The 72,089-nt window shown below is 42.1% G+C and overlaps 2 long non-coding RNA genes across 3 annotated transcripts; one reads left to right on the top strand and one right to left on the bottom strand.

The window, feature by feature from the left end:
• Window positions 1–12,013: 12,013 nt before the first annotated feature.
• Window positions 12,014–19,607, bottom strand: LOC125753956 (uncharacterized). Its single transcript, XR_007406951.1, has 2 exons — window positions 19,411–19,607; window positions 12,014–12,212 (listed from the first exon to the last, which is right to left on the bottom strand). It is a non-coding gene; the product is annotated as an uncharacterized LOC125753956 (long non-coding RNA).
• Window positions 19,608–19,681: 74 nt separating this feature from the next.
• On the top strand, window positions 19,682–67,307 carry LOC112672577 (uncharacterized). 2 transcript variants are annotated; one of them, XR_007406949.1, is made up of 5 exons: window positions 19,682–19,912; window positions 24,604–24,638; window positions 61,456–61,556; window positions 62,217–62,359; window positions 64,750–67,307. It is a non-coding gene; the product is annotated as an uncharacterized LOC112672577 (long non-coding RNA). The 2 variants fall into 2 exon arrangements; XR_004810238.2 differs by lacking the exon at window positions 61,456–61,556.
• Window positions 67,308–72,089: the final 4,782 nt, after the last annotated feature.

The raw sequence follows: 72,089 nt of genomic DNA, 5'->3' as shown, positions 1-72,089 counted from the left end.
ATACGATGTTTGAAAGGACTTTTCTTTCTTGGGAATGTGACAGTCTCCTTGATTGCCAGAAGTGGTTTATTTGGGCATCATTAAATTTCTTTCCCTGATATGCCCATTAAGTTTCTGGCTGGTCTGCCTTTATTTATTGGTATCTAACCTAGATGCTGACTTCTGCTAATTGTTAGTTCTATTGCTTTGATACTATCTTGGTATAGTTCGACAATACTTCAGTATAAATTGTTCCATGGTCTGATCTGATTAAAGTCCTGTTTCTTTTCAGAGGTAGGGTGTTCCTAGTCTTTGGGTCTCACTCTGACTCCAGAAGGGCACTTCTTGGCCATCTCTTTCCTCAGTTCTCTCTGTTGAATGGCTAGCTGGTATACCATTTTCCTTGCTGCTACTAGCATCATGGAGCCACCAGCGTTTTCTTACCATTAAGATCTCCATTGTTTTTTTTTTAGATTAAATTTTGTATTCATGAAAGACACACAGAGAGAGGAAGAGACATGGGCAGAGGGAGAAACAGGCTCCCTATGTGGTCCCAAGACCTCGGGATCACTACCTGAGCCAAAGGTAGATGGTCAACTACTGAGCCACCCAGGTGTCCCTCCATTTTTTATTTTAAAACAATGTCCTTAGGCATGCTCTTCCTAAACTATGTTATAAATGAAGTTAATTGTTTTAGGGAGAGATGAGGACCTCTGTGTTCTTAAAACCTGCTTCTCAGATCCCTGGGTGGCGCAGCGGTTTGGCGCCTGCCTTTGGCCCAGGGCACGATCCTGGAGACCCGGGACTGAATCCCACGTCGGGCTCCCGGTGCATGGAGCCTGCTTCTCCCTCTGCCTATGTCTCTGTCTCTGTCTCTCTCTCTCTCTCTCTCTCTGTGTGACTATCATAAATAAATAAAAAATTTAAAAAAATCTGCTTCTCCTACTAGACAGAAGGTCTGTGTTACTAAACCAGAGCAAAGGCTAAGGATAGTAGCCCTCTTTTCCCTCAGAGACATCCCTGTTCTATGAGCAAAAGGCCTTATCGTCTTGTTCCTCCTGGCATGGGCCTTTCTTCTAAAAGTCATCTGAGGCAGGGGGATCAGGGCACTGTATCCTTGGCCCTATGAGTGAGGATTCAGTGGGAGAAAGGAGACTCAGTACCCTTTGGCATGGCTGCCTGGATCAGAACTCCTGTGGAAGGAAGCTAGGAAGGAAATAAAATTTGCTGACAACTTCCTCATTTTGGGGTGAAGCTGTAATCTTAGACTGAGATCTTGAGGAGACCCATATCTTCTTGGCAATACCCACCTGGAGTAGAGTTACTATTATACTGAGCTGACGGATGAGAGCTGGTTGTGACTTATATACCACAAACTCTCACTGTTATTATTGAGATTTAGTAGATTTTCATGAACAAATATTTTTCATTTATGCCCTTAGGACAATCCTCAGAGACTTTAATAATTGTTTTATATGACATTCTCCAGTTGAATGGTTGCTTTGTTGGAAAGAGAGTCTACCAATGCTCTCATACTGCTATTTTGCATATGTTTCACTCACTGAAGATGGATCATACTCTGCCCTCTTCTCTATCTTTCAAATACCATTATCACACAGTTCCTCTATTGAATGTCATGGGTTTCTTCTCTGACATTATATGGCCTTAGAACTTTGTAGCTTGAATTTCACAGTTTTCACTTCTTCACGTCCCTTTGACAGCCAGCCATTTCCTTTTATTTCAGTAGCCTACATGTCTGTCATTATCCTCTTTATGCTTTCTAATTTTCAGATTCAAAGCTGATCAGGAGACGGTCAGAGTGATGGACAATTCTAGTGAAAACATACTGACTGAGTGAGTGTCCAGAGAAATCACCTATGAACCAAATGTCTAAACTCTAACTCATGTCACTCCATGAAGACTAGCCAGAGTAGCCTTTGTTTAGTCTGTTGACTTCCTGGTGTTGATGACCTTCCAGCCAGGAGGGGCTCCTGAGGGACCTCATAGACTGCTTCCAGCTTTAGCAGTGATGATTGAGCCAAGCAGTCAAGAGGTGAGTGTAGTTACACAGTGACCATCAGAGAGAGCTGATCATTTAGGATAGAAAAGGAACACCTTGCCTCAGAGCTCATAGCATGCGACAATCAGTTCTGAGGTAAAGCAAGAAGAAGGGGAGACATTCTGTCCAACACTAAAGGGACCACCAGTGGCTTTGCTGCTGGTCCAGCCCATGGCTGGAATATTGTGATTCCAATAATCCAGCTGTTGCATTTTCTATGCTTCTGAGTACTGCTATGAAAGATTGCTGCTTCTCAGAGCATTCACATTGTGGGGTGATATTTTGCCTTTTTAGTGTCCTTCTCAGAGATTTGCATGAACAGCATCCCACAGTTGGACCCAGTTATCAATGACAAGCTTTCCTGAGTTCACTGCCTGCTGTTCAACTGCATGAGGGTCTCTCATACCTATATCTGGGTTTTTTTTTGTTGGATCTCATCTGCCTTGTGTGTTCCACCAGCTTGCTGTGACTCTTGCCTGTGGCCTTGCATAGATCCTGTCTTACAACCAGTCTACTAGAAATTGAATGTGCGATGTCACTCGGGGAGTTTTGTTTTTGTATGTTGTTTTTTTTTTTTTAAAGTCCTGACTTCTCCCAGCTTACTTATTCAGTGAGCAACCCAATGGAGCCCTGATGGTAAACAATCACCGTGCTTCTCAAATTTCAGCGGGCACAGAATCACTTGGAGGGATTTTTAATACACAGAGTGCAAAGCTTCACCCCCAGAGTTTCTGATTCAGTGGGTCCAAAGTGAGGCCAAATATCTGCAGAACAACTTTCTCGGTGATATTGTTGCTACTAGTCCAGGGATCACACTCTGGAAACCACTCATCTAGAAGGTAACATCCTCCAAATGGTTCTAGCTGTCATCCCTGGGGAGATCACTGAAGCTGATTCTTAATTTTTTTTCCTGCAGTTTTTAATTTGTATTTTTACTTTTTCATAATTAAAAATAATTTAAAAAGTAGCAGAAAAGAACACAAACACCTACTCCTCAAAATCCATGTCTTCAAATTCTCCACGTAACCTTTTCTCTCTGGCCCATTTCTCTCTCTTCCTTTATGAGAACATTCTTGTTCTTCCCTCGGAGCCTCTGCAGAAGCTATTTCTTCTGCCTGGAAAGGACCCCATAGAATGCCTTTGTTGTTCAGGTCAAAGGTTAAAGTTGACCTCCTCTGAGAAAACTCTCCTGATACTTGCCACTCTCTATTACCCGAGATTTTATTTTGTTAGAGTATTTCCATGACTAGAAAATCCTTTATTTGCTTATGAATTTCTGTTTCCTGAAATGTCCCTCTCCTTTCACCCCTGCTTCCCCACCACAGTCACTAGTCATAAACTCTATGAGTCTTCCTAGTTTATGCTGAATCCCAGGGGCCAGAAGCAATCTCTGTCATGTAGCAGGCACTCAATAAATAATGATAAGAGTAAAAATATCACTAAAAACCTTCAGATGAAGCCAGATCCTCCCATCTATTCTCAGCTATGACAAGGATGTATACATTAAGTAGGCTAGAATAGAACCGTGGGGAGATACTGCATCCAAGCAGGACATGGAGGAGGAGAAGGGACATGGCAGAGAAGGTGTCAGGGGTGGCACCTGGGAAAGACAGTGGACAGAGTCTTGCTTTAGAAGGCAGAAGGGTTTAAGCAGAGCTGGCTGATCTTGTCAAACAGAGCAGAAGCTCAGTCATGGAAAGAACAGAATCTTCTATGTACTTGTAGGTGGCTATATTAGTTTCCTAGGGCTGTCATAACAATGTCCTACAATATGGGTGGCTTGAAGCAATAGAAATTGATTTTCTCATAGGCCAGACATCAGAAATCATGGAGTTTATATTACCACGCTCTCTCCAAAATCTTTAGGGGAAGATCCTTCCTTGATTCTTCCAGCTCCTGGTAGCCCCAGGTATTCTTGGCTTGTGGCAGCATAATTCTAATCTCTGCCTCCATAGTCACATGACATTCCCTCCCTGTCTGTGTGTCTTCTTTTCTTATCAGGACATCAATCAGTGGATTAGGGCCCACCCTAATGACCTCGTCTTTTTTTTTCAATAAATTTATTTTTTATTCGTGTTCAATTTGCCAACATATAGAATAACACCCAGTGCTCATCCCATCAAGTGCCCCCCTCAGTGCCTGTCACCCAGTCACCCCCACCCTCCGCCCACCCCCCCTTCTACCACCCCTAGTTAGTTTGCCAGAGTTAGGAGTCTCTCATGTTCTGTCTCCCTTTCTGATATTTCCCACTCATTTTTTCTCCTTTCCCCTTTATTCCCTTTCACTATTTTTTATATTCCCCAAATGAATGAGACCATATAATGTTTGTCCTTCTCTTATTGACTTATTTCACTCAGCATAATACCCTCCAGTTCCATCCATGTAATGACCTCATCTTAACTTGATTATATCTGCAATGACCTTATTTCCAAATAAGGTTACATTCATAGGTATTAGAGGCAGGACTTCAACATATCTTTTTGGGGCCATGATTCAACCCATGTTAGTGACTTTTGTAGAGCAATTTCCAGGAGGTGGTACTTTATCTGTCAGACATCTATGACAGTGAGTTATACCTATCTAATTGAAGAACATTTCACTCCATATTCTCTGAAGAAAGGGTGACTTACTGAACTCAAGGAAATGTGCTTTAGTTCAGAACCACTCAAAATGGAAAGTACCCTTATTCCAAAGAAGTGCTTCAATCTAGTATCCTTCAAATAAAATACTGCCATTGGCATACACCCAGACATACCATCATCTAGGCCCATTAAGGCCAAATTTGAGCCCATTTCAGGATGGACTGGGAGGACTGCAATATTCTTATTTCAGCTGTGTCAACAAGGCAAGCCTGAACTGTGTCTTTGCCAGGCAGGTTTAGACCCCTGGTGGCTTCAGTATCAGCTGATGTGGAGTACTTGGACAAAGTCCATTATTTCTAGGTGTGTGTTGGGCACTTTTCTAAGAACAATGTACAATAGATTCCTTTACACAGAGGGTAGGATAGAGGCTTAGAAAGGTCATGTGACTTTTCCAAGGTCACATGATTCATTAGTAGTAATGCCAGGTCTTTTGTACCATTCAAGTGTTCTCTGCATTGCAAAGTGGTTTTTTGTTTTGTTTTGTTTTGTTTTTGTTTTTTTGTTTTTTTTAATCAGGATGCAGTTACCATCAGAGAATCCATGCCTGGACCCCGAAGACTGGAGTGTATCTAATGGAGGCTGAAGGGAATTCCTGGAGTCAGGAAGTGAACCCAAGGCTAAGGGCCCTTCATATCTCAGAGGGCCATTATTTCATATGTTTGCTGTTTATTAATGGTTGACTAACCACATACAAAGTGCATAAAAAGCATGACAAGAAAGCAATTCCCAAGAAACTTGTAATCTCATAGATACAGGCTTTTATATCCAGCATTGTGAGTGGAGGAATTCTGGGCGCAGCTACCTAACCCAGACTGGGGGGCTGTTCCCTGAGGATGTGACCACTGTAAAAAGTGCAGAAGGATTCTAGGAGTCAGGGACATCATGTAGAAAAGTCTGGAGGAGGCAAGAGAATGATTTCCTTGGGTTTGAACCATAGGAAACAAGGAACTCTAAAGTGAACCTGAAGGTTGGTAATCAGAGGTTCGGCCACGAAGAGCCTTGATACCATGTGAAGGAATTTGATGTTCTTCATTAAAGTCCTCAGAGTGTTGGGAATCATCCAAGAAAGATAAAGTTTAGATGTTCAGCTGCTCCCACACTGAGCAAAACTCACTGCGTCTGTGTTCCTGGTCACTGGCATTGCTTAGGTCACCTTGGGCCTCCCACCCAGACTGGAAGTGAAGCAACAGCTGCACTGAGACAGTACTCTGTCACAGCGAGGATGAGATTTTGTTGGGGCCATGTAGGATCCTGGCTTTTTCTCTAAGTCTGTGATCAGAGAAGGAAGCTGAGTCTTGATACCTCAGGACCCCAGTGACCAGGGGTATTCTCTGAGCCTCTGGATTTGTGCCTTACCTCATGGCTACAAACAAAGACCATAATGGCTTTGGGACATATATGACAAGAAAGTCGAGTCTACCAGACAGGTCAAAATTTAACAGAACCCTTAATTATAGGCACCTATTTCATTATTCACTCAGGTATCAAATATTTATCAAGCATCAACTGTGTACATGACCATCATCTTACCACAGGGACAAAGAGAAAGGAGATCTCCTGATTCTAATGAAGCAGACACCCAGAAAATGTCCTAGTATTGGGGTTATTACAATAGAGATGGGTATAAATCCAGATCTGGGAGCTCAGAGCAGAAAGCAGTTAACCTAGATTCAGATACCTGAGTCTGGATGAAGACACAGACCGCAGAAGGTTTTGGCTCCAGGCCTATCTGAAGTTGATTGAATTGTTGCTCTCACAGGATCCTACCATGAGGAAGATCCTTCTCCCAATTCCTTAAAAGACTGTTTCAGACCTTTTCCAGATGCTTAGCTTTAATATTCCCACTTCACTCTTAGCTGATGACCAAGGAGATAAAGCCAGCCCTTAGATGCCAGTGCTCTCCAGTACCCATTCTTAACCACCTTCAGCCTTGGGGCCCCACCATCCTTAAGCTGATGACTTGCAGAAGGATATCCTTAGCTCTCACCCTTTCCTGAACTCTATATCTGTCCCCTCACATATTCCAAAGGTACTTCAAGCTCAACTTGTCTCGGAATCAATATTCAACAAATCTGTAGCTTCCCACACTAAAGAAACATTTATCTTTCTGAATTTCATACTTTGTTGATGGTGGGGATGCTTACCCAGCTCCCTGATCCAGAATTCTAGAGATTGCCCTTGAATTTCCCCATGTGCTCTTTTAGATATAGAAGTATCTGAATATCTCTCTCCTTCTCACTTTCAATGTTACAGCCACATCACCCCCTACCTGAACTAATGCCACAGCTTGGATGTGATTTCTTACTTATAACCTGCTCTTTGCTAGTTCACCCACCACATGGTCCCCACATTTTCTAAAAATGCAGAACTTACTGTAAAATCCACTATGACATTCCATATTTACAAAGCAGACACGATCCCTCAGAATTTGTTCCCTACCTATCTCTCCTTGCATGCTCATCAACTCTCCCCATCATCTTTCTATCTATGTTAAGCTTCAGCAACCCCTAATTGCTTTTGCTATGGACACTGTTCACTGCTCACCTCAATCCCATTCCTATCTCCCCTCTTTCCTCCTAGAACCCCATTGGATTATTGCCCTCCTCACAAGGGCAAGCTTCTTCAAGGAAGGCTGCTTTCCTTTAAACCTTTTTATGCATGATATTCCCCTGCTCCATAATTGGTCCAGAGTAGACAGAGAGACTGAAGGGAAGGTGACTTTGTAGAGGGGCTTCATTCCCTTTCTGTCTTGCTGTGTGTGAATAATGAAGCCTATGGCTCCATTGCCTCCGATCACTATATTGAGAGTGGACACAGAGGCAGCCTTGGGATGAAACTAACAAAACACAGAAACATAGAAGAGGCATATGGGTCTTCATGTGGAGACATGAAGCTAGTGAATGGCACATCAATCATGTGAATTTTTTCTAAAGATTTTATTTGTTCATTAGAGACACACAGAGAGAGGCAGAGACACAGGCAGAGAGATAAGCAGGCTTCATGCAGGGAGCCTGATGTGGGACTCGATTCTGGATCCCTGGATCATGCCCTGAGCCAAAGGCAGACATTCAACCATTGAGCCATCCAGGCCCCTAATCATGTGAATTTTGGCAAGGGTTTCAAATAAATATTTGCAGCCCAAATCTGAAAGATGCTGATTTAAGCCTCCAAACCTATGTGTATACTCTGCCTAGATGTAGGATGAGTCTATGACCCAGATGGCTCAGGATAGCCTAGGTTTATGTCTATCAGTCAAGCACTGTTGTTGACACCATCCCCTTTCACTCTCCAAGGTTCTAAGATCTGGACAACAGAGTGTATGTATGCTCTCCTGGAATTAATCTGCATGGATATCCTCTGCCTGGAGAACTCCTACTCCGCAGTCTGCTTATGCATTGCCTTGATGGGGAAGCTTATCCAACCTCCCTCTTTACTTTTCTGGTTGCCTGAAGCTAATCTCCCTACCCCTTTGTAACAATCTCTGTCACGTGGACATGTCTGGTACTGCATATAATAATTTTCAGTACATTTCCTGAATATAAAAATATTTTTTCCTGAATGTAGAAATTTCCTAAAAATAATCATTACAGTGGTGAAAATTTATTTACTTAAATGATTTAATTTTTATTTTTATTAGATTGTGAGCTTAAGGTCAGGTGCCATGTGTGCGCAATGAATGATTGCTAAAGACACAAATGTGTTTCTCAAGGTATGTGATTTTCATACAGTAGATAGGAACATCTGAGGTCACAAAGTGGCCTCATACTTATTTATGAGTGATACAACTTGACAGAGCCTTGGGCTCCTCACCCCAGAGCACAGACACGCAGTGACCAGCATAGAGCAGTCATCATGAGGTATCTCCTGACCACACTTTTAGTCCACGGAGCGGCCTGAAGGTACATAACTCAGTGTGGTGCTCTGGGTTTCCATCTGGCCTGGGGAGTCCACAGCAGGATGGCACTGAGAATGTTCCTAAGGAATCTTAACTGCTCAGCTGAGCTGGGTGGGGAACACTCCCCACTTTCAGAAGTCAAGGGTCATTGTGATGGACAGGATTCCTGGGTCCCCATTTCCCATCTCAGAATGCAGTGCCCTTTGTTGTTAAGCAGACTTCAGGTATCTCAGAATTGAGCCGTGGTTGTATTTTTTTTCTGGTGTTCTTTGTCTTGTGCAGAGGAAGGCAGCCCATCTGCCACAAATAGTTTCTCTATTGGAGAGACTAGAGTAAAAAGAGGCAGAGTATCTGTCTTCATTCCACTTCTCTGGACAGTCTACTAGGTCTGTGGGGTTCAGAGGAAGGTACTGCACAGCCATGTCCTTGGCCATCCTGAAAACCTTCGCATATTAGGAATTCCTATCATCTTAGAACTTCAAAAGGGTCAGGGAACACAGGGAAAGAGTTTAGCCCTTAACAAAGATCACTAGGCACATTGACAAGAGGAGTCATGCCTTTCTGAGTAGCAAGGGGCTTCAGGAAACAATTTGCAGTCAGGAATAAATATAAAATCAAGGAGACCAAGAAAGAGTTATCAAAGATACCCCACCATTCTCCTAAAGCCAGCACTACTAATGTGGGTAGCATAATAACCACAGCCACTGAGAAGCATATGTGTGGCCCATGGCCAGACAGCTCTGTGTCCAGCGGCAGCATCATGCCCTGCCTGCTCTGTGCATGGCTCCCTATATAGTTCTGAAAGACCAGGAGTGCAGGGGCAGGAGGTTTTTACAGAGAACTGTCGTAAGTGGAACATACTTGTCAGAATAAAGTGAATTCTGTAACAGGGATTTACACATATTGTTCTGAATGTCTGGGACACTTGCTGTCTCTGGGACACATTCTTTCAGTGCCTCAGCATCACCGACCATCACCAGGTGCCCACACAATTCTCAACCTCTGTGTCTTTGCACGTCCATTTACTTGGCCTACAATGTTTCTCTGTCTTTGTTATCCAGCAAAATTGTAAAAAACTTGAAATCCCAGTTGAAACAACCTCTCCCTAAGAAGTCTATCTTCTGTGAGCTTCCAAGACTAAAGAAGTTAGGTTTTGTTTTTGTTTTGTTTTTTTTTTTCCCAAAAACGTTTGGACATACCTTGGCTTCAGATGTTAGGATATTGACACACTATTTGAGCATGTGTGTGTGTGTGTGTGTCCCACTTGCCATCTGTCATCCCATAGGGAAGAGGCACTGTCTTGCCCAGGCTTCCAGAATTCTCTCCATTTCACAGTTGATGCTCTGAAGCATTGAATGAGTTGATTGCTTGTATGTGGAGGCTGTGAGAATATAGCCATTTTGGGGGAGATAAACTTTAAAACTATGAGAAATTGTCTTTTCTCCTGGTTTGGCAAATAACTTTCATTCTGTAATGGAGAGCTTTAATTGGAACCTTGACTCTGTATTTGAAGGTAATGGGCCTTACTAAAAATGGATTAGAGCAGTTCATAAACTCTTTCCCTAAATGTTAACATATTGCAGGGCTTGCAAAGGTTACTTAGCTTGGCAAGAAAACTCACATTAAAGATCAAAATAACAATTTCCTGGATTCCTGTGCAGGCTTCTAACTTGTCCCAGTATCCTGGGGCCACGAGTAAACAGCTGTGACATAATCAGTAATTGCTGTAAATGGACAGAAATCCCAAGCTCTTTGCAGTTGTCTTGGAGAACTGGAGGAGGGACAAGGCAGGGTGGACATGAAGGAGTAATTACTGATAACAGCCAATTTTTAGAGTGCTCATTCTGAGCCAGCTTCTCTTCTGAGTGCTTTGCCTAAGTGATCTTTCAAGCACTTCTGGTAGGTTCTGCCATGATTCCTGCCCAGAAGATGACTCACCTGGGACACAGAGCACTTGGGTGCCTTTTCCCAGATCATAGAGCTGAGATCCTAACTGACTGCATTTGATTTTAGAGCCCTGTTCTTAACACTCCCCCTAATTAGAAACAATAACCTATTGAGGTTCAAGTTCAGAAAGGTTGGCTGAGGGAGGCACAGAGATGTGTTCTGAAGGATCTCATGTCTTTCACTCCAGAACAGGGACCAGTGTGCCTTGGGGACAGCAAAAATGGGCTCTGGAATAGGGCCGGACTTGGATCTGAATGCAGCTCTTCGAGGGTGGAGCCCTAAGTTCACGATTTCCTCGTGTGTAAAATGGGATTATTCTGAAGTTTAATTGAGATATTTCATTACAGAGCTCAACGTGGAGTGTGGGCACATGAAGAGATGGAAAAGAAGTGGGGGGTGGGGAGGGAAGGCAGCAGTGGTGGTAGTGGTAAGGGTCTGCTAGGGCATAGGATAAGTTTGTTCTCTTGAAATTGCTTCCATTTCTGTGGTCATAAGAATAAAAAAAAAAAAAGATTTCCAGAAAGGCTCTTAAGTATCTATTCCTTTGTGCCTTTCTCCTCTTGGACCTGGTACCCAGTCACCACTCCTCTTTTACCTCTTTCCCTCCTCTTCAGCCTTGTCCATTTTCTGGATTTTGGGATGGCCTTTCAGCTGCAAGCATCAGCCCTTAGGTCTGTGTGTGGTTCCTAGCCTGGGCTCAGGCACTCACCATTGCACAGCTATAGCTGTCACCTGGGGCCTGGCTGAGCAATATCCTCCCAGCCATATCTACTGAGGGATGGTGGGGGGTAGGAGGAGAGGACCAACTGGAGACATTCACCTGAGAACATCCTGCTTGTATGTCAGATTGGAGCCAACAGGTGAGGGCTTTCCCTCATTGAGGTGGGGCCAGTGAAGCTAGACTTCCCTTCTGAAAAAGTCATGAGGATGTTTCCCATATGCGAGAGGAGATTGGGGACTATTTCACTGAGACATCGCATTGACTTTAAAACCAGATGGAGAAATTTGTGGGTTTCAGGAAAAAGTCTCAGTATTAATGGCACTCAAACACCAGCAAGGGCTCTGGTGGTAGGCACGGCCCGTCAGTTTATCCACCCCTAGCTTGGCCATGTTCACATCCTGAGCCAAGGTGACTGAATTCCTCTCATAACCATAACACTCATTCATCATGTGTGTTTATAGTAACTGACACACTTCAAGGCCATTGACAAAAAGCAGCCTGCTGATGACCAAGAGTCTCACTGGTCATGCAGTGGGAAAGGACATTGGCCAAGCCTTGAGATCTGGGTAATATTTGACTTATCTCAGGAATGCCTGACTTTGAAAAATATACACAGAGCGACCCACAATGGACCCTTAAAACTCTATTTGCTGGCCTTATGCATTCTTTGCCTCATTAAAAATGTTGGTTGTTTAAAATTGCTGAGGGATAATTAAAACAGGCCTGCAGTTGATTTATGGGAGACAAACAGAGCGATGAATGCACAGGAATATTGTGTTGTGAGGGAGGTAATTTATGAAGATAAAGTTAAATGCTGATGGGGGAAACCCAACTCAAAGTTGGCGGCAAGAAGTGACATATCTTGAGAGTCCTTTAAATTCATGGAGGCCAAAAATATCCAGGTGAGCATCATATCTTGATATCCTGGCCTATATTTTGAATGGCAGCTTTTTAATCCTATCTTGAGACCTGAAGAAATAATGAAATCAAAGACTGCACTCACACACACATACACACGCACTCCCATATACATCATGTAACCACAGAGGCTAAAATATGGTTGGAATTTGAGGTGGGCTCAAAGGGAATGGTTGTGATAACAGGGTCTGATGAGTGACTTTTTCTTTTCTTATGATTTTTAAAAAGATTTATTTATTTATTTTAGAGAGAGAGAGAGAGAGCACAAGTGGAAGAAGCAGGGAGAGAGGGAGTGAGAATCTCAAGCAGACTCTGTGCCCAGTGCAGAAGCTGACACAGGGCTTGATATCATAGTCCTGAGATCATAACCTGAGCCAAAACCAAAAGTTGGACACCCAACCAACTCTACCGCCCAGGCACCCCCACTTTCTCTTTTCAATGCTACTTTTCCTAACGGTGTATCTAATACTACCGTAGAGCTGTTTGTTTGTTTGTTTTTTACAAGTTATAGATTGGAGGGTGTGGGTACAGTTCAGAGAGTCTGAACTTTCAGTCTGGGAGTTCTATGGGTGAGGTGGAGTGGGGAAGATTTCCTTTGTATCTTCTCGGTGAAGCTCAGAATAAGAATAAACAAAATGCACTGAGCTGATTTCCATTGGGGGGATACTATCTTGGAAGGCAGAGATATCTGAGCTTTTCAAGCATTTGAGTTCTTCACTCCAAGAGCTCACTGTTTTTCTGGGAGCAGCCTTGGTCCACAGGTGGGCATCCGGACAAAAGTCCTACCTCCCTGTGGCTCCCAGCTACCACGGCAGCTTCCAGCAGCTGCCCTGAGGTCCGTGCTTGTGAAGTCAGAGGCTTTGTGCTGCCCTGTCTTATCACTCCAGTTTCTCAGCACTCAGTCAAGCCTGTGAAGTCCTTTGAAGGGTTTACTTACTCTCTTGCCTCGGAGGACAGCTCCTATTCTGAGAGCTAGTCCTAGCTCAGCTAGCACTCATCTGGACACATCTGTGCCTGACTCACTTCTGGGTGCCTTTACTTTTACCAGCAATGCCCTCAGCATGTTTCAGTTCACTCGAGAACATTTGCAGGGCTCCACCCAACCTGGAACCCCAGTGTGAGTGTGCTTTGATCTAAGGTCCAGCTCTACTCTCTCTGCCTGTGTCATCCCAGATGTGCACCCCAAATGTCCCATAGCTTCCAAGGGAAAAAAATTGAGCTCTAGAAATGGCCCTAGGTCAAAATAGTGCTCACTAAATGGTTTACCTACATGGTTCCTTTCTGGAAGGTCTTCCTAACAAAATCAGGGTGAGCATAAGGAAAAGGCCTAATCCCAGCTTGTTCTCATTTTTGCATTTTTGCTCTACTCTCCCTTCTGTATGCTCACCAAGTCAGGAATCCCATATCCTTTAGAATCTGTCTAGCTTTCTGCTTCCATGTTTGTTTAAATGTCACCCTCTTTTTTGGGAATGGCCTTCCTGTTGCTCCCATGAAAACATCACCTCTAACATTAAACTCTGCCTGTTTCCTTCTGTCAGAAACCACCTCAGGACCTGAGTAACTTCTTTCTGCTCAGAATCCCAGAGCTATCCACAAATCACCATTAAAGACCTCTTTGTTCTAACAAAGGAATATTGCCAACATGGTTTGAGTTACTGTGTGAACTTGGAAATATTTAAAATGTTTAAAATACTCTTGAATGCAGAATTAAGTTGATTTAAAATGTCCTTGTCCTCAATTTGTTTGAATTGGTAAATTTATTGCATGGAAAAATCAAAATCAATGACTAGATTTCTCCTTCTCAATAAACCCAAACCCAAATCTTAAAAAAATTGCAAATGTTTGTCTTATTCCATTTTAATGTCTCTAAGACTTGAGACAATCACATTCTTGAGCTTTTAGTGTTTCTGTCATATTTATCAGTAATTTAAACCTAAGCCCATTAACAAAGTAGAATTTGTTGTTTAGATTGGAAATAAGAGAGCCCCTGTTCTGTGAATCACCAAGGCAACTCCCCATTCCCATTGGTGATGTCTTGAGCTTTTACAACCAGATCCAGGAAAAGTTGGTTTCCTTTTTACATAAATAGGAAAGCTGTACTGCCCTACATGTGATTCTGAGACTGGCCTCGGCATTGTACTCTGGTCTGGGGAAAATGTCATTCTCTTCTATGTAGAAGTTAAAATATTTGGATGATCAGTGAAAACACTACTAGAAGCCAGAACATGAAGTGGAGTCAGCATTATCAGTAAATAGAATCAAGTTGTTGATTCAGGCAAACTGACTCTGTGAAGACTTCAGGGGCAGCAGGGCCATCAGACCTAAAGCCTTACATTGAGGTAGGTTATTGCTGTGCTATCTTGCTGAGTCTGGAGATGGACAAGTGTTGTGTGTGTGTGTGTGTGTGTGTGTGTGTGTGTGTGTGTGAAAGGATGCAGTGGGGGTGGGGGTATCTGTAGGTATTAAGATTTAGAGGAAAAAAAAAAACCCACATTGTCATCTGAAAGAAGATAAATGAAAATTGTTGGAGCAATAGGCCTCTAGGGACTAATTACTTGTCTGCTATAATTCAGGGACTGCTCCAGTGACTTGCATTGACTCAACATGTCAAATGTCAGTTCTGTGTTATGAAATAAAATACATGTTCTTTTAATGTAAACAGTACAGAAATGTTCTCAAATGTCCCAAGTCATTAGTCACATTGGACATATTCAGTGCCCTATGACTTGTCCCTATAGGTCTGTGCCTGGAGGTCACTTGGTGTGTAAAAAGAAAGGGTAGAGGAATTAAATGGTGCAGCCATATAATTGAAACCCACATAGGCACCCTGTTCCCCTGGGGTCTGAGGAACATCTAAAACAGCTGCTCAGGTTTTAATAGCACGTGGTGTTGTACATTCAGAATCTCAGAGTGATCCCAAGCAAAAGTCCCCCAAATGTCCCTATTTGCATTCTGCTTTCATTTTGTTGTATGTTGTTGCAGGAGATTAGAGGGAGGGGTTCGTCGTTTGGTGCCCTGGTAGGGTCCAGCAGTGGTGGTGGTGGGTAGTAAAGGGCATGGGCTTCCTAGCACTGCAGTATGCTGGGCAAGCCATCTCAGTTTCTCAGGTGTGTTGTGCAGCTCAAATAGAAAATTTACTTAAAGCATCCAAGAAGCTGCAAACAGAGAGCAAACAGTAAGTGCCAACATTGTTTAAATAGTCATTTAGGGACAAATACACATTGATGCTTAACTCTATGCCAGGCTCCGCACCAGGGTGAAGGGGAGTAAGACTGCATTCAGGAGCACAGGCCACTGTTCCGGCTGCTTCAGCTCTGTCTCCTGGTTCAAGGTCTCACAAATAACAGAAACTCAATGTCTTTTGGTTGAAATGAAGACAGGATCTCTATCTTCACACTTCTCTCTTTTCATAGTTTGGAAACAAAATCTTATTGATCATCCAAGGATTAACCAGGGGAAGAGAAACCACTCTAATGATTTATAACAGAGGGACCTGGTTGCCCAGGTGATAAAATGGCTTCAAGGCAGAGCACAGAGACATTGGAAGGACCTATAAATCCCCTCAGTTAGAGGAACCAAGGGGGCAGGTGTTGCTACTGAGGTTCAAGTTCAAGGGTCATCCTAGGAAACTGGGAACTTGGCTTACCTGGAAGGAGCTGGAGACCTAGGAAGATTGCCAGAGACACCACCTAAGTGTGAGGAAATGGTGAGAAAGAAATACCCTGGCTTCCACCTTCATGTGTTCTCTTTACTAGCATCTCTCTGTGGGTGAACCCTGCCACAGACCAGCCGGCACAAGAGTCCAGGCAACATAGCCTAAAGGGTCAATGCCTCCTGCCCTAAATTCTATCCCCATAAAGCAGAGAGGGAAAAGGTTTGGAATGGCTCTGAGGGCAGACAGGTCCAGGTCAGCTTATCTTGCATTTGTACTCGACAGCCTCGGAATTAATTTCCTAAATGTACTTTGTCTTAGAAATCCCCACAGAATCTCTATGAATGGTGCATTCTTATCTCATTTAATGTGTGAGGAAGCTAAGGCTCAGAGGCTTCCAGTAAATGGCTCTAGGCCACCCAGCTTGTGCATGGCCTAGCAGGACTCAAAGTTAGGTCTCCTAACCCCCACCTAGCAGCCCCCTTCCTCCATGCCACCCTTAGAAGTTTACTTTTCTACTCTTAAGAACTAAGAAGTTCCTTTCGCTGAGGAAAGTTTTGCATTTTATAGTGTTTTCAAGTTCTCGTTTCCTTGCTGACCTCTTGCCTAGTTGTTCTGACCATTATTGAAAATGGGATATTAGAGTCTTTTTTTGGTAACATTTTGTGTCCTAAAGTTTGTCTGCTATCAATATAGTCACTCCAGTTTCTTATAGTTGCCTTTTGCTTGGTATATATTTTCTATCTTTTTACTTTCAGCCCTTTCATATCTTTGAATCTAAAGTATGTCTCTGATAGATAGCAATAAACTGTTTTATTTTTATCCATTCTGACAATCTGTCTTTGATTGATTATTTAATCCATTCATATTTAATATTATTGCTATAGATGGATTTATATCTGCCATTTTACTTTTTCAATTTCTATATGCCTATCTTTTTTGTTCCAGGGTTAGCATTTTAAAAGGGCATGTTACAAAACTATAAATTTAGGTTTTAGGTGCAAAATTTAATAACAATATTTTTTTGCTTTCCTTCCTTTATGCAAGAATCTCCCTCAAGTCTTCCTTATGAGGAACCCAAAAACCTCTATTTCACCTTGCAGGTCCTGGTGAGCTGCTCTGGGGAGGGGTTTGAGGGTCCCCAGAAAGGCTCCTGGGAAAGTCACATGCCTCTGGTAGGGGGGATGAGCTGTAATTAGGGCAACACCCACTAGCACCTCAGCCACCACTCTTCCTGTCCTGCACCTGTTTAGAGAAAGCTCCTCAAGTTTTCTCTTACTTCAGGCATGTTAAGAGGTTGGTACATGAGTGGCAAAAGAATTCTTCTGGACCTGACTATCACTGTGCAAAAGGATCAGCTGGAGAGCAAGCTCTCTATAAATCATGATCAGGCTAAAAAGCTCCTTCTCCTACAGCTACCAATACCAAGGCACCATTCCTCGAAAACTGCAGGCTTGTTGCAAATGATAACAGACAAGCCAATTCAGCAAAGTGGAAAAAATCTTTAGGATATTATCAAGCAAATAAGCAAAGTATGAAATTATAGCTCTTGTGTAGGGCACTAGGTACAACAGCAGACGCATGTGGACAGTACTGGTGGGGGTGGGGGGAGGGGAATGTAAAGCTTAGAAGACATTTTTTCTTGTCAGAGTTGAACGGCAATGTGTTTGCTGCTTTACTTTTGTTACATATCCTTTATGGTTATATTTTTTGGTTTTTGGTTTAAGAAGCAATAAAAACATGAAAAATTAACAAAGGACTGATAAAAAGGAGTGAGGGAGGGAAAGAGGTAGAAAGGGAAAGAAGACAAAGGAAGGGAGGTCAACCTTATCTGGGCTGCAGGCAAAAGATAATCCCTTCAAATTATAAGGCAGCTACAGTTGATGAATAATGAAAGGAGATCCGAGCTCCATTTGTGTTTTAATATTTACTTAGTGTAGTAAAAAATTGGGGAAAAATAAAGTAAGGTATCAGGGGGAGTTCAAGACCTAAAATGGGCTATCTGAAACATGATCTTAAAAAAAGATACTGTGATTCCAGTCCAAAGATTTTAATTTCACACAAGGGAGTAGGAAACTTCATGGCCTGTAAAACATTTTTTACGTCTGGTTATTTGCCCTGGGGGAGGAAGCAGGAGGCTCATCTCTGCATCCCTGGCCTCCCTGAGCTGCTTCTGCCCACTCCTGGCTCCCGTTCTCTGCTGCTGTCTGTGACTTGCCATAAGATCTGTCTACTAGGCCAGCTGCATCTGAACCCCCACATCCAGGAGCCCACTTCACCTCAGACGTCACCTCCATGGAGCCTTCTGACCCCTCTATCCTATTTTAAAAAGGCACTTGAATGCCACACAGTTGTGTCTCAGAGCTCCAGGACTCTGTCTTCCTAGAAGAAACGATCGCTACCTAGGTTGCATCATGCATTTGTGTTGGGTGGATTCATATTGTGCCACCTTAGCTAAGCTGGGCCATTATTCCTCAGAATTTTCCGCTCTGAATTGCTCTGGGTGAGCAAGGACCGCACTTGGCATGAGACATGGGAGGCTGCAGTGAAGGAGCAGCCTGGCTGTTTAGAGGTCGGTGCAGGCTGTCATCGCCCACCCACTGGCCCACCCATTCTGAGTGGGGCAGCCGCCAGCACTCTCTCTTCTTCCCCTGCCTCTCTGACTAGAGATCAGAGTGGCTCCAGTTGATCCTTCTGGGTCTGATGCTGCCAAAAAGGGGTTCTGGTTGTCTTTGCATCCCTCTCCAACTGCCTGTCCTGCACACTCCGGGCTCTGGCATCAGATGCAGGAACAGCACCCTCACATAGACTACATCTGGCCAGATCCCTGTGGTAAATATCTGACATAGGTCCTAGCCCTTCTGCCCAGCAGCAGAGCCCTTACTGAGGCCCACCTGCAGGTTGCCCTTTCTCCCTTTTGGGCTGGGCCAGGGACTAGGTTGGATTCTTCTTTGCAAGTTCAGCTACTTGCAGAACACAGGCTCATTTGGGGGCTTCATTATCTTCAAGCTGATATCCCATGGCAGGGTTCCTGTTGGGGTGACTCAGAGCCAAACAAGGCCTGGCTGGTCTCCCACAGCTGGAAGATGCTAGGCTTTCTGGGGGTTCCCTTTGTCATGAGACTACTTCTTAGGGTAGGTACTCAGGGATAGGATTCACTCTGATGGCTGTAACTTCTCTGATGCCTTCATTTGATCAGATGGTCTGGAGATGGGGTATGCCCCCAGGGGAAGGGCATGGAGATGGGGTATACCCTAGGGGAAGGCAGATCCTCTCAAAGCAGCTGTGGCTCTGCAGACTTGTGCGGCTTCTTGCTGGGAAGCCCTAGAAAGAGATGTGGTCTTTTTGCTCGCTTTTGGCACGGGTGTCTTGGCCTCTTTGGCCTTTCTATTCTGGATCCAGGTTCTTCCAACTGAAGGACAGACTTTGGCTGCTGCCTTGATTTGTGGGTCCTAATTATTAGGATCCAGCAGTGCTCTGGGCCCTACTGACATATACCTGGTCACCTAACATTGGCTGATTGCAGCCACCAGCTTCTGCTTCTGAGCATCTTTCCCACCTCTGCAGGGTTCTTTGTGTGGAACCAGGGCAACTCACATGGTGTCCAGTGAAGGAGGGAGGCCAAATTCTTCTTCCCATTGGTTCTCCCTATTAGAAATGGTCAGTTGGTTAAATGATGGCTCCTTCTCATCCTTCCCATGCCAGAGTCCCATCCATGAGAAATGACCAGGTCAGTGGAACTGTCACATGGGGCATTTTAGTGAACTGATCTCCAGGCTTACTTTTATTTTTCCATAAAGTTCTCTCATCTGCATATTGCTGTGGTTATAGTCATAGACCCATTGGAACATTAGCTCTCCAAAAGAAGAGATATTCCACTGCCTCCCAGCAACTTGCTGTCACTTTCAAAGGACATTGGATGTCAGAGAAGGAGCATGGGCAAATTCAGGGTGATTTGCTGACCAGTGCTATACTTCTGAGTTCAGTGCCTCCAGGGCTGAATTGTGTACCCACCAAATTCATGTGCTGTGGTCTTATTCCCTCGTGACCTCAGAATGTGGCTGTATTTGGAGATAGGGTTTTTAGAGTGGTAATTAAGGTAAGACGAGGACATTCATGTGGGCCCTAATCCACTGTGATTGGTGTCTTTATACAAAGGGGAGACAGGACGCAAACACACATATACAAAGACCATGTGAGGACAAAGGAAAAAGATGGCCATCTACGAGCCAATGAGAGAAACCTTAGAAGAAACCAACTCTGTCAACCCTTGATCATAGGCATCTAGTCTCCAGAATTGTGAGAAAATAACTTTCTGTTGTTTAAGCCCCCCAGTCAGAGGGATTGTGTTATGGCAACACTAATGAATGGCCACAGGTGGTGACTTAACTTACCCTTGGTTTCCTCTAATGGCCTTCACACTGACTTTGATATGTTTGGCTCCTGCTGAGTCAGTGTTCATTTGGCAGAACAACACCAAAAGCCCATGGTTATCTTCCTTTTTCACGTTTCCTGTGTTTTTCCCCATGTTCGGAGCCTGCCAATTTTAGGATTTGGAGACCACGCTCATAGCCACATTGAAGGCCCCACTGTGTTGCCTATCCTACACCAGCTGCCTTGATTTAGGAGGTACAGTTTGGGGGGCATTTCCACAGGGAGGAGTCAAGACAGGATTGAGAGGTGCAGGACCCTGAGTCCCAGGCCTGCAGGTCTTGCTCCAGTGGAGTGTGTTTCCTGCCCCTTGGTGTCCCTGCATTCTGCTCCGGTGGCTTATCCTCCATGGCCTCCTCTTTCTTGGCCTCCACCTTGACTGAGGAATTCCAAGGGCACAGACACAGAAAGGGCAAGGTCACAGATATGAAGCAACTATGCCTTGAGTGTGGACATCATTGACTTGAGATCTCCCTTTGTCTTATTTAATTACTAGAGACAGCAAATTGTACTTACCAGCCTTAAAAATTATGTGTTGCCTTCCTTTCGGTATAATCATATGTGTAGAACAGCAGGACATTTTGTCTGCATGCAAAACAGAAGTGTCTCTATTTACCTCTGTTGCCCATTTGTTAAAGAGTTATTGCAGTAACAATCATACCTTCACTTATGGTCATTTACAGTTTCCTGACTACTTTCACAAGCTTTTTTGTTTCATTGCATTGTGTTATTGTCTCTGTTTCATAAATATAAAATTAAGATCCGGGAAGACCATATTCTCCCAAAGCTCATGCAGCTGTGCTGATTCCTAGCACAGGACAAAAATCCCCTTGGCCATCTCTTGCCTGTGTCATAGCATATTCCTAGTTGCCTCATTATCTCTGTTCTGCTGGCCCAGCACAAGGGACCCTGGGTAACTCGGCCCAGTGCACTATTCTATACCTGGGCAAGGGAAGAAGGGGGCTTCCTCAAATCCATGAGATAAAGAGAGTCCCTTTTCAGGAAAGCCTGTTTCTGATTTCCCTGGCTTTTCTGCTTTCCAGGATCTGAGTCTGTAGGGAGTAGCCACCATCTCCACCATCTGTAGACCTCAGCCAACTGTGGTCAAGAATATCAGTGGCTGTCTTTCCCAACCTGGCTCAGAAAATTCCACTGTCTTTCCAAGTCCAGGTCATGCTAACTGAACAATAGAGAGAAGTAGTCATTTTTGAGATTTATGATACCTTCTACCACTTATAACACTGAGAAATCATTGGTCTTCTATTCTGAGGAGGTTTGGTGATTATGTGTTGAATTTTAGTGTGGCTCATAATCTACTTATGCTCTGCTAGCTTCAGGACTCCCAGGCTCCTAACTAACCCTTGGTGGCCATCAACACCCACCTGTCTTAAGACTTGAGGTGGTGTGGAGCATCTGAGTTTTAGCTTACCTGCATTGGTTTAATGTAGAATTGGGTGCCACTTTCTTTCCCTTTTCTGCCTTCTGCAGAAGAGTTTGCCATTTGTCCTGGTCTGGACTCCAGTCAGTGCTGGGCCTGACATTTCAAACCTCTTCCTGGGGTTCTACATATGTAGTGAGCAGGATTCCCCGATATCCACCCCCTGGTATATTACTTGGCACCCCAAGTAATCTCCTCTTGAGCAATACTGAAAATGATGGGTTTAACTGCTCTGATCAGGTTTCAGGTGAAAGTCAATTTACAGATGAAGTTAAGGTCCCTAATCAGTTGGCTTTGATAATTAAAAGAGAGATCACTTAAGCCCTTAAAAGTGCCTGGGCCCTGTCTAAAGAGAGATTTCAAACATGAGAAAGATCCTATCACTGGCCTTGGGGAAGTAAGTCTCTGTGTCCTAAGAGGGTCTGTGGGTGGGCCACTGGCAGGAGCTGAGAGCAATCTCTAGCCAACAACCTCCAGCTGGCAAGGAATCTGGGCCCAGGATCATACAGTTTCAAAGAGCTAAATTTGGCCAATAACCATGTAAGTTTAGAAATGGATCCTGAGCTCCAGATGGGAATGCATCCTGGCCAACACCTTGATGCAAGATTTGTGAGGGACACTGCCCAGGCATTTGACCTACAGAAACTGTGAGATAATAAACACAAGTTGTTTCAAGCTGCTACATTAGTGGTGATTTCGTATATAGCAGTAGAAAACTAGTGTAGTGCCCCTACTTCTATCTCTACCCAGCATATAGGGGTTGTGTTTTTTTGTTTGTTTTGTTTTGTTTTTTACCACAGCTATTAGAACATCGTTGTTCTCTCTGCCACTGTTTGACTTCTCGATTGGCTTGCATCCTGGAATGCCATCCTTCAGACACAACCTGAGCCCATGGTGTACATGACAAACACTGGGTCCTGGGCTATAGTTAATCTTCCCTAGGGTCAGCCTGAATGAATAGAAGGAAGGAGAAGGTTTGGATCCCATGTCTTTTTTTCCCAGTAGGCTCCAATCCACACAGCTATGCTCCTAGTTCCCATCAGATCATTTCTAGGAACTTACAGGAACAACAAAACCTAGCCACTTGAGATCAAGAACTCTCTCCCAAGGTTTCCCAAGAAGGGAAAAAAAATGTTGCTCTTTCTTCAAACCCAGACCACAGTAACTTGAGACCAGAGAGGAGTGAACATTTTTTTGAATTACAGTGGCTTCTCCCATCTGCAGGGTTGAGAAATTATCGACCATCATTTCTTAGGAGGCTTGGTGATTTATTTGAGAAATTCTTAGGAGGGATTGCAATGAGAGAAATCTCAACAAAGTCTTAGAGCTGCTGACCAGCCTATTTAAAAATATGCTATATAGTAAGTGAGCACTTAGGGGAAACCACAGAAAAATAGAGGAGAAAATTAATTCCCTGTCAAATACAGTTGGAAATGTAAAACACAAAAATGTATTAGTGAAGATAGAAAATGGAGCAAGATCCCTGCTTGATCTCTGCTTATCAAGCAAAATTGCTAGATTCGTAAAATTTTTATGTAATTGTAGACTCATAGGAACTTGCAAAAAATGGTACGCAGAGTCTCATGTGCTTTCACACAGCTTCCCACAATGGTGATATTTTATTAACTATAGTATAATATTAAATAGAGAATTGACATGATTCATGTTATGGGTTGAGTTGTGTCTGTCCCCTCCTCTCAAATATATGTTGGAGTCCTAACTTCCCAGTACCTTAGAATGTGAACTTCTTTTGGAAATATGGTTGACTGATATAATTAGTTAAGATGAAATCATATTACAGTAGGATGAGCTCCTAATCCACTAGGGCTTGTGTCTTTACAAAAAGATGGCCATATAAAGACAAAGACACCCAGGAAGAATTTTATATGATGACAGGCAGGGATTTAAGCTATGCAGCTGCAAGCAAGTGAATGCTAAGTTTTGCCAGCAAACCACCAGAAGCTAAGAAGAGGTGAGGAAAGATTCTCCCCTGCAGCTTTCAGAGTGAGCATGTCCCTTCTGACACCTTGATTTTAAACTTCTAGGCTTCAGAACTGTGTGATACAATGTTGTTCTAAGCCATCCAATTTAGGGTACCTTGTTAGGAAATGGATACAGTACAATACTAGACTGGACTACTGACTGTATTAAGTTTTCACCACTTTTTACATGCGTTCATTTGTGTGAACATATGCATGTGTGTAGTTTTTTTTTTTTTTTTTTTTTTTTACGATTTTATCTATTTATTTGAGAGAGAGAGCAAGCACATGAGGGAGGGAGAGAGAGGCAGAGGGAGAGGGAGAAACAGGCTCCTCGCTGAACAAGGAGCCCAATATGAGATTTGATCCCAGGATCCCAGGATCATGACCTGAGCCCAAAGCAGACATTTAAACGACTCAGCCACCCAATCATCCTACATGTATGTAGATTTATATAATTTTATCCTATTTACAACCTCAGGTAACCACATAGATATAAAATGTTAAAAGGATGAAAATACAAGATATGGACTGGGGTAAAATATTGGAAGCCACACATCTTAAAGAATGCGTATTATACTGCTTTTGGGTGTAATGTTCTATGAATGTCTATTAGGTTCTGCTGGCTGATGGGGTTATTAAGTTCTACATCCTTGCTGAGTTTTGTGTGTGTATGTGTTTACGTCTAGTTGCATGATGAACTATTGTAATCCCTGGTTATAATTGATATTTTGTATATTTCTCTTTAAAATTTTATGAGTTTTTGCTTCAGGTGTTTTGAAACTCTATTGTTTGGTGCACACACATTTAGAATTGCTACATCTTCTTGTCTACTTTTATCATTATATAATATCCTCCTTGTCCTTACAATTTTGTGTGCTCTGAAGTCCTTCTTATCGGATTTATATTTTCACGATACATCTTTTCTTATCAACATTTCAGGTACCTATATTGAGTTTCCCATGGACAGCATACAGGTAGGTTATGTTTTCTTATTCACTTTGCCAATTTCTGTCCTTTAATTAATGTATTTAGACAATTTACATTTAAAGTAATTACTGATATGTTAAGGCTTAAGTGTGCCTTTTTATTATTTGCTTCTATTTATTCTTTCTCCTATTCCTCAATTTCCATTTCCTTGACTTCCTTGAGGTTATTTAAGAATTATTTAGAAGAAGATGTGGTTTATGTACACAATGGAATATTACTCAGCCATTAGAAATGACAAATACCCACCATTTGCTTCAATGTGGATGGAACTGGAGGGTATTATGCTGAGTGAAATAAGTCAATCGGAGAAGGACAAACATTATATGGTCTCATTCATTTGGGGAATATAAATAGTGAAAGGGAATAGAGGGGAAGGGAGAAGAAATGGGTAGGAAATATCAGAAAGGGAGACAGAACATGGAAGACTCCTAACTCTGAGAAATGAACTAGGGGTGGTGGAAGGGGAGGGGGGCGGGGGGTAGGGGTGACTGGTTGGCGGGCACTGAGGGGGGCACTTGACGGAATGAGCACTGGGTGTTATTCTGTATGTTGGCAAATTGAACACCAATAAAAAATAAATTTATTATTACAAAAAAAAATTCTAGTTCAGACATCTTACTTATATCTGAATTGATTAAGTCCCTGGCTGTGAGTACTACCTCCTCTTCTTTTTGGAGGCAAATTTCATCATATCACTATGTTTCCCAGAATACATGGAAGAAAGAAAAAGAAAAACAGGAAAAACAACAATAACCACAATCCCCCCCAAAATCTTATATCCTGTGTGTGTTTTAGGCTGCTTCTCAATTATCAATTAATTATTAAGAGAATCTAGATTGCAAAATAATAAAGAAAATTTAAGTACAAAGAAAGTAATAAAAATAATAAATATATGTCTTTAACAAATAAAATTAACACTTAATAAAAAAATTGACCAAAATAAATGAAACATAGTTATACAGAATAAAGTACAAAGGAAGCTAGATCCTACTTTCTCCATAGAGCTGAAGCCTTGCAGGCCTCTGTGATCAGTACTCTTGGGAGTCAGTGGTCTGTGCAGGTCTTCTGGGAGAGGGGCCCATTGCGCTGATTGTCAGGTGCACACTTGCCTTAGTGGAGATGCACCTGCTGTGCTCAGAGGCAGGGCTCCGTGAAGGCACATCTGGAAAAAAAAAAGATTTACTTACTTGTATTTTTGAGTATATTTGTGTGGTGTGTGATTTTTCCTTTTTTTTTGTGATTGCTCTTAATATTATAACATGTATAAACAACTTCAAATTATCTATTGGTATCAACATTATGTCACTGAGTGAAGTATAGAAACCCTGCATCCACTTGGTGCCTATATCCTCCCCATTATTATTATTATTATTATTATTATTATTATTATTAGATAATGAGGAGAGGCAGAGGGAGAAGGAGAGAGTGAATCTTGAGCAGTTTCCATGCTCAGCACTGAGCTGCTCCTTGGGCTCCATCTCAAAACCCTGAGCCGAAATCGAGAGTTTGGCTGCTTAACTGACAGAGCCACCGAAGTGCCCCTATTCTCCCCATTTAAAAAATATGCTTTTCTTAATATTTCTCCTACATATATTGAACGCACATCAAATGATGTTATAATTTTTGCTAAAATCATCCATCATAATTTAAAAACATCATGAGGAAAAAGGTAGTCTACTCCAATTTTTACCCATTTTATAATTCATTGTCCCATTTCCTTCTGTTCTAATTTCCTTTGTGGTTGGAGTACATTAAGCCATTCTTTAAGAGTAGGTCTACAGATATAAAATTCTTTTAGTTTCCTTCATCTGAGAATGTCTCTATTTTCTCTTCATTCCTGGAGAATATTTTTACTTGGGATAGAATTTGGAGTAGACAGTTCTTTTCAGTCAGGAATTGAAAATGTTTTGTCATTTCTTGTTGGCCTCCACAGTTTTAGATGAGAAATCTGTTATCATTTGAGTCATTGTTCCCTTACTGGTAATGTATCATTTCTATCCACCTTTAAGATGTTTTCTTTTTCTTTAGTTTTCAGAAATTTCACTATGATGTGTGTTGGCATGAATTTCATTGAGTTTTCCTGTTTAGGGGTTTGCTCAGCTTCTTGAATCTATAAACTTATATTGTTCATCATGTAATTTTCAGCCATTATTTTTTTGGATATTTTTCAGCTCCACACTCTTTCTTCTCTCAACTGGGTCTTTGATGGCATGAATATTAGATATTTTTTGTTGATCCCATAGGTTCCTGAGGCTGTTGCCATTATTTTCCCAGTCTGTTTACTCTCTGTTGTTCAAGTTGGGTAATTTATATTTTTGTATCTTCCATTTCCTGATTCCTTCCTCCGTCCCCTCTGTTCTTCTATTGAGACCATCCAGTGAGTTTTAAAAATTTAGTTGTTGTAGTTTTTTGCTCTAAAACTCTCATGTATTTCTTCTATTTTAAAAAGGATTTTATTTCTTTTTATTTCTTCTACTTCTTTGCTGAGATTTTATGCTTTTTCATTTGTTTCAAGATGGCTCATAATTGCTCACTGAAGAGTAATTACTATTGCTGCTTTAAAATCCTTGTTGAATAATTCGAACATCTGAGTTATGTTCTTAGACTCTGTTGATTGCCTTGTATTATTCATGCCGTGATTGTTCTGGTCTTGTTATGATGTGCATGTTTTTAAATTGTATCATGGACATTTGGGGTATTATGTTGAGAGTTTTTAGATCCAATTTTGTTTTCTTTTTCTGGAAGGCACTCACCCTGTTTTTTTTTTTTTTTCAACTAACTGCGTTCTTTTTATTTATAATAAATTTATTTTTTATTGGTGTTCAATTTGCCAACATATAGAATAACACCCAGTGCTCATCCCGTCAAGTGCCCCCCTCAGTGCCCGTCACCCATTCACCCCTACCCCCCGCCCTCCTCCCCTTCCACCACCCCTAGTTCATTTCCCAGAGTTAGGAGTCTTTATGTTCTGTCTCCCTCCCTGATATTTCCCACACATTTCTTCTCCCTTCCCTTATATTCCCTTTCACTATTATTTATATTCCCCAAATGAATGAGAACATATGTTTGTCCTTCTCCGATTGACTTATTTCACTCAGCATAATACCCTCCAGTTCCATCCACGTTGAAGCAAATGGTGGGTATTTGTCATTTCTAATGGCTGAGTAATATTCCATTGTATACATAAACCACATCTTCTTTATCCATTCATCTTTCGATGGACACTGAGGCTCCTTCCACAGTTTGGCTATAGTGGACATTGTTGCTAGAAACATCGGGGTGCAGGTGTCCCGGCGTTTCACTGCATCTGTATCTTTGGGGTAAATCCCCAACAGTGCAATTGCTGGGTCGTAGGGCAGGTCTATTTTTAACTCTTTGAGGACCCTCCACACAGTTTTCCAGAGTGGCTGCACCAGTTCACATTCCCACCAACAGTGTAAGAGGGTTTTCTCTGCATCCTCTCCAACATTTGTGGTTTCCTGCCTTGTTAATTTTCCTCATTCTCACTGGTGTGAGGTGGTATCTCAAAATGGATGAAAGATCTAAATATGAGACAAGATTCCATCAAAATCCTAGAGGAGAACACAGGCAACACCCTTTTTGAACTTGGCCACAGTAACTTCTTGCAAGATACATCCACGAAGGCAAAAGAAACAAAAGCAAAAATGAACTATTGGGACTTCATCAAGATAAGAAGCTTTTGCACAGCAAAGGATACAGTCAACAAAACTAAAAGACAACCTACAGAATGGGAGAAGATATTTGCAAATGACGTATCAGATAAAGGGCTAGTTTCCAAGATCTATAAAGAACTTATTAAACTCAACAGCAAAGAAACAAACAATCCAATCATGAAATGGGCAAAAGACATGAAGAGAAATCTCACAGAGGAAGACATAGACATGGCCAACATGCACATGAGAAAATGCTCTGCATCACTTGCCATCAGGGAAATACAAATCAAAACCACTCACCCTGGTTGTATGTAGTACATAGGTCTAGGTAGGGATAGATGTTTCACCCCACTCACTTCTGCTTATATCAGGATGGGGAGGGGCTAGAAATGGGGAGCTCCTAGTATTGCCTCGTTGCTGATGAGTTGGAGTGGAAGGTCAGCTCCCCAGTCAACTCTCCAGACACTGTGATAAGAGTGGTGAGTTGAGGGTGTTTTCCATTGATATTAGCTAGAGTAGAACAGTTATTGTTGGAAAGGCTGTCTGTTCTGTTAAATTGCCATTTTACCAGTCCTATAGCTATAGGAATCAGACTTTGCTTGGGGGTTTTTGTTTGCATCTCTTGGTACTTCCATGTTGCAGGCTTCTCCAGTGCCCTGGCTGAATTACATGGAAGCATAAAGAAAATCTAGGGATTTCACTGCTGTGCTGTTCCTCAAGTCCCAAGGTTCCTAAGAAGTTGAATTATTCTTTTTTAAGTGTATGTGTGTGTGTGTATGCGTTTTCTTTAGTTTTTAAGTAATCTCTATACCCAACAAGGGGCTTGAACTCACAACTTCAAGATCAAGAGTCTCATACTCTACTGACTGAGCCAGCCAGTCACCCCAGAAGTTGCATTATTCTTTCCACCTTTCAGAGTCTATGTTTGATTTTTAACTTGTGATAAAATATATATAACATAAAATTTACCATTTCTAAGTGCATAGTTCTGTGGAATTAAGTATATTCACATCTATGTGCAACCATCACCTCCATAAATGTCCAGATCTTTTCATCTTCACAAACTGAAACTCTGTACTCATTTAATAATGTCCCTAGCAACCACCATTCTCCTTTTTGTCTCTATGTATTTGATTACTGTATGTACCTCATATAAGTAGAATCATTGAATATTTGTCTTTTGTGATGGACTTATTTCATTTGGCATAATGTTTTAAGATTCATCCATGTTTTATATGTGTCAATAGTTTCCTCTCTTCTGAAAACTGATTAATATTCCATTGTATGTATATACTACATTTTGTTTTTCCATTCATCTATTAGTGGACACTTTGGTTGCTTCTACTTTTTGGCAATTGTGAATAATGTTGCTGTCAACCTGAGTATACATGTATCTGTTGAGACCTTGCTTTCAATTCTTTTGAGGATATGCCATGAAACAGAGTTGCTGGATCATAGGTAATTCTATGTTTAATTTTTATGCTTGACTTTTTGTGTTGGTCCAGCATTTTTTATTTTTAGGAGGGAGGACTAGGGAGGAAATGAGACTACTCTACCTTGGCTGGAACTGGCAAGCTAAATCAATTTAAAAAACCTTTTTCTTAGAGTTAACAGATAAACCACATTACAACATAACTGGCAAGGATCTCTTGAGGTTTGTGTCAAGATCATGAACACATATCTCCTTGGAATCCTTACCTCCTTCTGACTCTCAGGGAATTTTCCTAAAGAATAATTAGGTTCCAGGCCCTCTGGTCAACCATAGAGTGTGAGTCCAGTGAGACAAATTATTTTCTACTTTTCCAGTGTTATTTTTTTTCTTTATTGGAACTGCTAGCATGTAAGTCATACATAGGTATTAAAATAAAGGGCATAATAATCCTCTTCATTTTCCAAAAAAAAATAACAGTGTTTTATTAGTTTCAGGTGTATGATGCAATGATTCAACAATTACATACAACATCCAGAGCTCATCACAACTAGTGCACTCCTTAATCCTCATCACCTATTTAACCCATCCCCCTACTCCTTTCCCCTCTGGTTACCATCAGTTTGTTCTCTATAATTAAGAGTCTGCTTTTTTATTTCTCTCTCTCATTTTTTCCTTTGTTCATTTGTTATGTTTCTTAAATTCCACATATGAGTGAAATCATATGGTACTTGTCTTTCTCTGACTCACTCATTTCATTTGGCGTTATACTCTCTAGCTCCATCCATGTTGTTGCAAATGGCAAGATTTCGTTATTTTTTATGGCTGAATAATATTTCACTATATATGCATATGAATACACCCACCCACACACCAGATATATACCATATTTTCTTTATTCATTCATCAGTCAACCTATGGACTCTTGGGCTGCTTCCATAATTTAAGGGTGCCTATTTCCCTTCAAATTAGTGTTTTTTGGGGTAAATGTTTAGCATATAATTCTGGGGTAATAGGGTAGTTCTATTTTTGACTTTTTGAGGAATCTCCACACTGTTTTCCACAGTGGCTTCACCAGTTTGCATTTCCACCAATAGTGCAAGAAGGGTTCTTTTGATTTACATCCTTGTTTTTCTTGTGTTGTTGATTTTAGCCATTCTGACAAGTGTGAGTTTGTAGTTTTGATTTGCTTTTACCTGATAAGTGATGATGAACATCTTTTCATGTGTCTATTTGCCATCTGTATGTCTTTGGAGAAATATCTGTTCATGTCTTCTCCCCATTTTTAACTGCATTATTTGCTTTTAGAGTGTCGAGTTATAAGTTCCTTATTAGATATGCCATGTGAAAATATCTTCCCTCATTCTGTAGCTTGCCTTTTAGCTTTGTTGATTGTTTCCTTTGCTGTGCCGAAGCTTTTTGTTCTGATGTAGTCCTAATAGTTTATTTTTGCTTTTGTTTCTCTTGCCTCAGGAGACATATCTAGAAAAAAGTTACTTGAGCTGATGTCAAGGAAGTTACTGCCTGTGTTCTTTTCTAGGACTTTTTGGTTTCTGGTCTCATATTTAGGTCTTTAATCCATTTAGAATTTATTTTTGTTAAAGGTGTAAGAAAGTGTTCCAGTTTCATTCTTTTGCATATTGCTTTCCAGTTTTCCCAACACCATTTATTGAAAAGACTGTCTTTTCCCCATTTGGATATTCTTTCTTGCTTTGTCAAAGATTAATTGACCATAATGTTGGGTTTAATTCTGGGTTTTCTATTTTGTTCTATTGATCTATGTGTCTATTTTTGTGTGAGTATCATACAGTTTTGATTTTTATAGCTTTGTTATATACCTTGAAATCTGGAATTGTGATGCCTCCAGTTTTGCTTTTCTTTTTCAAGATTTCTTTGGCTATTGGGGGCCTTTTGTGGTTCCATGCAAATTTTAGGATTGTTCTAGTCTGTGAAAATATTGTTGGTTTCAGAAATTTTCATTTTTGTTATCTCACTGATCCCTACAACATCATTATGAAGGAAGCAATCAAAGGCAAGATTATTTATCTCTGTCTTATAGACAAGGAAATGGACTTGGAGAAGTAAATTTGAGATGAGAATTCTAAAACTTCTGATGTTTGAGCCACTGCTCTTGCCTAACATAATATCTATATCATTTGATTGAATTAATGATAGTAGGACCACTTCAGCATTTCATATTATCAACCTCATCTTTATTGACAGAGAATGTCCGTTAATGGACTGTACCTTGTTTCCTAGCCCGAGGACTGTGGGAGAAAGTAGAGGGTGGAGGGGCATGTTGGTGGATTGAGAACATCTGGTTTGCATTTGGCATTGGAAGGGATAATGACTCTGTTATGCAGGCCTGGAGTTTCTCTTTCTGATTAATCATCAGGGGCTGCAGTGGTATACTCTGAAGCAGGACATTAGCATTAGTACAAACTGAGACAGCTTTCTTGTGGATACTAGAAACTTGGGGTCACCTATAGAAGAGGATTGTGTGTGCAGATGGTTTAGTGGTGGAACAACTCACATCAGGCTGGGGCTAACAAAGCCAAAGGCAGCATGAGGTTGGCAGAAGAGATCTCTGAACATGTTTTCTGATAGATATACTTGAGCCTCAGACATGTATGGTCTTCCTGGGCCTGGGGTGTCTGGTGGGCTGCTTAGCAAGTTTTGTGATCCAATAAAACCCTCTAAATGGAAGATCAGATGAAGACTCAGAGCTTCACCCCACAGTGCACTATAAGGTTTGATTAGGATGTTGGGTACATCCAGCATGCTGCTGACAGGCAGCCTAAAGGGTCCTGTGGTCCGACAGCCTCTCTCTGAAAAACCTCTTTGCCTTCCTGGACTGCAAAGTCAAGTTCCCGTGGAATGTGCCCTAGTTATCAAGCTGACGCCATGTGTAGGTTTTACACTAACGTCAATGGTCTTACCCGTATTATAATGACTGACACTAAACAGATGAAGTGGAACACCAAATCTCAGCTTTAGGCAGACAAGTAAGATGACAGGATTGCTGTGCAAGGGTTTTCTTAGCCAGCCCTCTGCCTCTCTAAAAGCCATTTACATACTTTCTCATGCTGTTTCCCCTGCTACAAGTGCAGTAGTTTTGTCTGCAACATGAGCTGGTTGTATGACTACCCCCTAATTTTTCTCAGCAGAATAATTTAGTTCTATCTTTAATGACTGTATTAAATGATCAGGTTTGGATTGATGTATTTGCAGTCCTTCTGCTTCCCTTGTAATCCGAAAGTGAAAGGAATTGACATTTAGATTTCTATTACAACTTTTAAACTTATCAGCAACATCTCAGGAAATTATGTTCTGCTTGTGAAAGAAGAAAATGCCCTTTCTATTTCTTCCATTTGTCATGTTTATAACCTCTAAAGTACCTCAATCACACATTCTGCTGGAAGCACCTGCTGGACAAACTCTTGCTCTGAGAACAGGGGAGTTGGCTGGCAGCATTACAGCCTTCATGCATTGGTATCCAGGTTTTGTCCTGGGAATGACACACAGACACTGGGTGGAAGGGCCAGCTTATTCCCAGGACAAGGCTCTGGGAACTTTACCTACCTCCCCCACCCCTACCCTCCACTGACCCTCTACTCTTGACAGGTCCCACCATGTTCCACTTCTCCTTTCTTACTCTGTTCCCCCAAGCTAAAAATTATGAATGTTCTGCAGAGAAGATTCCCTAGGACCTTCACTCAAAGCCTATTTTTTTTTTTTTTACTTTTGTATACATCTAACAAGTTTAGAAGATTAGAATGGAGAAAAGAGGCTACATATTTATGGAAACTTTTAAAAAAATATCCAAAGTGATTAAAATATTTTTTAAAGAGCACCAGAAATGGTAACTATGGTAGGCTGAATAATGGCCCCCAAAGATGTCCATGTCCTAGTCCTTGGAAACTGAATATGTTATTTTACATTGGAAAGGGGAATTAAGGCAGCAGATAGAATTAGGGTATCTAGCCAGTAGGCCTTGAGATGGGAAGAGTGTTCTGTATTATCCACATAGGCCCAGTGTAATTACAAGAGTCCTTGAAAATGGAGGAAGGAGGGAGAAGAATCCGTGTCAGAGTGATGCCAGAGTGTGGCCTGTCCGCTGTGAAGATAGAGGGTGTGGCTATGGGCCAAGCCTCCAAAAATGTTCCATATTTGGTGAGGAAGTGGGCTCCCCCCACCCCAGAAACTCCAGAAGGAACCAGCCTGGCTTGTTTTTGGTCTAGTAAAACTGATTTCAGACTTCAGACCTCCAGAACTATAAGATAATAAATTTATGTTGTCACTAAATCTGGGCTAATTCGTCATAGCAACAACAGGAAGCTAATACAATAACATACCCCCAAACCTAATTTCTCAAGTGTTGGGACCTGTGAGGTTATTACTCTAAGTTATATAGGGATCCCAGAAGCCAAGATCACCTGCAGGGGTGGGTGGTATGTGCAGGTGACTCCCACCCAGGCCTTTCTCCCTGCCTGTACTGGCTGTACCTCTCATCAAGGGCAGTACGTTTCCTTTCTTCTTTAATGACAACATAGCAGAGTTGGCCTAAACAGAACTGCCTGTTTCTAGCTAGGCCGGAAGAAGCCTGGCCATGCTGCCCTTAGCCCTCTTGAAAGTAGCTCATCCATAGAAAATCTGAGACCCTTGCTGGAGAATGAGGCCCGCCAAGTCCCCAACCATTCCAACTGCCTCACTGGGCATGTCGGATGTAAATGAAGCCATGGTGACCCATCAGCCCTAGGCAAATCGGTGACACCAGGTTGAATAGCTACAGCCATCCATTGAGTGTGGTGCACACTTTTGAGCAAATAATGCCAACCACGATTTTCAGATCATTTGCTGAGTTTCTCCCCTGTGCCAAGTGCTGGTTGAGACCATGTTTCTTGGCAAGAGAACAGGTTTGGTGCCTGCCTGTGTCCCTTCCAGTTTACTGAAGCAAAGCATGACAAACTAGTGAACGATGAAACATGTGTTTTATCATAAAAGGAGAAGCTGAAGACCAGAAAGCCCAAGTCACTGTCCCAAGGTCACACAAGTAAGTATAAATGTGGACTTGTACTGAAAGCTGGACTCCAAGCCTGCTGGATCAGGTTGGTTACTACTGCAAATCATGTCTTTTATCCCATGATTATCTCAGATAAGCACCAAAGGCTGTCCAAAGTTCTGCTTGACCAAGGTTTAATGAAGTTAAAGTACACATTTTCCACATACTCTATTTTTCCATTCTTTAAGGCTCTAAATTTTGTTGGTATAGCCTCACATAAAAGTCTATTACAGAGGTAAACCACAAAATTTGATTAGGTTTCAAAGGGTAGAAAACCATGTAGTCCAAATAAATGTGGAAATGATTGGTTTTGGGACGAATGGGTAATATGCTTCCAGCTACAGCTGCACGCATCCTTTCTACCTTCCTTAAAAGAATTTACAATGCAGAAAGAGGCTGATAAAGCATAAATGTCAATTAAAACATGTTTTCACTTCTGGGAATCATTCTGATTGAAACATATAATTCGGCTATGCTTAATTACTGTGTATAAGGCACTTTCTGAAACATTTTCTATTCTTTGGGGTATATTTTACTTTTTTTTTTAAATGGAGGATCAGGCGGTCCTTTTTTTTTTTTTTTTTTTTTCCCAAAGCTCACAGAATCCTTATTTATGATCTAACTTTGACTTTCCAACATTAAATATTCAATGCAAGGAGGTAAAGAAGACCTGCCCCTCCACATTACTGCAATGAAATGCACTACCAGGAGCAGCGATGGAAATGCACATATTGGTTCATGTGATCTGAGCTGCAATAGATATGTGCTATCTGAGATCACAGCCTATCTTTCCCATAATCTTTTATTTTATTTTAGAAAGATCAATTGGGATGCACAGTGCTGCATTCAGGTAGGTAATTCTATTGGGCAGGATTTTAAAGGAACCAGCATCTGGGCAGTTTGGTAACGTTTTTCTCTTTACATCCGCATCCAAATATGTGTATTCATTTCCCATGCTGCTGTGACAAATCACCACAGACTTTGTGGCTTCAGACAACTCAGATTTATTATCTTCTATTTGGTAGGTCAGAGGTTCTAATTGTGCTAGCATCAAGGTACAGGCAGGCCTGCTTCCTTTGGGAGATGCTAGGAGGAAGGATCTGCTTCCTTGCCTTTCCCAGGTTCCAGAGGCTGCCCATATTCTTTGGTGAGTGGCTCCTTTCTCTATCTTCAGGGCCAGTGGTTCAGGGCCTTGGAACTTCTCTCTGATTTACCCTCTTGCCTTCCACTGAGATTATAATTCGCGCCTCCTGCAGAGTCTAGGATCCTCTCTCCACCTCAAAGCCCCACCCTCAACTACAGCAGCAGAGTCCTTTGTGCAAGTAAGGAAACAGGTTCAAGGTGTGAGATTCGGATGCAGATATCTTCAGGGGCCATTATTCTACCTGCTGCCATGGAATTTTCATGGGTGGTTGTGGGGCTGCTTTTCTGACCCACCCTGTAACCACTTTTATCTTGTGCACCTTCTCTAGTGGGGGCTGAGGACTCTGTCCTGGTTGCCAGCCTAAGACCTATTTCTGTTGGTGACATTGGCCTCTTGGAACTGCAAGTGATGCCTTCTGGTGGTAGAAAGAGCCAGCTCCAGGCTCCACAGTGTTTCTCTCTGTCCTTCGATGTTTCTTCCCACAGATGGGGCACTTGTTGGGGGGCACTGCCTATTCTCGATGGTTCAGCGTCTTGTCAACCTTGCTGCTGGTGCACTTTGGTGTTCATCTCAGACTGCTGGGTTTTGCAATGGTCCCTTCACCTTTAGAGGAGGGGTCTTCCAGGCCTATTGGGGACACGGCCTGCCCTGACCCTTCCCTGTCTTGGCTCCTCCCTAACAGTTGGTCTCTTTGGAGTCCCCACCTACCTGCCAGGATCACTGTCTACTGGGTGCTCCTTGGCCTCATGAGCTATGTTCTTGCACCCTGCCAAGACACTTACCATCCTCTGAGGGTGGCCTTGTCGAGGCTGATGACCGACCTCCATCAGCACACTAAGTCTCAGCTGGCTGAGATAGCCCAGCTTCCTTCAGGGTCTGTCTGGTGGGCACCTGGTCCAGGTTTTAGCCCCTCTAGACCTGGGACAGCTTGATGCTTCTGAGTCCTCACAGCTTAGGCAGCAAAAAACAAACAAGGTGTTTGCAATTCTCTACTGGAGATATAACATGATAGCATCACAAATTTTAATATCTATTAAATTAGAAATCATTAAAGAATCATCTGAGATGGTACTTCAAAAGTATCTCCCCCCCCCCAAAAAAAAGATATTCCACATGGTGCAAAGAGTCAAATGTAGAAGTAAAGCAATGAAAACAATTTAGGGGAAGAGAAATGAATATTTATCAGATTCCAGAGTGAATGGGTGCTTTGTAATTGTAATATTTTGGAGAAAATTAATTCACCAGATGCTCCCCTGGGAAGAGCATGGCAATTGTTTGGAAAGATGTCCTTAGAGCCTGCGGCACCTCCTCTGGTGAAGGCTGAGGATCCTGTGTCCTGGTTGCCAGCCTGGGACCCATTTGGTTGGGAGGGAGACCCCAGGATGCTTAAGGAAGGTGAGGGCATTAAAACTGCTTTCCAGAAAGCTGGAGGACTTTCCTAATGAGCTGACATTATGTTCCGCTGAGTACTGGTAGTCAGTTCAGGGACAAATATGCGGCCCAGCACAACAGAGCAGAAGGAAGTTGAGATTTTGGTAGTCTTAGGGGAGATGTCCTGGGGGATTGGTTTGAATTTTGTAAAAATTAAAAACCTCTGAGAAACAACAACAACAACAAAATGTACCACAAGCAAAAATAAAAGTAAATAAAGCACTGAGGACAATGTTTGCAGCAAAGATGATCAAGGTTTAGGTGGCATATTCTTGCTGCTCCCTGCGCTCCAAGAGAAACTTGTTATGGACTTTGGGTCAGGGTCCTCTGAGAGGAGCCAGAGATGGGAAGAACTATGGGAATTAGGGGAAATGAGGGTGAAAAGGAGCCAGGGAGCCACAGGAAGTCAGACTGGAGGGAAGGAGAAAAACAAGGTGGGGAGGAAGTGTCCTGGGTGCCCCAGGGTTCCTGAGGCCGGATTCTGAGGAGGAGTCCCCGGCTTCCAAGAGCAGGCCAGGCCTTGTCACCCTGCTGCCCACCTCATGGGTGGGAGGGGGCCTCTGCCCACGTGCAGCCTGGGCTGCTGAGCCAGAAGCTGGGGCCCTGGGCCATTAGGGTCCCTGGGCCATTATGTTCCCTGGGGTCAGGATCTGGATGAGCCATTTCATGGCCAGCACAGATGTGACAAGGAAGTCACAAAGAAAAGCATGAAGACGGCCAGAAGGTGTTTTCTGTAGAGTGTCCTACAGCCTGTGGAGATACCTTCAGGGCTGGCAGTGGAGGTGGCCCTAGGATAGCTAGGAGGAGGCCCCCCTAGCTATTCTCAGCCATGGCTTTCCACTGTATACTCTCTGGGCAGAGGAATAGAGAAAATTTCCCCCCTCCCCCTCCCCGTCCCGCCCTGCTGCTGTCCTCAGGGCCTGAATTCGACCCCTAAAGAATCACGGATTTGTGAATCCCAGAGTGCACCCCCATGGCCTTCCAGTCTGTGCTTGGATACCTCCCGTGCCAGAGAACTCACATGTGTTTGAGACATTTCTGGAGAGGACTTGGGTAGTGCAAGTCAAAGCAGAGTCCATAGGCCAGAACTAGACATGCAGAGCTTCAGGCCCACTCTGGACATGCTGAGCGAGAATTTGCACCTTTCCACAATCCCACAAACATTCCACAGGGAAAGCACTGCCCTGGAGCGGGCTTCTGTAGATCGATCATAGGTCAGCTGTCCTCCAACACTTACTGGCTGGCCTCAGCTTTGCTTTGGGGAGTCACATGAAGTGCCGCTGCCCCCTCTTCTGCATGGCATGGGTAACTGATGGTGAACATCTGCTGTGCTAGTACGGTGGCCTGGGCTGCTGCTTTCTAAGCGGGAGGTGGGGTGGTGGGGGCAGCCAGCCATTCAGAGGTGAGTCCACACTTCAGGTAGCTGGAGGTAAAGAAGGAATGGCAGGTTTAGGGGATGATGGGAAGGATTTTGTGCTTACGATTTAAGATTTGTGATGAAGAATGGCCCAGGTTGTCAAGGGCCTTAAATAGCAGAATGAGGACTCTGTGAACAACAGGACTTTATTCTGTGACTTTCTTTCTGGAAGATGCCTTTAGAGACAATGCAAAGGGCAGAAAACAGCCCTCCCCTCTCCCTCTCCTGTACCACCCTGCTGGTGGCCCTGAACCTGCTAGTCTCTCTGTCCTGTAAATTTTAGTCACTGCACATGTGCTTCCTTCACCCTGGAGTGTCCTTTCTTCTCCCTCCTCCTGTCTCACCATCCCCATCCCCATCCTTTAGCTCAGCTCAGCCAGGGAGCACCTCCCCAGCTCCCCAGACTCCTGTGGCTGTGCAGCACTTGAAATGTGGTCAGTGTGACCGAGAACTGAATTTCTAAGTTGTTAAGTGTAAACTACATGGCAGATTTAGCATAATTTTTATATCAATTCCATGTTCAAATAACATATTGGATATGTTTAGTTAAATAAAATATATTATTAAATTAATTTAATCTTTTAAAACTTCAAAAAAATGTGGCCACAAGAAAATTTGACATTACATATGTGGTTTGCATCCTATTTCTATTGGGCAACACTGCCCTAGACGGGTTAGCAGCCCCTCCCATGTGCTCCCAAAGTGCCCTGTCCTTATTCCCAGTACAGCATACTGCCCTGTAATTGCTTGACTGTCTTCTCCCATAGAGTCTGCTTCTTGAAGGGGTGTGCTGGATCCTAGCCAACAGAATCCCCGGCACCTAATACTTACACATAGAAATGCTAAAAAATGATTGGAGAGGGGAGCAAGGGAAGGAAGGAAAGGGAGAGGAGAGGAAGAGAATGTGAAGGAAGAAGGGAGGGAGGAGGGAGGACACGCAGATCCCAGTGCAAGAGCGATGCAACTCTGCCCACCTAGGAGGCTCTGAGTGGGCAGCAAGGGGCAGAGGTTCTTCTCCAGGCCCAGGAGTGCAAAACTCTTACTGACCTGGCTCTAGAGAAGAAAGCAGGTGAAGACCATGATTCAGCTGTTCCTGAACTAAAGTAGGTTTTGTGGCTGAAATCCTTTTCCAATGCAGAAAGGAGCTAAGTGGAGTTAGAGGTTTACTCTTGCACACTCCCAGAAATTTTTCTAGAAGCAAAATGCTTTATCTCCCAACGTAATGCAAAAAAATAGTCTTTAGTCCCTATTATTTCAAAGGAAAGTACCTTCTCCCTCATCTTTTTGTCTGTATGATGAAAACCTAATGGATTGTAGGATTTATCTACCTGGCAGGCCTTTTTATATTTCTTGGCCCATAGGCCATAAAGAAACCTGGGTCCACTTAAACACAGTGAGTCTGGTCTGCAGGAAGGTGGTGCTCCGATGCAGCCTTTCCCTGCAGTTGTGTCAGGGAGGAAGCTCATCATGCTGACAGCTTTCACTCTGGACAGAGCATTCCATGTGGTGTAATGAAATTCATACCCAGAATATGCAGGTAAGATGGATTGGGTGAGTTAAAGAAGTCTATGCTGTGGGTAAGACATCAAATAAAATTGTTATTTTAAATAATGGAACCAGTCCCTCCATGATTTATATAAAATACATGTCCTAAAATGAAAAGAAAAGATATATTTCAAACATACCCAAACCCAAATTGAATGATTCTTCTTCACTCTTCCACTATTTACAAATTGTCTAATCCACACATGGACTCCGATTATCATTATTTGGGAAACTGTTCTCTAATGGATTATGGAAATAAATGAGTATGTAGGTTTTTTTTTTTTCAGTTGGGGTTTAGTCAAGAATCCAAGTACCACGTTAAGTATTTTAAGGAATAAGATAGGAATAGAGGTTATTAGAGGCTTAGGCAAGCATCAGAAACCTGGACTGTGAAGGGTCAAGGCTGCTTTTGGAAAATCCTGAAGGGAGGAAGTTTCCATGGTCTTAGCCATCTGTAGCACCTGAGCAGGGCCTTTCAGAAAAATGCCTAGATGTTGGGGCTTCAATACAGATAGTCAGGGACAATACCCTGGAGTTGAGGACAACACCGAAGTGAGTTGTTTCTCTATGATGCCCCCTGGAAGAGGGAAAGTCCCTTGACCTCCATCTGCCAAGGCCCATGCCTGCCCTCAGCTGCTGTGGGAGAATTAGATGGCTTCTCCTTCTCTTCTCCTTCCAAATATTGTAGGAGACCTTCTAGTGGTGGGGACAAGCTAAGATTCCAAGGGAATGAGCATGTAGTTTGTAAGGTTTTACCCACTTTGTCTTTGGTGAGTGTGGTAGTGGGGATGGCTCTGACAGGTGGGTGTTGAGTATCAACAAGACATATCTGGAAGGTACCTGAAAGATACAAGTGGTTTCTGGTTTATTTATCCATAGCAGATAACCAATTTTTATGCATAAATTTGTTAAACTGATTATAAATCTTATATATATTTTTTACTTTCCAATTATAAACAGGGTTGTTAAGGCTAACTATGTTCAGAGACTGACCCAAAATAGTATTGGAATTTAAAACCCTTACTTAAAATTCAACTTTGCCGGGGGCGGGGCAAGATGGTGGAGGGGTAGGGTCCCCAAGTCACCTGTCCCCACTAACTTACCTAGATGACTTTCAAATCATCCTGAAAACCTATGAATTCGACTTGAGATTTAAAGAGAGAACAGCTGGAACACTACAGAGAGAAGAGTTTGCATTTCTAACAAGGTAGGAAAATGGGAAAAAAATAATAAAAAAGAATCCAGTGGGGGAGGGGCCCCCCCGAGGAGCCGGGCTAAGGCCGGGAGGCGAAAGGCTCCAGGACAGGAGAGCCCAGCCCCGGAGAAGCAGGAACTTTAAATATCCGCACCGGATTCTTCCCGGAGGGAAAGGCGCTCAGCAGGAAGCTCAGGCAGGATCCCAGGAGGGGCAGGGGGCCTCCAGTCCCCCGGGGTCCCTAACAGAGGAGGGGCGCCCGGGGAGAGCGCGCCGCACACTGCGGGGCCCAGCTCGGTAAAGGGCTGGAGCGCCCGGCGGGGCCCCGGGAGCAGCTCGGCGGCGGCTCCGGGCAGAGGGGGCTGCGCCCTGCTCCCTTGGGGAGCTGCGCCCCGGGAGTGCGATCCAGCAGCGCAGGCCCCGGGGGACACCGCCCACGATACTGGGCTCCCCCCTGGGACAGGCGGAGCAGGGGAGGGCACAGGACAGCGAGGACTCTCCTGCCGCCGGGAGCATCCAGGCCAGTGCGGATGGGAGACTGTGGTAGTTACTGCGGGAGCTGACTCCACGGCTGGAGAGCTGGCCGCTGCCAGTGTGGTTGTTCCTCCTGGTGTCACCCTGTGCCTGGGATGGAGTGGGGCGGCCAGGGAACAAGGGCCTCACAGGATAAACAGCTCCTACTGAGCCATGCACCTGACAGGGGGCGGGGCAGCTTCCCCAGGTACACACACCTGAGAATCAGCACAGCAGGCCCCTCCCCCAGAAGACCAGCTGGAAGGACAGGGGAAGAGCAAGTTCTTGGCTGAGCAGCGCTGGAAAGCTCCAGGGGAAGTGAAGGATTTACAGTATATAGAACCAGAGTATACCCCTCCTTGTTTTTTTTTTCTTTTTTCTTCCTTTTCCCAGTACAACTCATTTTTAGCCACTCTGCACTGAGCAAAATGACTACAAAGAAGAACTCACCACAAAAGAAAGAATCAGAAACAGTACTCTCTGCTACTGAGTTACAAGATTTGGATTACAATTCGATGTCAGAAAGCCAATTCAGAAGCACATTTATAAAGCTACTGGTGGCTCTAGAAAAAAGCATAAAGGATTCAAAAGACTTCATGACTGCAGAATTTAGATCTAATCAGGACAAAATTAAAAATCAATTAAATGAGATGCAATCCAAACTGGAGGTCCTAACAACAACGGTTAATAAGGTAGAAGGAATAGTGAGTGACATAGAAGACAAGTTGATGGCAAGGGAAGGAAGCTGAGGAAAAAAGAGAAAAACAGTTATAAGACCATGAGGAAAGGCTAAGGGAAATAAATGACAGATTCAGAAGTAAAAATCTACATTTAATTGGGGTTCCAGAGGGTGCCAAGAGGGACAGAGGACCAGAAAGCATATTTGAACAAATCATAGCTAAGAACTTCTCTAATTTGGGGAGGGAAACAGGTATTCAGATCCAGGAGATAGAGAGGTCCCCCCTAAAATCAATAAAAACCGTTCAACACCTCAACATTTAATAGGGAAATTGTAAAATACAAAGATAAAGTGAAAATCCTTAAAGCAGCAAGACACAAGAGATCCCTAAGTTATATGGGGAGTACTATTAGATTAACAGCAGACCTCTCCACAGAGATCTGGCAGGCAAGAAAGGGCTGGCAGGATATATTCAGGGTCCTAAATGAGAAGAACATGCAGCCAAGAATACTTTATCCAGCAAGGCTCTCATTCAGAATAGAAGGAGAGATAAAGAGATTCCAAGATAGGCAGAAACTGAAAGAATATGTGACCACCAAACCAGCTCTGCAAGAAATATTAAGGGGGACTCTGTAAAAGAAAGAGGAAGTCCAAATAAATAATCCACACAAACAGGGACTGAATAGGTATTATGATGACACTAAATTCATATCTTTCAATAGTAACTCTGAATGTGAATAGGCTTAATAATCCCATCAAAAAACACAGGGTTTCAGACTGGATAAAAAAGCAAGACCCATCTATTTGCTGTGTACAAGAGACTCATTTGAGACCTAAGTACACCTACAACCCGAAAATACAAGGTTGGAGAACCATTTACCATTCAAATGGTCCTCAAAAGAAAGCAGGGGTAGCAATCCTCATATCAGATAAATTAAAGTTTATCCCAAAGACTGTAGTAAGAGATGAAGAGGGACACTATATTATACTTAAAGGATCTATCCAACAAGAGGACCTAACAATCATGAATATTTATGCCCCTAATGTGGGAGCTGCCAAGTATATCAATCAATTAATAGCCAAAGTAAAGACATACTTAGATAGTAATACAGTAATACTGGGAGACTTCAACATGGCACTTTCTGCAAATGACAGATATTCTAAGCACAGCATCTCCAAAGAAACAAGAGCTTTATTTTTTTTAAAGATTTTTTATTTATTTATTCATGAGGGACACACACACACAGGGGCGAGGGGTTGGGGCAGAGATAGAGGCAGAGGGAGAAGCAGGCTCCATGCAGGGAGCCCAACGTGGGACTTGATCCCAGGACTCCAGGATCACGCCCTGGGCCAAAGGCAGGCACTAAACAGCTGAGCCCCCCAGGCATCCCAAAACAAGAGCTTTAAATGATACACTGGAGCAGATGGATTTCACAGATTTTTATGGAACTTTACATCCAAATGAAACTGAATACACATTCTTCTCAAGTGCACATGCAACTTTCTCCAGTATAGACCACATACTGGGTCACAAATCAGGTCTCAACAGATACCAAAGATTGAGATTGTCCCCTGCATATTTTCAGACCATAATGCTTTGAAATTTGAACTCAATCACAAGAAGAAATTTGGAAGAAACTCAAACATGTGGAGGTTAAAGAGCATCCTGCTAAAAGATGAAAGGGTCAACCAGGAAATTAGAGAAGAATTAAAAAGATTCATGGAAACTAATGAGAATGAAGATGCAACCATTCAAAATCTTTGGGATACAGCAAAAGCAGTCCTGAGAGGGAAATACATCACAATAGAAGCATCCCTCAAAAAATTGGAAAAAACTCAAATACACAAACTAACCTTGCACCTAAAGGAACTGGAGAAAGAACAGCAAATAAAACCTACACCCAGCAGAAGAAGAGAGTTAAAGATTCGAGCAGAAATCAATGAAATAGATACCAGAAGAACTGTAGAACAGATAAAAAAAACCAGGGGGTGGTTCTTTGAAAGAATTAATGAGATAGATAAACTATTAGCCAGCCTTATGAAAAAGAAGAGAGAGAAGACTCAAATTAATAAAATCATGAATGAGAAAGGAGAGATCACCACCAATACCAAGGAAATACAAACTATTTTAAAAACATATCATGAGCAGCTATACGCCAATAATTTTTTTTAAAGATTTTATTTATTTATTCATGATAGTCACACAGAGAGAGACAGAGAGGCAGAGACACAGGCAGAGGGAGAAGCAAGCTTCATGCTGGGAGCCCGACGTGGGATTCGATCCCGGGTCTCCAGGATCGAGCCCCGGGCCAAAGGCAGGCGCCAAACCGCTGCGCCACCCAGGGATCCCTATACACCAATAAATTAAGCAATCTAGGAGAAATGGACGCATTTCTGGAACCCCACAAACTACCAAAACTGGAACAGGAAGAAATAGAAAACCTGAACAGGCCAATAACCAGGGAGGAAATTGAAGCAGTCATCCAAAACCTCCCAAGACACAAAAGTCCAGGGCCAGATGGCTTCCCAGGGGAATTCTACCAAATGTTTAAAGAATAAACAATACCTATTCTACTAAAGCTGTTCTGAAAGATAGAAAGGGACGGAATACTTCCAAACTCGTTCTATGAGGCCAGGATCACCTTAATTCCAAAACCAGACAAAGACCCCACCAAAAAGGAGAATTAAAACCAATATCCCTGATTAATATAGATGCAAAAATTCTCAACAAGATACTAGCCAATAGGATCCAACAGTACATTAGGAAGATTATTCACCATGACCAAGTGGGATTTATCCCTGGGATGCAAGGCTGGTTCAACACTCATAAAGCAATCAACATGATAGATCATATCCACAAGAGAAAAAACAAGAACCATATGATCCTCTCAATAGATGCAGAGAAAGCATTTAACAAAATACAGCATCCATTTCTGATCAAAACACTTCAGAGTGTAGAGATAGAGGGAACATTCCTCAGCATCTTAAAAGCCATCTACAAAAAGCCCACAACAAATATCATTCTCGATGGGGAAACAGTGGGAACCTTTCCCCTAAGATCAGGAACAAGACAGGGATGTCCACTCTCACCACTGCCATTCAACATAGTACTGGAAGTCCTAGCCTCAGCAATCAGACAACAAAAAGAAATAAAAGGCATTCAGATTGGCAAAGAAGAAGTCAAACTCTCCCTCTTCATAGATGACATGATACTGTACAAAGAAAACTCAAAAGACTCCACCCCAAGATTGCTAGAACTCTTACAGCAATTCGGCAAGAATTGGCAGGATACAAAATCAATGCCCAGAAATCAGTGGCATTTCTATACACTAACAATGAAACTGAAGAAAGAGAAATTAAGGAATCAGTCCCATTTACATTTGCACCCTAAAGCATAAGATACCTAGGAATAAACCTAACCAAAGAGGTAAAGGATCTATACCCTAAAAACTACAGAACACTTCTGAAAGAAATTGAGGAAGACACAAAGAGATGGAAAAATATTCCATGCTCATGGATTGGCAGAATTAATATTGTGAAAATGTCAATGTTACCCAGGGCAATTTACACGTTTAATGCAATCCCTATCAAAATACTATGGACTCTCTTCTGAGAGTTGGAACAAATCATCTTAAGATTTGTGTGGAATCAGAAAAGACCCTGAATAGGCAGGGGAATATTGAAAAAGAAAACCGTAGCTGGGGGCATCACAACACCAGATTTCAGGTTGTCCTACAAAGCTGTGGTCATCAAGACAGTGTGGTACTGGCACAAAAACAGACACATAGATCAATGGAACAGAATAGAGAATCCAGAAATGGGTCCTCTACTCTATGGTCAACTAATATTTGACAAAGCAGGAAAAACTATCCACTGCAAAAAGGACAGTCTCTTCAATAAATGGTGCTGGGAAAATTGGACAGCCACATGCAGAAGAATAAAACTAGACCATCCTCTTACACCACACACAAAGATAAACTCAAAATGGATGAAAGATCTACATGTGAGACAAGAATCCATCAAAATCCTAGAGGAGAACACAGGCAACACCCTTTTTGAACTCGGCCATAGTAACTTCTTACAAGATACATCCACGAAGGCAAAAGAAAGAGAAGCAAAAATGAACTATTGGGACTTCATCAAGATAAGAAGCTTTTGCACAGCAAAGGATACAGTCAACAAAACTCAAAGACAACCTACAGAATGGGAGAAGATATTTGCAAATGACGTATCAGATAAAAGGCTAGTTTCCAAGATCTATAAAGAACTTATTCAACTCAACGGCAAAGAAACAAACAATCCAATCATGAAATGGGCAAAAGACATAAACAGAAATTTCACAGAGGAAGACACAGACATGACCAACAAGCATGTGAAAAAATGCTCCGCATCACTTGCCATCAGGGAAATACACATCAAAACCACAATGAGATACCACCTCACACCAGTGAGAATGGGGAAAATTAACAAGACAGAAAACAATGAATTTTGGAGAGGATGTGGAGAAAGGGGAACCCTCTTGCACCATTAGTGGGAATGTGAACTGGTCCAGCCACTCTTGAAAACTGTGTGGAGGTTCCTCAAAGAGTTAAAAATGGAACTGCCCTATGACCCAGCAATTGCACTGCTGGGGATTTACCCCAAAGATACAGATGCAGTGAAATGCCAGGACACCTGCACCCCGATGTTTCTAGCAGCAATGTTCACAACAGCCAAACTGTGGAAGGAGCCTTGGTGTCCATCGAAAGATGAAGGGATAAAGAAGATGTGGTCTATGTATACAATGGAATATTCCTCAGCCATTAGTAGTGACAAATACCCACCATTTGTTTCGACGTGGATGGAACTGGAGGGTATTATGCTGAGTGAAGTATGATACTTCAATTGGAGTATTGGAATAATACTCAATTGGAGAAGGACAAACAGTGTACATTCTCATTCATATGGGGAATATAAAAAATAGTGAAAGGAAATAAAGGGGAAAGGAGAGAAAATGAGTAGGAAATATCAGTGAGGGAGATAGGACATGAGAGACTCCTAAGTCTGAGAAATGAACAAGGAGTAGTGGAAAGGGAGGTGGGTGGGGGGGTGGGACTGGGTAATGGGCACTGTGTGGGGGCACTTGATGGGATGAGCACTGGATGTTATGCTATATGTTGGCAAATCGAACTCCAATAAAAAAAATTCAACTTTGCCACTTATTCCCTAGATGTGTTATTTTACCTTTTCAACTCAGAGTTTCAATATTCTACAATAGACAGTGGTATTATTTCACAGAGGTTCAACACATATTAAAGCAAATAAAATGTTAAGAAACATTTTACAATGGCATGCCCTGTAAATTATGACTGTTTCCTTTTTTTGGTCTCTCATCCATAATGCACGGGGTTTTCATTAAGTTACAACATTTTTGAGTGTTGCAAGATGAGTAGGAGTTAGGGGAAATTTGGGGAAGGTAGGAGATCCAGTCGAAGAGGGTTATATACTCAAAGCATGAAGACATCATCGTACAGGGTGGAGTCCTGGGGAAAGTGGAGTCATAAAGATGTGAAGCAGATGGAGGGTGGAGCCTGGCATGCTTGGTCCAAGAGGGAAGGGTAGGTAAGGTTGGGAATCTTCTGCACTCAAGAGAGGGGAGTGGTGTCCAATGTCGATTTATTTCAAAGTGACGTTTGGAATTAGCCACTAACACGTCATTGGTGGCCTTCACGAGAACTGCTTTGGAAGTTTTTTTTTTTTAATTTTTATTTATTTATGATAGTCACACACACACACACAGAGAGAGAGAGAGAGAGAGAGAGAGAGGGGCAGAGACACAGGCAGAGGGAGAAGCAGGCTCCATGCACCGGGAGCCCGACGCGGGATTCGATCCCGGGTCTCCAGGATCGCGGCTGGGCCAAAGGCAGGCGCCAAACCGCTGCGCCACCCAGGGATCCCGCTTTGGAGGTATTTTGATGTGGGAAGGGTCACTACAATAAATTCAGGATTGAGAGAGGTAAGAAATTTTTTCTTTCAGAAGCTGGATGGTGAAGGGAGGAAAAAGAGATACTAGGTAGGGATGGTAGAGAGAAAACTGAGGACTTTTTTTTCCCCTTTTTTTTTTTTTAATTTTTTTAAATTTATTTATGATAGTCACACAGAGAGAGAGAGAGGCAGAGACACAGGCAGAGGGAGAAGCAGGCTCCATGCACCGGGAGCCCGACGTGGGATTCGATCCCGGGTCTCCAGGATCGTGCCCTGGGCCAAAGGCAGGGGAAACCGCTGCGCCACCCAGGGATCCCCTTTTTTTCCCCTTTTAAGATGGATGTGGCTTGGATCCCTGGGTGGCGCAGCGGTTTGGCGCCTGCCTTTGGCCCAGGGCGCGATCCTGGAGACCCGGGATCGAATCCCACGTCGGGCTCCCGGTGCAAGGAGCCTGCTTCTCCCTCTGCCTGTGTCTCTGCCTCTCTCTCTCTCTCTCTCTGTCTCTCTGAGTGACTATCATTAAAAAAAAAAAAAAAAAGGAATAACACCATGAGGATGAGCAAAGTAGGAAAAGAGGGAGACATTGAACTGGTCCAGCTGTATAACAGTTCTAGTTTATGTGTCCAGAGTAGATAAACCTCCATGTTTATCCTACAGGGAGCTCTGGTACTGAAATGGCCCTTCAGAGTAGTCCTGCCTTGAGCAAGGTGGCTGAGCTTTTCTATCCCTATGTTAATCAATCACTGGATTCAGGCCATTCCCAGGTAGAGGCCTTTTTGGATGGAGGAGTTTCCTAGAGAGGGATTCATTTGAGAGCCATCAGCTGCCAACACTCCTGGCAGCTGGAACAAAGAGTAGTTCAGCCTTGTAAAGGGGGTTGGATTGTAGATCACAGCCTCCACTACACCCTTTGTTTTCTCTGTAAGCTAGTTGGTTGTGGGAGTAATGAGGAAGACAGTGGGCCTCTGGGACTAATTTAAGTCGTGAAGATTAGAACAAGTTTTGTTTTGAATAAGAAAACCTTCCAAAGACCAAAAGAAGGGTGGCATGGGTTTAAGGTTGTTATGAACGCAAACTTGGAGACCAAGTGTTGTAACGACCTCAGTTTCAAGGTTGTATGAGTTCACCAACAGCTCGGCATCTCACATGTAGTTGTAATGAAAAGTCTAGAGGTGGGTTCATTTAATGTCAGGAGCTCCAAGACAGTGAGTATATTTGCAGAGGAACTTTAAGAGATGACTTACAAGACCCAGCTGAAACCAAGAGGGAGATGGTAGCTGGTGGCATCGTAATACATTCCCAGACTGTTGGGACTTTCAGTTTTGGTCCAAGTCCTCTTTTCTCTCTACACTTTCCCTAGGTGATTTTATTTTATTTTTATTTATTTTATTTTATTTATTTATTTATTTATTTATTTATTTATTTATGAGAGAGAGAGAGAGAGAGAGAGAGAGGCAGAGACACAGGCAGAGGGAGAAGCAGGCTCCATGCCGGGAGCCCAAAATGGGACTCGATCCCGGGACTCCAGGACCACGCCCTGGGCCCAAGGCAGGCGCCAAACCGCTGAGCCACCCTGGGCTCCCCTCCCTAGGTGATTTTAAATAGCATCTATTTAAATATATTTCATTATTAAATTTGACCTCCAAATTTATATCTTGTGATTGAAGAATATCTCAAAATAATTCTTCTTGTACAGGACTTCTGATATAAAATCTCTCAGCATTCAACCAAAATGTATTTATTCTACTTACATTCTTAACAGATATTTTTTTGCCAGATATGGAATTCTAGATTGGCAGTCATTTTCTCTCAGCATATTGAAGAAATTATTCCATGTCTTCTACCTACCCTTGTCTTCTGCTTGCTCTTTTTGAAGTAGTTTTTCCTATTTTTCTTCTTACTTAAAACATCTTTGGTTTCTCGATTTGGTACTTTCCAAATCAGCCACACCACTTTTTATAATTTCCAGTTCTTGCCTGAAACTTTCAAACTTGTCCTTTTTCTCTTTGAGTGTTGGAATAAAATGTCTAAGGTAGGACCGTGCCAGTGAAGGGTACCCCCATCTGGACTACAAGAGTGGGCAGCTGAAGGAGGATGGTGGTGGGGGACTTTTGACTTGGATGTGTAGCCCACATGAACACTGAAGCAAGTGAAGACAATGATAAGGACAGTTGGTGGGAGTGAGGGAAGGAGAGAAAGGCAATGGTGCAGAGGTAGTCTTCAACCAAGGATGAAATGTGAAGAGAAGAGGAAGGGAGAAGACAGGGTGATGGCAGCCAATGAGTGAGATATGCTACAAAGAAGAAGGAACCATGGCCACGGCAAGCAGAGGGAAAGCCAATCTCTTGTCTGTCTCTGAGGTCAGGAGAGGAGTATCTCTCTGTGGGCTTGAGAGTATCCGGGAGGAAGTGGGTTTCTCAGCACAGTGTCATATTTCGGTGTAGGCCAGAGAGCTTCTTTGTTCTGTGAAGAGGCCAAGGACACAGTCGAAAGCACCTATCATAAGAAAGATACTCCAGACAAAGGATGCTCCAGTGGCAAAGATAGGAAAGAAGGGATGTGGTAGGCAGTGTGGCAGTGAGGAGGAGGGGCAGAGCAATATGGTCAGAGGAATTTGACCAGTACAGAGCCAGGGAGCAAGTTTATACCACAGACAGAGACCAAGAGCGCAAACAATGTGAGGTGTCATGGGGCTATTGGCCTTGACACTCCAAAGCTGGGTGGTTCTGGATTGCTATGAAACCAAAGCAAAGTTATCCTGAGCAAATGGGCTGTGAGTCCCTTGGCTCCAAATGCATTGACTTCACACTGGCACTGCCCCAGTCCCAGGTGAGTGACGGAGAAGATGCACTCCTTTCAGACTCTCAGCTCATTTTGAAAGCAGCAGCTGCAGCAGCCCCAGAGGCCTTCTGGAGATGAGATGTGACTCCAGGGGAGTCTCTCCTTGTGTGGGAAACAACTCTGAGGGACCCTGGCTATTAATGAGTTGGCAAATTCATCTTCTGCAATAAAATAGAAGATTAAATCCATGTCAGAGGGTGGTTGGGACCAAAAATTGAAATAACGTATATGAATGCACTTTAAAGATCGCATTACCAAAGTGACCAGAATGTTACCTTCTAATTTAGAAATTATGTGGTTCAACTGACAGAGTTTTGTATTAGTTTGAGGACAAAAGAGCCTTAGAAATACTGAATTCTTTCTATAATGTCATTTTAAAATTAGAATTTTTATTGAGAAAATATATACATAGATGGTTGGAAATACAAAGAAATACAAAAAGAATAAGAAGATAAATCCTGGGCGCCTGGGTGGCTCAGAGGTTGAGCGTCTGCTTTTGGCCCAGGGCATGATCCTGGGATCCTAGGATCAAGTCCCACCTCAAGCTCCCCGCAGGAAACCTGCTTCTCTCTGCCTATGTCTCTGCCTCTCTCTCTGTCTCTCTCATGAATAAATAAATAAAATCTTTTAAAAAAGAAGGTAAATCATCTGTCTCTTCAGAATGCTCATCTCCTAGGGTTCATTCCCAAAGCAGCTTCTTTCAGAGTTTTTCTTATTCAGTCTTCCAAAAATGTCTTAAAATTACATTTAGTCATCTTTAAGAAATGCATTTGGGAGCACTCTTTAGAGGATTTCACACTTCTCATTTTACAATCAATCTTGGTAATTATTCCATATTAGGACATATTGATCTTATTTATTCTTCTTCACAGATACACTCTATTTCATTGTGGGAATATACTGGGATTCTAAGTCCTCTGTTGATGGACTAGTTGTTTCTAGTCTCCACGGCCACAAAATCAGCATCAATAACATTTTACTTAGGCCTGAGTATGTGCAGAAATCCCATCGGTGCCCTTAGACCAGCAAGCTCGCAGCATGTGAGCAAGTTATTTTGATAAGGACCCATTGACCTGCAATGAGATCAGCTGGTCTCTGTATATTCTTTTAATTGTATATTATCAAGATTTTGTTGAGTGAACAATAGAAAAATTGCAACATCTTTTTTTAAAAAAGATTTTATTTATTTATTCATGAGACACACACACACACACAGACAGAGGCAGAGACACAGGCAGAGGGAGAAGCAGGCTCCATGCAGCGTGCCCGACATGAAACTCGATCCCAGGTCTCCAGGATCAAACCCCGGGCAGCAGGAGGCGCTAAACCACTGTGCCACCAGGGCTGCCCGCAACATCTTTTTTAAAAAAAAGATTTTGTTTATTTATTTGAAAGAGAGAGAGTGTGAGTGAGGGGAGGGGCGGAGGAAGAGGGAGAGAGAGAATCTCAAGCAAACTCCTCACTTAGCCTGGAGCCCAACATGGGTCTTGAATTTAAGATCATGACCTGAGCCAAAATCAAAAGCCAGCTGCTCAACCAACTGAACTACCCAGGAGCTCCTAAACAGCAATAATTTGCCATTATTTAATGATGAGGGATGTTTAGCTTCCTTTCAACTATTTAAGTGCAATTTGCATTTCCATTAATGTACACAGCCCATTAATGTATTTTTCCTCACTTTTTCCCACTGTGTTTTTGTTTGATTTGTTGATTTGCAAGGGGTTTTTATATATTAAGAATTTCCCCCCATCGGGCAGTCTGGGTGGCTCAGGGTTTAGCACTGCCTTCAGCCTAGGGTGTGATCCTGGAGATCTGGGATCGAGTCCCACATCAGGCTCCCTGCATGGAGCCTGCTTCTCCTTCTGCCTGTGTCTCTGCCTCTCTCTCTCTGTCTCTCTCTCTGTCTCTCATGAATAAATAAATAAAATCTTAAAAAAAAATTTCCCCCATCTTTCTGCCTTTTGATTTTGATTGATGTTTTTGTTGCCACATTTATCAGTCTTTTTCTTTATGAGTGCTAGTGTCTGTTTCTTGCTTAAGAAATCTTCTCTAACAAAAGATTATATGTCTAATCTTCCTGTTTTTTTCTAATATATTTACATATAAAAAGTCAATTTGAGTCATTGATTCCTGGGATTTATTTGAATGTAGGGATGAGGTAAGAACTGAGCTTTGATTCTGCTATGATTGGAGGCACTTGTCCCCTTCTCACTTATTTAATAATCTATTTTTGTCCAGTGACTTAAAATTCTGCAATTAGAATGTGTTAAAATCCTTTATGTATTTAATTTTGGACTCTCTTTATAATTATCGATTTGTCTATTCCTACCTCTAGAACAAAACTTTTAATTACCAGAGCCTTAGCATATATTTTAATATCTAATAGACCTTGACCTCATTACTACTACTCTTCCTCCAGAATTTTCCTGCCTATACACAATAGCAATATTTCCAGATGAACTTTAGGAATAGGTCACATAGTTCCAGGAAATGTTAATACATGGGATGGAAGCTGATATTTTTTATGACATTCAAGTTCATAATATAACTTCTATGTATTTAGGTCCTTTATATTCCTCAGAAATTTTAAAATTTCCTCATATAGCCCTTTACATTTTTCTTTTGTTTATTCACTGACATTTTTGTTGTAATTGCTTTTCCAATTCTAAATCAGATATTCTTTAACAGCTGTATTTTATAAATACCTGCTATATGTGTTTAAGAAATGCTCTTTGGGGACACCAGGGTGGCTCAATTGATTAAGTGGCTCACTCTTGATTTCAGCTCAGATCATGATCTGAGGGTCATGGGATTTAGCCTTTTGTCAGGTTCTGTGCTCAGTGTGGAGTTGGCTTGAGATTCTTTCTCTTCCTCTCTGGCCCTCTCCTTGCTCATACTCTCTCTCTTCCTCTCTCTCCCTCTATAAATAAATAAATAAATAAATAAATAAATAAATAAATAAATAAATTTAAAAAATCTTTTAAAAAGGAATGCTCTTTGAATGTTTTCCAATCTGCCATTTTCCTGAATGATTTTATTTTAATGTTATTGAATTTTATTTGAATGTTCATTGAATTGTTTATTTTGAATGATTAGATTTGAATGATCTTCTTGGGTGGAGGTTCTTTCTAAAGTCCTAAATAGTGTTTATTTGTTCTACCAGCATCATCATCAGTAATTAGCAAGACCAGAACAGAATTAATAGAAATAATAGTCAACTTTTCAGGACTTACATTAACCCTATTCTGAATGAATGACTACACTGAGAGGCAAGTCCTAATTGATAACATGGAAAAACAATATATTTATTAATTTACTCAACAAAACATTTATGGACTGTCTACTCTTTACTAGACATCTGGCTGTAGCCCAACATACACAGTTAGTCAAGATACAGGAAGAGAAAGGGAAAGATAAACCTTGACAGAGTGGGTCAATCACCTTATATGCATCTCACATAATTATCCCAAAGCAATTTATTGAGTGTATATATTTTTTTAATATGTTATTTATTTTATTCATGAGAGACAGAGAGAGGCAGAGACATAGACAGAGGGAGAAGAAGGCTCCTGCAGGGACACTGATGTGGGACTCAATTCAAGGATCCCAGGATCATGACCTGAGCCAAAGGTAGATGCTCAGTCGCTGAGCCACCCAGGTGCCCTATTGGGTATATATTGTTAATCCTGTTTTTGTAAATATGAAATTGACACTCAGAGAGACTAATTACCTTGCTCATAGTACTGTGACAGATTTGAAGTTGAAATCCAGACCTGTGTATTTCCCCAGTCCTCTTTTTCTTCTACCCCTCCCTATACTTTGTCATTCAGGAAAAGCCTTAGACTTGCATTCTTAGATGGTGCCCTGAGATAGCACTGTTCTTGAAGAATACAGCAATGCCCCTTCCTTACCAATGACCCAGAATCATCACAATTGGATGAGGCCTAATCCTAGAACCCTAGTTTTTTCCTGAAGCCAGAGTTCAAAGAATGATGCTTTCTCCAGTCAGCACAGAACAGGCCTAGTCACCCTGGGAAAACTTGAACTCTTCTGTGGGCTTGTGGTAGAAATGATCTTGCCATGTTGTAGTGAGACCCAGCAATAGGTCACACATGTCAAGGCTTCTTTACAGCTGAGCTCTTTGACCAGGAGGTTCTCAGTATCCTGGCCAAGCTTCAGTGGGTGAGGTCATAAGTAGACACATCATCTCCTCAAGCCTGACTTCTCATTTTATAGACAACTGAGGCCACGTGGGGCCATCCACACATGCATAATCCCAGAAATATTCCTCCTTTCTTCTGGAAAAAAGTTGACATACCACTCTTCTGCCTTTCTATGGCTTTGGTCACTCTGCTACTGACATTCTTATTTTCCAGACTTTAACACAAATTCTTTAATATGATTTCAGCCCTCCTGTGCAGTTTCTATGCTTTCCAGCAGAAAAACTCACATTCAATTACATATACTCTTTAAATAATTATAATAAACCTTTTCTTATATACATTGATTCTTTTTAAACTAGAGGTAATGAATAATACATTTCAAAAGGCCTAGTTTGGCAAGAAAAATTAATACTATAGATTTAATACAACTTAACACTTTGAGTTACCTCTTTCCTTTGCTTGTATTGTTTCCTGTATGTATATAGCCTCACATAGTCTCATTTATCATGGTTACTGCTCCTCTGGGGAGCTCCTATTTCCTGCCGCCTTAACCTCTTTCTTGTACAAAAACATTGAAACAGGGACCTGAACCCCCACATTGAACAACTCATCGAAAGAAGAGCAATCAATCACATGTGTAAATAATCTATTGGTAATCAAGGTTGTTTATACAAGGGAATCTCAGTGAGGGAAAGGATAAAAGATTTGCATAAAATATCACAATAAGACATTCACCCTATCTCTATGCAAGTGATGACTGGAATTCTTGGAAGTGCTTTCTGGCTGTGGAGCAAATCCAGGTGGTAGTAACTGCTTCACCATGTGGCACTGGGGGCAAAGTCTTGGGGACCAGCATGAATTAATCACAGGCTTTTAGGATGTCATCACGTTCCTTGGGTCTGGCTTTGGCGAATTCCAAAGCAAACACTGGGAGAGAAAAACCCTTTTGGTTTCAGTGTTTTCTTTTTTAAATGCCTGCATTGCAATTGTAGGTTCCCTTTGATGTCAGGAGTCTAGAGTCTTTGTACAACAGGAATCCACTGCACCTGGCAGATGCGTTCAGTGTCTTATAAGACTGTATAAAAGGGGTACTGAGCAACAAACCTGTCTGAGATAAAGTCTCAACCAGTGAGGCAGCCAGCAAATGGGTAGGACCTCCACTGTTGAGAAGCTGGCCAAAATTCCTCCTGTGAAGGCATTTTGCTTGAAATATTCCCTAACTAGAGGTCCATTTACTGTTCTTCAGTCAGCCTTTAAAAGAGACATACTTCCTACCTCAGACCAACATGGTAATGGTCTGACATTAAGATCCCGACTTGCTGAGTGAACTTGGGTTTGCAAATTAAATTGTTGCTCTTCAATACATACCAGGAAGATATGCTCAGGGAGACTAGTCTGTTGACAAGCCAAGCAGAAGGCAGACTTCGATAATTTACCCCAATGAAAGCATTTAATAGAACCTAACAGAACTTGTATTACCTTAAAATTGTAAAGAATAGATATGGTGAAGTATATTTAAAAATTACTTCTGACTTTATTGAGCACTAGAGTCTTATTTCCCTGAGACCTGTGTGTTTAGTTTTAATCATTTTGTTGACATGTAACATACTTCTTTCAATAAAATCTTTGATGCAGTTTACAAAAGCATATACCATGTAAAAGATAAAATACATGCAATAGGACGTGTCCACGTTCTGAATGAAATGTGGCATAGATATACAATGGAACATTACTTGGCCATAGAAAAGAATGAAATCTTGCTGTTTGCAACAACTTAGATGGAGCTAGAGACTATAATGTTAAGTGAAATAAGTCAGTCAGGGAAAGACAAATACCATATGATTTCACTCATATGTGGAATTTAAGAAACAAAACAAATGAACAGAGGGGAAAAGAGAGAGAGAAGCAAACAAAGAAACAGACTCTTAACTCTGGAAAATGAACTGGTGGTTGCCGGAGGGGAGGAAGGGAGGAGGAAGAGTTAAATGGAGGATGGAGATTAAGGAGGGCACTTGTGATGAGCACTGGGTGTTGTATGTAACTGATAAATTCTACACCTGAAACTAATATTACACTGTATGTTAGCTAACTGGAATTTAAATAAAAACTTGAAACTACAAAAAAAAAAAAAAAAAAAGGAACTTGCTATCTATGTCTAAGTAAATTTCTTTCTTCTTCCACTGGAATTCCCGGGAAATAAAGAAGGTGCAAAGCCTCTAGTACTAGAAACAAGGAGTTTGATCACTGGGCCCAGTCATTAAACTTTTATAAATGCATCATAGCTCATATTTAAAGCTCTGATACAACACATGACTGGAGAGGAAGGAGGAAGAAGACTATTCACAGTCCCTCCATCTGTATGGTTCTGCCACAGAGACCTGGTCCCCAGGGGTCAAGCAGAAAGCCTGGGCACCAACCCCAAGTGAGAGGAATTGCTTTCTGAGATGCTTAAGTCTTTCCTTACGCAACCACTCCCCTGCTCTGGCCACCCAGTTGGAACTTCCCACCTTGCCACACAATTAAGGATGCTGCTACTTGGGTGGAAATGTTTATCTGGTGATTCGCTGCATTTTGGGATTGAACTCAACAGTAGAGATAATGAAGACAAGGAGGAGCAGGAGAACGACTCTCTCTGGGGACTGCCTCTGTGCATGAGTTGTCTCCAGTAGAGATGAATAGGAGCACACTTTGCTTATATGTAGTGCACTGGGCAATCTTAGCAGAGGAGACCTCATCCCAGTTCAACAGAGATACACAAGTTAGATTCCTGATACATAGGAGATTTTTAGTCCAAAGTGGCACACAACAACCTAAATTCAGTTTAAAATCTTACAATTGAGAAAAAGGGGACTAAATACTCCTCCACCTGTTGGCAAAGAATCCTGAGTTCTTTTCCTGTTTGGTTATGATTCTAATGAAATAATGTGAAAACATTGGTATTAAAAGAGAGAAATGCTTTTCCTACATGAGTCATCTTTCACAACAGAAGAAAATGTATATATATTATCTCTACATATTCTTTTTAAAAAATTTTATTATTTATTTATTTGAGAGAGGGAGTGAAAGCTGGAGCAGATGGAGAGGAGAGAGGGAATCTTTTTTTTTTCTATTTTTTTAAAATTTTTTATTGGTGTTCAATTTACTAACATACAGAATAACCCCCAGTGCCCGTTACCCATTCACTCCCACCCCCCGCCCTCCTCCCCTTCTACCACCCCTAGTTCGTTTCCCAGAGTTAGAAGTCTTTACGTTCTGTCTCCCTTTCTGATATTTCCCACACATTTCTTCTCCCTCCCCTTATATTCCCTTTCACTATTATTTATATTCCCCAAATGAATGAGAACATATAATGTTTGTCCTTCTCCGACTGATGTGGTTTATGTATACAATGGAATATTACTCAGCTATTAGAAATGACAAATACCCACCATTTGCTTCAACGTGGATGGAACTGGAGGGTATTATGCTGAGTGAAGTAAGTCAGTCGGAGAGAGGGAATCTTAAGCAGACTCTGTGCTGAGTGCAGAGCCCGATGCAGGGGTCGATCCCACAACCCTGAGATCATGACTTGAGCTGAAATAAAGAGTCAGGTGCTTAACCAACTAAGCTATCCATGTACCCTTATACATTCTCTCTATATATTCTGATTACATGTATTCTATATAAACATTTATGCATTCTATAGCTGAATAAAATACATAAGAAATTATGAAGCATATGAGATAGAGATAAACATATGAAAGAGGTTAAGGTTAAGACTGAGATAAAAAATTGAACAAACATAAAAGAAATGTAGGGTTGCCAAAGACTCTTACAGAATTAGAATCTGAACTGTAAATAGTGAAGAAAAAAGTTGGCAAAAGGAAAAAAACCAATGACCCAGAAGCCAAACTATGTAGGCTTTCTAGGAAAAATGAATATACACAGTAGAATATAATGAGAGAAGATAATGGATACCAAAAAAGGAACATCCCATTTCTGACTCATCAGCATTCTGTGGAATAAAAACTAGGAAAAAAAGGGAGCAGAAAAAAAATCATCACTTGGAAGAAAATTTTCCCGAAGTTATAAAGAAAATATGGACTTTTCAAATACAATGGATCCTCTTGTGAGTAGAAATCTGCATGCATATGTATCCTGCCCAAATGTTTTAATTTCAACAACAAAGAATAATTATCCAAAATTGCCCTTGCAGGAGGAAAGGAGAATTGCAAAGGGAAATATTTGAAAAAAAATCTTCCAGAGATTTCAGAACATCTATTCTAACACTGAACATTTAAAGATGATGCAGGGATTCCTCTGGATTTTCTTGGGAAAGGATATAGAGATTCAAAATTTCTATATTCAGCCTGTAAGAAGGTATCAGAAAGGCTTGTATGGTTGTCCAAGACCCATGTGCCTTTCTTGGAAAACTTACTGGTAGAGTAAAAAATAGTTCAGAGGCAAATGTTTAGGAATGGTAAAAGATACACATAGATATAGATACTAAATAGTTTTATAAAGAGTCAAACTTGTTTGCAAAGTAAAAAAAATTAGAAGTTACATGACATTTCAGTAGTAAGTTAATAGAAAATAATCATACTGGCATAAGCAAATGGATCAAAGTGTGTAAAAATTCCTCATCTAACAAGGGAGTAAAAGATTATTACATTTTATTGAATTTGATGAGAGAAAACAAAAGATACATATTTGGAAAATCTTAAAGGAGACCAGAAGTAAATTTGGAATAGGATATATGCCTCCAAGTCACTGGGAGAAGATAACAAAGGAAATGTTCTTAGAAAAAAACACATAGGAGAGAGTAAAAGCATATCAAAAGAGAAAGCATAAGATAAGATGATAGAATTAAGAACAAAAATACAAATTATACATATATTAAATCACTGAGGTTAAGAAAAATAATTCAATTATGTCAACATAAAAGAAAACACTTAAAAAGATACAGAAACATCCCAAATGAAAGCTAGACACAGGTAACTTAATCCTTTTCCCTTGCAAAAAAATTAAGTAGTATGAAGAAAGTTATTGACAAAAGGTGCAATCAGCAATAGAGGAATGATAGGAAAAGACTTCTAGGTACTAAGTAAGACATCATGAAGGGTGCCTGGGAGGCTCAGTCAGTTAAGCATCTGCTTTAGGCTCAGGTCATGATCCCAGGGTCCTGGGATTGAGCCCCGTATCAGGCTCCTTGCTCAGAAGGGACTCTGCTTCTCCCTCTCCTTCTGCCCCTCCCCTCAGCTTATAGCTCTCTTGCTCTCTCTCTCTCTCTCAAATAAATAAATAAAATCTTATAAAGGATCTATTTCTAAAAAAAATGCATATGTATGTAAGACATCATGAAAAATAAGGCAAAATTTCCTAGAAAGCTTGTAGGAAAGGTGCAGATTTACATACATCCCTTTTTACAATGCAGCCAAATGAAAAAGACTTCAATATAGAGAAAGAATCCTGGTGTTGATGAAACAACCAGGTTGGGGGACAGAAGAATATTTGTAAAAAAAATAATAAGGTAATAGATCAAATTAGAGGAAGATGTTAAGGGAAGATGAAATCTCTCCTAATCCAGAGGAAGATTTAGCTCCAGGGAGTTATAAGAGATGGTTGGTACCCGTGCAAACATCCCTTAACCTAGAGAGGGGGCACTGGGTATGAGTGGCTTAGGGTTCATTTCCATGACATAAAGGAATCCAGGAAGGCAAAGCTGAAGAGTAAGTCTTGTGGTCTTTTAAATTTTCTCTGACTGAGAGGAGTGACTGGAAGAGCAGTGGAACAGAGCAGAAGAAAAGTGGGGACATGCCTTGGGAGTCAGCTTTGCACCTGCTGAGCCAAGTCTGACAAACAGAAATAAGTGAGTTCAGACCACCTCCTCACCCTCCCCCCCCCACCCAAGCAAGATGTTTGCACTTTGTATTAGCTGGCTTCTTGTCCAGATAATCTGCTTGTCCAAGAGGAGATGGCCAAAATTGGAAGGGAGAATTTCCCCCATGACACACACATGCAACTTGCCAGAAGAACCAACTGATGAAGCAGAGAATAGCGCATATTGAATGGGAAAAGCTCAGAGGTCATGTACAGAAAGCATCAGTGCTTAATTGCAGAGTCTCCAACCTTCAGGGTCTTCACCTATTCCTGCTGCCTCCTTCAGAGGCTCATCATGCCACTCCTACGAAAATTCCAGAAGGAACCACATAAAGCCACACTGCTTCTTGGTCCTTCCAAAGGGAATAATAGGCAGAAGCTAGGGAGAGGTGGAGTTCAGGTAAACAAAGAGAGAGTCTCCTATAATCCAGAATTTTCAAAGGTAGGTTCTCCTTTGGAGAAACTGAGGTCCCTATGGCCAGAGGTTTAGAAGCAGAGGCTAGACTACCATTTGATGGGGATTTCCATTGCTCCTGAGCTTACTTTTTGCTGTGACTCAGAAGAAGGGAGCACAGAAGGTGAATGTGGCAAAAAAGCACCCTAGGCACCTCTGCTTGCAGCTTGGACAGCTTCCCTTTTTCTGTTCCAGAGCCCTGCGATGCTGCTTCCGCCACGGGGTGTGAGGACACATGTTTTAGCCTTCCCCAGATGTTGTCAGGAGGAGCAAGACTGCACTGCCCACAGTGCATGGGTGGCCCCACCTCTCCTGGCTCTGGAAGTCTACTGTCCAAGGTAAATTAGTGTCTGCTGAACCTTAAATGGCAGGGCAGGACCCCGAAATGCCTTTGCCACCAACTTTCTCCATCAGCTTTTAGGGCTAATGGGAAAGTGACTGTTTATTTTCTTTTGTTTTTACATTTTTGAGTTAGCTTTACTGCTATGGAAAAGTAAGACAAATGGTCCCACAGTTATGGAGAGTGATGTGCAAAGACTGAAACGGGCCAAGTTTATGAACGGGAAATTGAAGCCAGCAGTGCTTCTCAGTGACCCAGATGCTCCCAGCCCACAAGGTCTCTCTGTATCTGAATCCCCTCAGTTTTCTCTTCTGCCCCATGAAAGCACATGTGAAGAGCAGAGCTCTGTTTTATCAAGAAACCATTCTTCCCTTGTTTGTTGATATTACATCATAACCATCATGGTGGCCATCTGCATAACCTTTTATATTTTATCACTCATCAGAGACAGGTCGGATCCTTTCTGCAGTACCTCCTCCTCCCTCTTCCTATTGCTGATTCTCTGGCAATGGCTTGCTTTGGCTGATTTTGTGCTGGTATGATGCCCTGGCTGGCACCTGTTCTGAATGGATGGTGCCCATGTCATTAGTGTCATTAGGTATTTTGAAGGCCTCTCCTGCCTGGCTCCAGCCCTCACTGCTTCTCCTCCTTTATACAACTGCTGTTCTTTACCTGCTGCCAATCACCGTGTCATGAAATCCTTATTACAGTTGAATTTGACAATACTCCATAGAATCCTGAGCCGGCTCATGACATTTCCCTGTTACCTTCCAAACCTTTTGCTCATTCACAGACTGGCTTCAACCTACCTTTTCTAGTCACAGTGTCTGTGATTTCTTAACTTGACCCATTGCTTTAGGCAAACTGGAGTATTCCAAGTTTGTCTGCTACCTATTACTTACCATTCTCAACCTAGTTACTGCCTTGAGGAGATCCTCCTGACTTCTGCACTAACCTGAATTCTGCAGGGGAAGGAAGAACATCTGATTCATTCCCAAATCCCCAACCCACTGTGGAAGCCCAAATACATTGGTTTTTCTTTTTGATCCTTCTCCCCACAATTTCCTCTGGCCACTTGCAAAGCCAATGGATCCCAAGTATGACCTTTAGCACAGATCTCTCCTAAACAGCAAACCTGCTGTCTTCCTAAGGCATCTCTTCTCCGATGGTCCACAGGAAACCAAGCTTAACATCTGCAGGATGTACACCAAGCATCTCCTTGTTCTGCCCCCACCTTGTGTGTTTTTTTTAAATAATAAATTTATTTTTTATTGGTGTTCAATTTGCCAACATACAGAATAACACCCAGTGCTCATCCGTCAAGTGCCCTCCTCAGTGCCTGTCACCAATTCACCCCCACCCCCCGCCTTCCTCCCCTTCCACCATCCTTAGTTCATTTCCCAGAGTTAGGAGTCTTCCATGTTCTGTATCACTTTCTGATATTTCCTACCCATTTGTTCTCCCTTCCCCTCTATTCCTTTGACTATTATTTATATTCCTCAAATGAATGAGACGATATAATGTTTGTCCTTCTCTGATTGACTTATTTCACTCAGCATAATACCCTCCAGTTCCATCCACGTCGAAACAAATGGTGGGTATTTGTCCTTTCTAATGGCTGAGGAATATTCCATTGTATACATAGACCACATCTTCTTTATCCATTCATCTTTCTATGGACACCGAGGCTCCTTCCAGTTTGGCTATTGTGGACATTGCTGCTAGAAACATCGGGGTGCAGGTGTCCCGGCGTTTCACTGCATCTGAATCTTTGGGGTAAATCCCCAACAGTGCAATTGCTGGGTCGTAGGGCAGGTCTATTTTTAACTCTTTGAGGAACCTCCACACAGTTTTCCAGAGGGGCTGCACCAGGTCACATTCCCACCAACCGTGCAAGAGGGTTCCCTTTTCTCCGCATCCTCTCCAACGTTTGTGGTTTCCTGCCTTGTTAATGTTCCCCATTCTCACTGGTGTGAGGTGGTATCTCATTGTGGTTTTGATGTGTATTTCCCTAATGGCAAGTGATCCAGAGCATTTTCTCATGTGCTTGTTGGCCACGTGTATGTCTTCCTCTGTGAGATTTCTGTTCATGTCTTTTGCCCATTTCATGATTGGATTGTTTGTTTCTTTGCTGTTGAGTTTAATAAGTTCTTTATACATCTTGGAAACTAGCCCTTCATCTGATATGTCATTTGCAAATATCTTCTCCCATTCTGTAGGTTGTCTTTGAGTTTTGTTGATTGTATCCTTTGCTGTGCAAAAGCTTCTTATCTTGATGAAGTCCCAATAGTTCATTTTTGCTTTTGTTTCTTTTGCCTTTGTGGATGTATCTTGCAAGAAGTTACTGTGGCCGAGTTCAAAAAGGGTGTTGCCTGTGTTCTCCTCTAGGATTTTGATGGAGATGGAGTACTTCCAAATTCGTTCTATGAGGCCAGCATCACCTTAATTCCAAAACCAGACAAAGACACCACCAAACGGAGAATTATAGACCAATATCCCTGATGAACATGGATGCAAAAATTCTCAACAAGATACTAGTGAATAGGATCCAACAGTACATTAAGAAAATTATTCACCATGACCAAGTAGGATTTATTCCCGGGACACAAGGCTGATTCAACACTCGTAAAACAATCAATGTGATTCATCATATCAGCAAGAGAAAAACCAAGAACCATATGATCCTCTCATTAGATGCAGAGAAAGCATTTGACAAAATACAGCAACCATTCCTGATCAAAATTCTTCAGAGTGTAGGGATAGAAGGAACATTCCTCAACATCTTAAAAGCCATCTACGAAAAGCCCACAGCAAATATCATTCTCAATGGGGAAGCACTGGGAGCCTTTCCCCTAAGATCAGGAACAAGACAGGGATGTCCACTCTCACCACTGCCATTCAACATAGTACTGGAAGTCCTAGCCTCAGCAATCAGACAACAAAAATACATTAAAGGCATTCGAATTGGCAAAGAAGAAGTCAAACTTCTCTCTCTTCGCCGATGACATGATACTCTACATAGAAAATCCAAAAGACTCCACCCCAAGATTGCTAGAACTCATACAGCAATTTGGTAGCGTGGCAGGATACAAAATCAATGCCCAGAAATCAATGGAATTTCTATACACTAACAATGAGACTGAAGAAAGAGAAATTAAGGAATCAGTCCCATTTACAATTGCACTCAAAAGCATAAGATACGTAGGAATAAACCTAACCAAAGAGGTAAAGGATCTATACCCTAAAAATTACAGAACACTTCCAAAAGAAATTGAGGAAGACACAAAGAGATGGAAAAATATTCCATGCTCATGGATTGGCAGAATTAATATTGTGAAAATGTCAATACTACCCAGGGCAATGTACACGTTTAACGCAATCCCTATCAAAATACCATGGACTTTCTTCAGAGAGTTAGAACAAATCATCTTAAGATTTGTGTGGAATCAGAAAAGACCCTGAATAGGCAGGGGAATATTGAAAAAGAAAACCATAGCTGGGGGCATCACAACACCAGATTTCAGGTTGTCCTACAAAGCTGTGGTCATCAAGACAGTGTGGTACTGGCACAAAAACAGACACATAGATCAATGGAACAGAATAGAGAATCCAGAAGTGGACCCTCAACTTTATGGTCAACTAATATTCGATTAAGGAGGAAAGACTATCCGCTGGAAGAAAGACAGTCTCTTCAGTAAATGGTGCTGGGAAAATTGGACATCCACATGCAGAAGAATGAAACTAGACCACTCTCTTGCACCATACACAAAGATAAACTCAAAATGGATGAAAGATCTAAATGTGAGACAAGATTCCTTGTGTGTGTCTTGATTCACTTACATTCCTCACCTAAGTGGAAGGCATTGAAGCCAACATCCACATCACCTTATCCACCCATTCTTTTTTCCCTTCACTCCCATTTTTCACCAGTCACCATATCCTAAGCATCTCCCATCTTGACAACCTTTGTATTTCCCACTCTTCCTCATCTCCAAATCACATAATCCAAGTGGTCTTTTAATTTACTAAAATTATTCCACTTCCTAAAATGCTTTGGAGAATTCTAGTGGCATATAACTGTTCTTCTCAAACTCAGTTTGAGCACCCCAGAGGACACTTCTTTGGGCTCCAGGGCACTTGAAGCCTCTTGAAGGATGTGTTACATTATTCTGGAGTATCAATTGTATTTGATGCTTAGAATTATTTTTAAATATTAGAACAGGTATCAATGCTTTATTGAGTAGAAGCTCAGACTGGAATATTTTAAGATATTTAAAATAAATTATATGCACAGAGTCCCTTTCAGCTATGATGTAAGGTGCTTAGAGTGTATGAGATCATTCTCCTTAACAGTTTGAAGACCGTCCTATCCAATGGAATACAGCTTTCCTGGTACATTCTACGATGCCCCTGGGATCTGGCCCTCTATATCTAATCCTATTTTTTATAGTCTTTTCAAAGCACATGCTCTGGTCACACTTCATCCTACTATGTTTTTGTTTTGTGTTTGCTCATTGAGTTTTCTCTGCCAAGATTGCTTTTACCCCATTCCGTTCTATGTGACAAATGCATATTTATTCTTCTAGCTCTAACTATACATTAACTCTTCTCTGAAACCTCTACTCTTTCCTCCCTGAATGGAGTAGAATGAGTCCCTCCCTCCCTAATGTCCCCAGTGGCTCCCTTTCCCCCAGCATCTTAATAAATTCATTTTGGTAAAGCTAACCAAAATGGCTTTGCTATCCCAAACATTGGCAAGGAATTCTTTCACAACTGTGCATGTTTCTCTGGATTGAAGAAAGCAACTTCCAGCTAAGACACTTCCGTGCTCAGACCTCAGTGGTAATTTAGGTGGCCTTGGCTCTCCTTGGGTTACAGCTAGGGGCTACTTTCTGAGTTAAACCTCAAGATGAGCATTTTCTAGTTGCATTCCCTGGGATAATCACCAGAGGGACCCTGCCCAGGGCCTCCTAGGGGGACCTGCTTTTGCCATCCATCTCCTTTGATGAACATTCAGACCTGCCACTGGGGGTTCTTCCCCTCCTATGCCTGTCTCACTTGTTTTGGCTGTTCTTTGCTCCTTGGATTTGAGAAAACTTTTTTTATTTTTATTTTTTAAGATTTTGTTTGTTCATGAAAGAGAGAGAGAGAGAGAGAGAGAGAGAGAGGCAGAGACACAGGCAGAGGGAGAAGCAGGCTCCATGCAGGGAGCCTGAAATGGAACTTGATCCCGGGTCTTCAGGATCAGGCCCTGGGCTAAAGGCAGTGCTAAACCGCTGAGCCATCAGGGCTGCCCAGATTTGAGAAAACTTCTTAACAAGACCTCTTTTATCTTCCTTGAGAAGATTGCATGCTTCCAAAGTTTGGGAATTTTCTAGTCCTAGAACCTAACACAGCCTTAGCTACATACAGTGGATGCTCCCTACATTCTAGTTGATTGGATGGATGAAGAGATCACTGTAGTGCAGATTTTTAAAGTCAGCCTCAGAGAACCTATCTTTCTTCAAGTTCCTTCTCAGGGAAGGAGGGAGCATCTCGAATCCACAGTGCTTTCCCTTCTTGCTACAGCTTTGCCTTTGGAGAAGGGACAGTACAAGCAACCATGAAAAGCACCAGGCTGAGAAGTCAGCTCTTGCTATCCTTGGCCCATGTGATGTGGAAATGCATATGATTCCTTTTACCTAAGAGACCAACACCTACCTAAAATCCAACAGGACATTTTCCCTTTCTTTCTGGTCACTCAGTGTACTTTCTTGAGAAAGACTTGTTCACTCAATTGCCCTGATCAACCAACACCATGACTACCCCAGTCTCCCAGACTCTAGACTTTTCTCTGTCATGTGGCTTCTAAGATTAATGCTTTGTTTATTCCAGGACCAGCAGCCCCCCTATGGTATCAGCATTATAAGCCTTCATGAAGTCCTTAAGTGACTCCAGTAGTAGAGTTTACACAGATAATCAGAGGTGATCAATTTTTTGCCGTGGGAAATGAAACAAATAATAAAGCATTAGTTATAGAGAATAGCTCATTCTTCCTGGGAGAGAGAGGAGTGTAATGAATATTTTCATCAAAGAGGTGGTATTCAGAGCTATGTGAATAGCAGGAGAAAGCAGAAAAGAAGATGAAGAATTCCTTCTAAATAGAAGGGGGAAGAGTACACAAAAGAACAAAAGTATCCCTGGCCTTTATTCAATCCCAAATTATAAACAGTGTAGGTTTGTTTATATGCATTAATTCTTTTTCTCTTTCCAGAGGTAATTTTATACCTTTATGTAAAACTATTTAAAAGCCTTTTATTTATTAGAATTAAAAAGTCTATAAGAAAAAGATTAAAACAGTAAGACCAGTGTTATCTCAGGTAATTCAAAAGATTTAAATCACTATCTGGAAAGCCCATCAGCAGACAGGTCTTCCTGTGGCTCCCTTCTCCTTCCTTCTGCCAACACAGCTTCTGCTATCATTCAGACCCACGTGTGCATCCTCTGAGGGTGGTGGCGATGGTCAGCTTGCCAGCAGGCTGGACAGTGGCTAGAGATTGGCAAGGCTCCTAATGGAGACATGGCCTCTGACTTGGAATTCCCCTGAACAGAGGTCCTTGTGGGGTGACATCATGCACATTCGGTGTTGTGATGTGTTTTGAGTGTGTGAGTGTGAACTTTCTTCATGAACAGGAAGCAAAGGAAGGAAAGTGAATTTGAGAAAACAATGGCAATCTTGAAAAATGGGTCAGATTTTTAAAAAAGTATGCCAGCTTGTTCCATATTTCTACTTATTTGGAAAGGCTCTCAAACTATCTTGACTGGCTCCCTCAGATGGAGCAGGCTCCTGTGACTTTTATGTGGAGCTCTGTGGTAAAGTTTGGTGAAATGAGACCCTTGGAGCTCACAGGACTACATACCACACAGAAGCCAGAGAAAACTCTTGACTTTTAAAGGGCTTGTGTGATTAGGGTAGTCCTTCTCAAATGAGCTCAGTCTCAGTGACTATATCATCTAGTCCCCACGGAGGGTTTGTTTCACATATTACAAAATACTCAGAAAGGTATTCTTTGCCGAAACTCTCAGCACTAGTGGTGGGGGGTGGGGGAGCAGAACCTTTCCTAGGGTCAACTGGGGCCAAATACCATGATAGAGAGAGGACAAAGAAGAAAGAGAATGGGTAAGAGGGAAGGAGCAGTGGGTACTGGCTTGGCGTCAAAGCCTGAGATTGTTCCTATTGTGGTATTGACATGTTTAACAAGCATAAGTTGATCCTCCCATAAGGGAGCTTGGGAAGATAGCGAGGGTAATAGTAGTCATATGGTAAAAGTGTTAGGGTTTGTAGAGGTAATGAATCAACAGAAGAAGAAAATGGTCAGGTTGCGAGAAGTGAAATAGCTTCCCCAACATCCAAACTCAACAAATTTGTTTTTGATTCAGCCTTCCACTCTTTAGTCCAACTACTACATCATGTCAGAATGTTCCTGTCTCGAAATGGTAATCTAATAATCTTCAAAACCCTGAGGGAGATGGAGCATCATTTGTTCCCCTCACCTTCTGCCCTTACAAAGTACAGTCTTTTGGAAAACTGTCTTTGGCTCCTTGGATTTCAGCACTGAGGCACCCTTGGTGTGGTTTGGAAAGGACACGTGTTCTTCTCCATCCTACTCAGTCCCAGCTCCAGGCAGTCACCTCTTGGCCTCAAGTTTTTCATCTTGGTGGGGTAAGCTGGACCCTTAACCTCCTTGACAAATCATGACGGGCATGTGAACAGAAAGGCGGTCCCCTGGAAGCTGCAAATAATGTTCTTGGCTGCTGTTTCTTCCCTTTCTATTTTAGTCCTAAGGGACTTTTCTTTTTAATTATTTTTTTTTATTTTTTACTTCTATGAGATTTAAGAGTTTTGAGGTTTTATTGGGAAAAGAAGAATTCTGTGTGGTTTTAGAAGGCGAGTCACTTTGAGTTACTTAAACCCCCATTTATCCAAATATAAAGGCTGAAGGACCACTTAGCAAACTGGGCCTCTTTTGATAAAACTTTTGGCAAAGATTTTAGAACTGTTCTTTGCAGTGTCCGTGTTTTTACCTAGCAAGTCCAATAGCCATCTTTCTCAATTGACTTGGCCCTGCTAGTTTGTCTTCATAGGTGTGCATTTTGTGCACAAGAGTGCAGACACATGTGGACGTGTGTGTATGTGTGTGTGCACGCGCACATGCATGGGGTCACAGAGAGGGAGGAAAGGCTCTGGCTGTTTATAAGCCTGTAGCAAATGAGGTTCAAGGATAATTAAGAGAAATCTCCCTTGGCAGAAAAGTGCCTTTTTGGGTCTGCTTCTCATTTTGGACAATTGGAAAAGGCAATCACTCAAGTTTTATTGATGCCAAAGGGTTTTTCACAGTCATCAATATAGGCTACAAAAATGAAGTTGTTGACATCTTATTTCTGGGGATTTTTCTTTCAGATAATTGTGAGCCCTCAAGCATCATATATTCTGAAACAAGGCGGTTCCACTCCATAACTGAGCACTTCCAATGCATTGCATGCAACGGATCTTACAAACATACCGCCAGATCCCAGGTCCGTCACATCTGTATTCATCAAGCCATACAAATTTCTCCTTCAGCTCAAAGTCTGATCTCTAATTTTAATTTCACTCAAAGGAGCTTGAGATAAAGTTTAAAATGTATGTAAATGCTTTTAGCCAGTTATTAACATTATGTGTACTTTTTGAATTTGAATGTCTAGGTTGTTGGAAGTAGACTTTGGCCTGGTCCCGTGAGCCCCATTTCACTTGGGCCTTCTGGACAATTTTGTTTTCTCATTTGGAGTGAGGGAGGCTGTGAGCATAGTGAAGAGCTCCTACAGGCCCATGGGCTCTCAGATATCCTTGAAGATTCCCAGCAAGTGCTCACCTGTCCCAGTGGGACTGGAGAAGTCCCCCTCCATCCTATTTGCAGAGTGAAAGCAGCTGGTCTGGTGCTCTTCTGGCTCTGGCATGAAAAGCCCAGGCTGTGTGACAAGTGCAGCCAAGACGAGATTGTGAGGCCAGCTCACCTAGCCGAGGGCTCCATCTGTGAACACAGGGCAGACTTGGGCTCAGCACATGGCAGTGACTGGTCAAGGCTTTGGCTCCAGTGCTTTCATGTTTGGGAAGCAAAACTGATTTCATGAAGCGGGTGCTGTTTCCCCTAGGCCGACCTCCCTGGGGACCAGACTCAGGCCCAGGTGCACAGGAAGCTGAGTCACGAGTGGCTGCCATGGTTGCTCTTAGCCCAGAGGAACATAGAAAAACTCACTAGAACTGACAAAAGTCTACACCATAAAAGTACAGGTATTTACTACCCCAGGAAGGAAATGGAGTGACCAATACAATAATATTAGCCACTGAGCTAGTCTATTAAAGTCACACTTTTAGCTACAACTTTTTTAAAATGAACAGAGCAAGATGGAATAATGGGGTAAATCTAAGGGAATTGTCAGGCCAGAGTGATGATCTCACCTGCTTTCTATGGTTACTAGAACTGAAGCCAATTTCAGAAACTGGCCTCCCCTTGCCAAATGACCCTCCTCAGCCATTGTATTTATAAGTGGCTGCTCCTATTAATCTCTGCTGGAATCTATGTGCACATTTGAGTGCATATCTACATCTCCTTTTTATGACTAAGGGAGCTAAAGGTTAAGCAGGATTCCCATGGCCACAAAAAAATTTTAACAAGATCTGGAATATTTTCTCAAGCCACTTCCTCTAT

The sequence above is a fragment of the Canis lupus genome, chromosome 28 (assembly GCF_003254725.2).
Source record: "Canis lupus dingo isolate Sandy chromosome 28, ASM325472v2, whole genome shotgun sequence".
NCBI classification, from domain to species: Eukaryota; Metazoa; Chordata; class Mammalia; order Carnivora; family Canidae; genus Canis; species Canis lupus.
This window is presented reverse-complemented; position numbering and strand designations above follow the sequence as displayed.